The 71390-nt window shown below is 41.0% G+C and overlaps 3 protein-coding genes and 1 non-coding gene across 10 annotated transcripts in view; 1 reads left to right on the top strand and 3 right to left on the bottom strand.

Moving 5' to 3' along the window:
• Positions 1-17800: 17800 nt before the first annotated feature.
• On the top strand, positions 17801-22361 carry LOC104585579 (transcription factor PIF3). Of its 3 annotated transcripts, none has more exons than XM_010242509.3 (8): positions 17801-18864; positions 18995-20249; positions 20369-20473; positions 20555-20620; positions 20818-20883; positions 20992-21513; positions 21751-21878; positions 21979-22361. In XM_010242509.3, the coding sequence occupies exons 1-7, from the start codon at positions 18773-18775 to the stop codon at positions 21865-21867; spliced, it is 2223 nt and encodes a 740-aa protein (XP_010240811.1). In that variant the 5' UTR covers positions 17801-18772; the 3' UTR covers positions 21868-21878; positions 21979-22361. The 3 variants fall into 3 exon arrangements, with proteins under 3 accessions (XP_010240811.1, XP_010240809.1, XP_088759204.1); XM_010242507.3 differs by having other exon boundaries at positions 17804-18864; positions 18995-20261; XM_088903078.1 differs by lacking the exon at positions 21979-22361 and having other exon boundaries at positions 17804-18864; positions 18995-20261; positions 21626-21862.
• Positions 22362-23559: 1198 nt separating this feature from the next.
• Positions 23560-32293, bottom strand: LOC104585580 (SNF7 family protein). Of its 5 annotated transcripts, none has more exons than XM_010242511.3 (9): positions 31817-32293; positions 30500-30559; positions 28820-28990; positions 27785-27967; positions 26769-26899; positions 25481-25649; positions 25241-25370; positions 24514-24794; positions 23560-23984 (listed from the first exon to the last, which is right to left on the bottom strand). In XM_010242511.3, the coding sequence occupies exons 1-8, from the start codon at positions 32003-32005 to the stop codon at positions 24526-24528; spliced, it is 1302 nt and encodes a 433-aa protein (XP_010240813.1). In that variant the 5' UTR covers positions 32006-32293; the 3' UTR covers positions 23560-23984; positions 24514-24525. The 5 variants fall into 5 exon arrangements, with proteins under 5 accessions (XP_010240813.1, XP_010240812.1, XP_010240814.1 ...); XM_010242510.2 differs by having other exon boundaries at positions 23560-23994; XM_010242512.2 differs by having other exon boundaries at positions 23560-23994; positions 31810-32293.
• A 3807-nt stretch (positions 32294-36100) lies between these two features.
• On the bottom strand, positions 36101-36207 carry LOC148800666 (small nucleolar RNA R71). The gene has a single exon (XR_016071067.1). It is a non-coding gene; the product is annotated as a small nucleolar RNA R71 (small nucleolar RNA).
• Positions 36208-49813: 13606 nt separating this feature from the next.
• LOC148800667 (uncharacterized) overlaps positions 49814-71390 on the bottom strand; it is a 22048-nt gene continuing 471 nt past the window's right edge. The window contains exons 1-4 of the mRNA XM_088903143.1: positions 54575-71390; positions 54167-54511; positions 53200-53509; positions 49814-53113 (exon numbers count right to left, since the gene is read on the bottom strand). The exon at positions 54575-71390 is cut by the window's right edge and continues 471 nt beyond it. Coding sequence (XP_088759269.1) covers positions 53378-53509; positions 54167-54511; positions 54575-54667 — 570 coding nt within the window. The 5' untranslated portion in view covers positions 54668-71390 and the 3' untranslated portion in view covers positions 49814-53113; positions 53200-53377. The remainder of the gene's footprint in view (positions 53114-53199; positions 53510-54166; positions 54512-54574) is intronic.

Genomic DNA, 71390 nt, shown 5'->3' on the forward strand with positions numbered 1-71390 from the left:
GGAAAAAACAGCCTTTGTAACCGAGCTCGGACTGAACTGCTATAAGGTTATGCCCTACAGACTAAAAAATGCTGGGGCAACCTTTCAAAGACTTGTAAATAGGATTTTGAGCCGTTAATCGGCAATAAAGTTGAATGTTATGTAGATGATATGGTTGTTAAGACCCAATTTTCAAAATTGTTATTGAATGATTTGCAAAACGTTTTTGAAATTTTACGAAAATACAACATGAAGTTAAATCCCAACAAATGTGTCTTCGGCGCCACCTTGGGTAAATTCTTGGGCTACATAGTCAACCGACGTGGCATCGAAGCTAACCCAGAAAAGATAAAGGCCATCTTTGATATGAGACCACCTCGCAAGCTAAAAGAGGTTCAGAGGCTGAATGGCCACATAGCCGCTCTGAGCCGTTTTATGTCAAAGTCGGCAGATTGCTGCCTGCCTTTCTTTTAAGGCTATAAAGAAAAGTAAAGACTTCAAGTGGACTGTGGAGTGTCAGCTCGCTTTTGATGAGCTGAAAAGATACCTAGCTAGTATCTCGGTTCTGACCCGACCCAAGGAAGGGGATATTTTAAAGTTGTACCTCTCCACGAGTGACGAGGTGGTCAGCTCGGTACTGATAAAAGAGATAGATCGGGTCCAATGACCCATCTACTATGTTAGCAAGGTTTTGCATGATGTTGAAACAAGGTATCCGGAGATTGAGAAGCTGGCATACGCACAAGCCATAGCAACTCGGAAGCTTTGTCCATACTTCCAAGCCCACACTGTCGTCATCCTCACCAATAAGCCTCTAAGGCAGATCCTATTCAAGCCCAAGGTGTCCGACAGATTGACGAAATGGGCTATCGAACTCAGTGAGTAGGACATCCGATACGAACCCCGGACGACAATTAAGGCCCAAGCCTTAGCCGATTTCATGGCAGAATGTACGTTCAAAACCGCAACCCCCGAACTGGCCGAGCTTGAGCACATAGAGGAAACTTCAACCAGCGTGACACCAATTCCGGTTAGAGTAGGTCCGACCTGGGACGAGGAACCCTGGATCCTCTACGTTGATGGCTCATCCAACCAACAAGGAAGCGGCACGAGCATAATTCTGTACGGTCCAAGCGAGGTGAAACTAGAATACGCACTCCGGTTCGGGTTTGCAGCGTCCAACAACAAGGCAGAGTACGAGGCATTAATAGCCGAGCTCACTTTAGCAAAGGAAGTAAATGCTAAACATGTTATCATCTGCAGCGACTCCCAGCTCGTGGTCAATCAAGTCAGCGGCGAGTATGAAGCCCGCGACCCCACCATGGCTGCTTATTTGACCAAGGTTAGAGAGGTTCTGCGTGGCTTCACATCTTATTTCATCAAGCAGATCCCGAGATCTGAGAACGCTGAGACCGAAGCCTTGTCCCAGTTAGCCAACACAAGCAGCAACACCATGCGGACCGTGTACATAGAGGACCTACCTCGGCCTAGCATTCTCGGGGGGTGGGGGGGCAGGAGAGGTCGCTCCTATAGCACAAGTAGAGACGAGCTGGATTGACCCACTTGCGAATTATCTGCTTCACGGGACCCTCCCTGTAGATCGCAATGCAGCCAGAAGGGTAGAGCGCCAGTCGACTAAGTACGTCATTATAGACGGATAGCTGTACAGGAGGTCTTTCATGCTCCCCTACTTGCTGCCTGCAACCCTCAGAGGTCGAACTCGTTCTCCACGACACCCATGAAGGCTTGTGTGGCGGACACTTGGGGGCAAGGCTCTCGCTCAGAAGGCGCTACAACAAGGTTACTACTGGCCTACAATGAAGGCAGACACACTCGAGCTCGTCAAAAAGTGCGACAAGAGTCAGAGGCATACCAACATCCACCACCAACCTGCTGCTGACCTCAAATACCTCACTAGCCCATGGCCCTTCGCACAGTGGGGAATCGACATACTTGGCCCATTCCTGCTTGCGACAGGACAGAGGAGGTTTCTAGTGGTAGTACTGGATTATTTCACGAAGTGGGTGGAAGCGGAACCCCTAATGACGATCACGACCCGCAACATACAAAATTTCTTCTGGAGGAATATAGTATGTCGCTTCGGTCTACCTCGGGTACTCATCTCCGACAACAGAAAGCATTTTGAGGACATCAAGTTTCAAAATTGGTGTGCCGAGATGGGAATACAGCAAAACTTCACCTCGGTGGCACACCCACAAGCAAACGGGCAAGCAAAAGTTACAAACAAAGCTATACTCCATGGACTAAAAGCTCGCTTAGCCCGAGCCAAAGGATTGTAGGTAGACGAACTGCCCAGTGTGGGCCTACCGGACTACCGTCAAGACTGCCACGGGTGAGACTCCCTTCAACCTCACTTACAGCACGGAAGTGGTGATCCTAGTAGAAATCGAGGTGCTGACACTACGCTTAGAGACGTACGACGAGGAGACAAACGACGATGAGCTTCGTACCAACCTCGACCTGGTGGAAGAAGTACGGGACCTGGCATACATCCAAACTGCAGCTTACCAGCAGAGAGTGGCTCGGTACTATAACACTCGGGTCAAGAAATGACACTTCTGTGTCGGCGACCTGGTTCTTCGGAAGGTTATAGTACCTGAGCCTGGTGTCGGTAAGCTTGGACCAAACTGGGAAGGTCCGTACCGAGTAAGACGGGTATTCGGGGAAGGTACGTACGAGCTCGAGACCTTGGAAGGGAAACAAGTACCTCAAGCGTGGAACATTGGCAACTTGAGAAGATACTACCTGTGATCGCCGAACTGGAGAGAGGACTACGAGTCACTCCCAGAAGCCTAAGGGCCATGATGCCGAGCTGACATAAGATCTCGGCACTACAACAAGTCCCAGTCGCCTCTTCGGCATGGGCAAACAAGTCCCAGTCGCCTCTTCGGCATAGGCAGACAAGTCCTAGTCGCCTCTTCGGCATAGGAAAATCACCCCTCATGCCCAAGGCATAGACAGTTCGGGTATAAACCCTACAATGTCTAGCCCAGTTCGGCATATAATAATAGGTTGGACCCACTAGCTCTAAGGGACAACCGACATCTAAGCGAGTAGCCCGTGCATAGACAGGTCGGGTATATACCCTACAATGTCCGCTCACATTGGCGTACATTATGCGGCGTTACCCTTACTAGTAGTCCAGCTCGGTAGCTCGGCAGTTCGGGGTAACCGGCGCTTAGAAAAAATTTTATTTTCGGTTACCCCTACTTGCAGTCCAGCTCGGTAGCTTGACAGTTCAGGGTAACCTACACATTTCTACTCCTACTTGGTTAGTTCGCCAGTTCGAGAGTTATTTGCACTTGGAACATTAATGAACAAAAGTCAAAAGGTGTATTTCATTGATATGAAAGTTCAAGTACAAAAAAAAGAGAAAAAAGTTCACTATAGACCGAGCTTGGAGGCCCAGAGCATACAATATAGGAGATAAAAAGAAGCCTCTATTCATCTCGATGCTCTTCACCCTTGTCTGAGGCTTCAGCAGGAGGGTCCATACACTCATCAGCACCGGTCTCCTCGAAGTCATTGAGCAGCTCGCTGTCGCTTTCCGCTTCGGAGTCCGGATCTTCCGCAACTTCGGCAACCATCTCCTCTAAGACCCTCGAAGTAGTAATGGCACTAAGGTCGAGCTGAGGGAATTCACGTCAGGTCAGCCACCTACTAAGCTTGAAACCCTTACGGTAGCTTTCTATCCCCACCTCGACCAGTTCTCTCTGGAACTCCTCCGAGGCCTTGCATTCTTGGATGGCCTTGACCTTAGCCTCCCCCACAGCTTGAAGGAGTATCTCAGTCCGCTCCTTTACGTGGACCTCGAGGTTATACTGCACTTTTGCTCTTGAGAAGGCTATACTTCGGAGTCAGTATGCTCCGAGCAGCTTCATCGCTGCCTAAAGAAGCAGCAGCTGCAAGGGCGGGCTCCAAAGATGTTGCCTCCTTGGGCGCGCGGGGCGGGGAGACCTTCCCGGATTTCTCCTCGACCAGATCGATCACTGGAGGTTGCTCAGTGGAGGGCTGCTCGGGCTCTAGGACGGCAGCCTGCGGAGACTCAATACGAGCTCTTTTGGAAGCTCGCTTCTTCTTTCCCTTCTTCATGCTACCGAAGAGTTCGGTCGCAGGGATCTTCATGGTAGCTGCAACAATAGCAAACTATCAGAAACAACACCAAAATAAAATAAAGGCAACACAACAAGAAACGACCTACCAGGACTCAGACCGGATGACACAAGCTTGTCTTCGGTCACGTAGTCCACGAACTTGAGATCGAGCTCCGCCCAAGATTGGAGCGCTTCCCTTGTCTTTAGGTCCAGCCTAACACTGGGATCTTGGATGGCCACCCTCTAGTGGGTCGGGAAAGGCCACCCCTTAGTGTTACGGACCACGAAGTAACGTCTTTTCCAAAGCGGGACCTTGTTCGGGAGCTCGTGCAAGAGTTTATAGCCCAGATGAGGGGATAGGTAGTAAGTTCGCCTGTATTCGGGCAGAACATAGGAGGAGTTCCTCTTTATCGAGAGAATGGAAGATAAGATATCAAGGTCAAGAGGAAGGTTATAGTCATGGAAGAGCGAGATGGTTCCTAGTACATTGCGAATAGAGTTCGGGTGCAGCTGATCTATGGTGATGTTAAAGAGTTTTATAACTTCGACAATCAAAAGGTGAAGTGGAAGATGAAGACCAGCTACGAGCTGCTCCTCGAAGATCACGATCTCGTCGTGACCATGCTCCCAAGGAAAGTTACCTAGGGGAATACTATAAACTAAGTTGCTCGGAAGCCTATACCGAGCTACTAGGGACGGAGCCTGTCCGCCGTCATTGTCGACGGGCCAAAACTATTTGGCTAACGACCTCGATGCGAGGTGGACGCTGGACCTAAGGCCCTTCGCTCCTCCCGGGGTGATTCCACCTCAGGAGGATCACGAACCACACCTTGACCCGAAGTAACTTCTTCGGTATGGTGATCTACGACCTGAGCCGTGGTACCCACCTCGGCCCCAACGGACTCGCCGCTCCCATCTAAGAGACTGTCAAAATTAAAGCTAGACATGGAAAAGATACTAAATCAAAAAGGAGAGCTGGGGAAGACTCACCAAAGGAGGACCGAACTGAAGAAAGACACCGAACTGGAGAAACCGAGCTAAGAAACTTGAACGCGACCTCAAATCGAAGGCTAGCGAATTTGTGGCGAAGAAAATGAGTCTCAGGGCCCCTATTTATAGTTGTTGTGTTCGAGAATCAACGGTCGAGATCAAAGTGATCCAACGGTTCCTAGGAAAACCGGCTGCACGACCCCCGAGGTTGAAATCGGTTTAGCGCGTGTTTTGACGTCCGCGGAGTCTATAGATCGCATGACGTCCGCGCGTAGACTAGACGCGACCTGGGTCATTCCTGGTTGAGCCGGTGGTCGAACAGGTCCGACCAGCGATCCGCCCGACAAGCTGCTTGGACCTCGGGCCAAATCCACCTGGACTCGTCATGAATTCCCCGCACCGAGTCGAGACCCCTGGCTCGGGGAGTGGGGGGCAATTAATGAAGTGTGATTTGGCCCCGACCTAGTAAAAAAGGGACACGTGGACACAACCTGACCAAGAGATGACAACTCAGCTTGATATGACCAGGTTGCAATAGATCGAGCTCGGATATTCAACCTCCTCAGGATAAGGTGACCTTGAGACAAGATCACCTCGACCTCAAGGCACTTCAGCATTCAACCCAGTTCGAAACTTAAAATTATTAGCTCAGGGATACCGACTCAGACCACTACGTGATCTCGGAAATCCCTCCAACAGATCCTGAACCACACGGGATCACACTACGTAATGGCTAGCCTTATCACCTCCCCACCCGGTTCGAGCGGAATTGATAAACCTTATCAGTTGATAACGTTATCCCCCAATTAAAGCGAAAACAGATCCCATCGTGATGAAGATCCTGGAACCGATCCGCAAAACCCGCGAGCACTCAACTATATAAAGACGCCAACCTCGAGGGCATAAGGTGATTCTTTGCTCTCTATCTCTCTAGCTCTCTACATTCAAAGCCATTTCAGCTCGCAAACAGCTTACTAACTTAAGCATCGGAGCGACCTCGATGGGCTAGCCACCCCGGGTTCTCTGATCTTATTTTGCAGATCCACCTAGCTCGCCGTCTGACTGGAAGCCAGATCATCCTCCAACAGGGGGCGGTTAGATTGCGCTACATCAGAAGAAAAGAGCAGAAAGAAAGATGGATCATATTTCCAAAGTCAATCTGGTTGAGGATTCGATTACAAAATTCAAAAAGAATCTGAATGTGAAAAGTGATAAAAAATTCAAGAAGCAACAAAAGAAAGAAAAATGCTATGTATGTGGCAAACCCAGGCATTACAAGAAAGACTATCGGTACCGAAAGAAGAAAGACTTTTGGAAACCAAAAGCCAATTTGACTGAGGATGTTATTGCAGTCATGGTAACTGAGGTAAACTTGGTTAATAAACCAAAGGAGTGGGTATTGGACACTGGTGCTACCAAGCACATATGTGGGGATCACAACTCCTTTTATGAGTACACAACTCAGTTTGAGGGAGAGCAAGTCTTCATGGGAAACTCACAAATTTCGAAGGTCATTGAAAAAGGAAATGTGCTCCTGAAACTAATTTCGGGAAAAATCCTAATGCTGAATGATGTGCTGCATGTGCTAGAGACCATACGAAATTTGTTGTCAGGAGCACTCCTCAACAAAGTAGGATTGAAGCAAACAAGGCTGTGTTGATTAAAAATAATGTATTTAGTGGAAAATGATACAATGCTGGTGGACTATTTGTATTAAACATTTCTGATATTATTATGAATAAGAGTGCTTCTTCTTCAGCTTATATTATTGAATCATTTAATATTTGGCATGCTAGATTAGGACATTGTAGTGCTCCTTATTTAAAACGGTTATGTAAATTAGGAGTTTTGAATGTTCTTATTGTTTTTACAAATGAAAAATGCCAAGTATGTGTAGAAACAAAATTCACTAAGTAGAAAAAATATATTATATAACTTTCATAGATGACTTTTCTAGGTCTGCAAAAGTAGTCTTACTTAGATCAAAAGATGAGGCTAAACAAGCTTTTATAAATTACAAGACTGAAGTAGAAAATCAGTTAAGAAAGAAAATAAAAAGACTTAGAACAGATTGAGGGATTGAATATGATGGAGAAACCATTAGAAAATTCTTTAAAGAAAAATTGAATCATACATGAAACTACAACCCCTTATTAACTTGAATCTAATGAAAGCAAAAAGACTTAATAGAACATTAAAAGAAATAATGAATGCTATGCTAATTAGTTCATGTGCACCTCTGAACTTGTGGGGAGAAACAATCCTAACGGCTTGTCACTTATATAATAGAATACCACACAAGAAAAATGGACAAATACCTTTTGAATTATGGCATAATAGGAAACTTAGTTTGAACTACCAAAAGTTTGGGACTGCTTAGCAAAAGTTGGAATACCTGAACCTAAAAGGAAAAAATTGGGACTGAAAACCTATAACTATGTGTTCATTGGATATACACAAAACAATGCAGCTTATCGGTTCCTTGTAATCAAAATAATTGATAATGTTGTAGAAAACAACACAATAATTGAGTCCAAAAATGTAGAATTCTTTGAGCACATTTTTCCATGGAGAAAAGAAACAATAAATAGGGAAATCCATAACAGAAACCAAGAACAATTGAATGCTCAAGGAATCAGTACTTCACTTAGTCAAGACAACACCGATTCTTAGAATCAAGATCTAGACTTACGGAGAAGTAAAAGACAAAGGAGAGAAATAAACTTGGGTGACGAAATGCTTACATTTCTGGTGGACAAGGACCCAATAACCTATCAGGAAGCTGTAACCTCACCTGATGCAGTATTTTGGAAGGAAACCATAAAAAGTGAAATAGACTTTTTAGTCACTAATCACACTTGGGAACTTATAGATCTCCTTCCTAGAACTAAGGCATTAGATTGTAAATGGATTTTTAAGAAAAAATTAAAACCATATGGTATAATAGATAAATCCAAAGGCAAATTAGTTGTTAAAGGATTCAGACAAAAAGAAGGATGTAGACTTCTTTGACACTTACTCCCCAGTTGCAAGGTTAATTACAATTATAGTCTTGTTTTCTCTACCATTCATTTATAAACTAGTAGTTTATCAAATGAATGTAAAAGCAACTTTCCTAAATGAGGAATTAGAGGAAGAAATATATATTAAGTAACTTGAAGGATTCATAATGTTAGGACAAGAAAATAAAGTATGCAAACTAATTAAGTCTTTGTATGACTTAAAACAAGCTCCCAAACAATGGCATGAAAAAAATGATAATGTATTAGTAACAAATGGATATAACAAAAATGATTTTGATAGATGTGTCTATAACAAGTTTGTAAATGATAAAAGAGTCATGATCTGTTTATATGTTGACGATATGTTGATAATGGGAACAAGTCTATAAGTAGTAAAAGAAACAAAACGATTTCTAATGTCCAATTTTGATACTAAGGACTTGGGTGAGGTTGATGTAATATTGGGGATTAAAAGCCATAAACAACAAGAAAATTTTATTCTCTCCCAATCACACTATGTAGAGAATATTCTTAGGAAATTTGGACACTATGATTGCAAATCTGTTAAAACACCTCTTGACTATAATATTCACTTAAGGAAACATGTAAGGGAACTTGTTTCACAAAAGGAGTATACAAATATAATTGGATATGTGTCTTACTTAATGAATTGCACAAGACCAGATATAACTATAGCTGTTGGAAAATTAAATCACCATACTCATAATCCTGGAAATGAACATTGGGAAGCTCTAGTAAGGTTATTAAAATATTTAAAAAGAACTATAAATTTTGGTTTACACTATTCATGTTTTCCTCCTATTTTAGAAGGCTTTATTAATGCGAATTGGATTTCAGATTCAAAGGATAGTACTTTCACTAGTGGATATGTTTTTAATCCTAAGTGGAGTAGTACCGTGGAAATTGGTAAAACAATCATATAATACCAGATCAACAATAGAGGCCGAATTCATCACATTAGAATTGGTAGGGTTCGAGGTAGAGTGGCTAAGGAACTTATTGGTAGATATACCACTTTGGCCATAGCCGGTTCCATCTATATCTCTTCATTGTGATAGTCAAGTAGCAATAGGCAGAACCTAGAACCAAACTTACAATGGTAAAAGAAGGCATATCCACTTAAGGCATAATCAGGCAAGACAATACTTCAACGAAGGTATAATTGCTCTGGATTTTGTGAGGTCTAAAAAGAACATTGCAGATTCGTTAACCAAACCACATACTTCTAACGTGGTTTATGAGGCATTGGTAGGAATGGGATTAAAGTCCGTTACATAAGTCATTAGTGATGGATAGCCATCTTGTGTGAAAGGAGATGCTTAGAATTATGTTGAATGGGTAAAAGACGAGTTGCTAAATAACTTGGGAAAGCACTATCATTTTGTGTCCCATTTCAAATGCTGAGGTAAGATAGTGGTCATTGCAGTTTGAGGAGGTTATGCATAAGGCTCATAATTAGTTAAGAATAGTGTGTGCAGTGCATGCTAAATAATTGACCTAAGTGAGTGTGAAGTGTGGCCATTTCTAAGAGAGGTCTAGGACTGACTCTCTAAAACACTCATGATTTAAAGAGGGAAGCAATGATGAAATGTTCCAAAACAAAAGAACCATTAAAGAACTGGTGAGTTGAGTTGGTTGGCAAGTTAACTAGTTACGACAAAGAGGAAATGTTGGGGTGCTTTTCACACACGCACGCCAAGCCGAGCCAGGTTGGGACGGGGCGTGGGTGTGGGCGCGTGTATGTGTATACACACGCTGCACCGAATCATTTTGTCTTTGGTCAGATTAAACAATTTGACTTTTAAATTTCAGATTTATTTTTAAGCATTTTCTTTTTTTGTTTTGTATCTCTTCGAACTGGTGCATTGTTCTGAATAGGCCTCTATTTGAAAGGACACTTTTATGTCTATTCAGGTAACTTAGAACTTTCTATAAAAGAAATTCTCAGTTTCACAGTTCTGCAACACTACAAATTCACAAATTCTCGATTTAAAAAAACAATTACCCATAAATTTCATTCTTTCTTATTTATTATTGTCCAACCGAATGAAAGATTATAATCAAATCACCGCTGGTAACACCGTAAACTTTCATCAACTTCAATGCCTTTGAAACAGGAGACATTACACAAGTAGTATAAAATTACTTATTTTATGATGAAACATATCAACTTGAAAACTAAAAAGTTAACAAAGCACCAACTCCTGACAACTCCTGACTGTAGTTTATCAACATATTTGCATATGGATGGGTCATATATGCCGAATTTCCAAAGAAGTATAAAAAATAATTTTGTCAAAATTAATAAGGGATGATTGTAGGGTGAATGCAGCAGCAAGCTTAGGAACTAGCAGAAACTCAAAAGTGTTTTGTAATGCTAAAAGAATTAATAAATACTATTACGTACCTATCTCATATAATACAAGCTGCACTTGGAAAGAGAAACTGTGCATTTGGCATATAAATAGGGATGTAAATATGCTGGCGCATAAGATAGCTTGTGAACATGTAAGGGGGTATAGATAAGAGTTTTCAGTTACCTGAAAATGGGACGGATGTAGACCTTTTTGATAAATTAATATAAATATAAATATTATAATCTACTTTTTTTGGGGGTGGGGGGCCCCAAAAAAATGTTGTGCAGCAGGATGAGTTTTGGTTTTACCTCCATAAGCATATCTGTCCAATGTCCGTACCACGCCTAGAGGTGGGACCCGATTTTGAATTATAAAATATCAATGATTCCTTATAATAACTGAACCAAAAGTTGTTTATGCACTGATTCACTCTCAAGTACTGAGTAGATGAAATGAAATTACTAAAATATCCGGAGTCTTGAGAATTGAGATGGGGCACTTTCTCTTTTCTCTGTTGCCTCTTGGCATTATAGATCTCCCGGTCCCAGACTCCGAGGCCAGGTGGGACACCCCCAACAGGCGGCAAGAGTTGATGGATGAACGAACTTGCTTTCATGTCTCCAAAACTCCTATATATAACACCCATTAATTAATAATGCGTTGACAGGGGGTCCTCAGTCAGTTTATTACTATTTTTCTTTTGCCACTGACTTAGTAACATGAACCTCTCTCTTTCTCTATACTTGTATTTCTTTAATCTATCCTTTTGTTTTTCTCTTCTTTTGGTAATCTCGTTGTCTGAGCTTGCCAGAAGGCACCAAAAGCAATTGCTGGATCGATCGTCGCAGCCCGCAGGTGGGGTGGCAACGGTGAGACGATGCGCTCCACGCTCCACGCTCCAGCTGAAACATGCAATAGCGTAGTGCTAAGCTTACTTTGGCTTTTATTTGTAGTCTGTAGTTTGTATCCTGTAAGATAATTAGGTCAGGTTTTACAAATTAAAAATAAAAAATAAAGGTAATTAGGTCAGGGTGTTTACAAATTGGTTCGGTGTGATTTAAAGAAGTTTTAATTAAATCAATTTTTTTGACATAGAAATCAAATTAGACCAAACTATTTTATTATGGTTTGATGCGGTTTCTAAAGTTTGGAGAATTTTGAATCATTCTTTGATTCTATTGAGTTTAATTCAAAATTAGAAAGCCCAAATAATATCTTTAAAAATTAAAAATTTTATTTTATTATAAAATAAAAGAATTTATTATATTTTATACATTCAATTTAAATATATTATATTATATTATGAATCATTTATTTATATGAATATATTGTATACATAATTTTGGTTTACGATTTACTAATAGTCTTTTTAGTAAATAAATTGCAATTTAACAAAATATGAAACCAAACTAAAACAAGACCAAACCAAATCGAAAATATTGATTTTACGGTTTGAAACAAATAATCAACACCCCTACAAATCTTTTTAGGGGGCATTCTTTCTCTGGATTTGGAGAGGGGGGAATGTTGGTGAATAAGATTTTGGTTCTCATTGATCAAGAATCCCATGTTCTTTTTTTTTTTCAGTTTTATATGGGGACTAAGGAAAGAATCATAGGAAAGTTATACCCATGATTTTCAAAACCGGACAGACCGGTTGGTGGGACTGAAAAGTTGGTCAATAAGATTTTGGTTCCCATTGACCAAGAATCCCATGTTCTTTTTTTTTTTCAGTTTTATATGGGGACTAAGGAAAGAATCACAAGAAAGTGATACCCATGGTTTTCAAAATCGAATGGACCAGATGGTCGGATTAGAAAACCGGCTAGGTGACCGGTTCCATTTTTCCCCAAAACTGGATTTTCTCCAAAAACCGTTAATTTTAGTCAGCAAACTGCTGACCCGGGCAGTTAACGGTTCGAATTGTTTAAACGATTTTGACCATTTTTAATTATTTTAATTTTTTTTTGTCAGAATGGGCGGATTGTTCGACCCGGAAACCGGACCCCTGACTGATTCGTTCTCCGAATCAAGTTTTAAAACCTTCGTGATACCCATCTCCTACATGAAAAAAATAACTTTTTCATTAGCGTTGAAAGGAGACATGAACAAATACACTTACCTGAGGCCTTAGTTTTTATTCGTCGACGCATTAGCGTTGAAAGGAGGGGACCTCGCCCTGAAGTAGGGGTGGGCTTGGTCTGTTAGCCGGAAAAGATGGGGAAGGCGGCGTTGAATCTTGAAACTTGAAACTTGAAAGAGCATCGTGGATCGTAAATTTAATTTTCATGTATTTGCTCTCCCACCAACACGATGGTATGGAACATTAATAAGGCGATAAGGATGTGTGGGTGGATTCTCCTGAATGTGACGGACGGTATACCAGATCCAGAACCAGATGCACAATGCCCTAGCTATCTCCCCTCCACGCGTGGAATTAACAATTTACAATTTGTCGTCTCTGATGTGGATTGTTTTGTCTTAATGTTTGGATGATTATTCGTCTCTGGGCCGGGATATCTCTGTTTGTGTTTGGGCTTGGGGACGTTCATTCTCATCACTTTTCTCACGCCCTCCTCTCCTACGCCGATACTTGAACCACTCCCTCCGGTCCCAACTACTGCTTCAAACGGTGGTCCTAGATTTTGTCAAAATCTGTTATCCGAGTTGGGTTCATCTGTATCAAAAATTTGATCCATTCTCTAACTTGACTCTGACAATTATTACAAAATATATTTATATGTCGTTACAGAAATTGATAGGAGTGTTGTATTTTTTTTTTACCCCGGAAGAAGCAATAAATTATTTCTAAAATTAAGTCATTTCTTTTTTTTTTTTGGTAGAAAAAAAAATGCTAAGTTCTCAATATCAAAGAGACTGAGAAACGCAGCTAAAAACATCCCTATCATCTATCAAATATCAATCAACAAAGAGGGTCCCAATGGACCTCCCGAGATACAGATAAGGCCATACCATAGGCTGTCTCATTACAATTTCTTGGCACATAGCGCAGTTAACCTGGCTTCATTAATTAAGCTTGCTGCTTTAACACAATCTGACTATTATCATATATAATGGAGACCCACTGGCTCTGCTGCAAGCTCTGCAGTTACTTGATTTCGTACATCAGGAGTACTAGTCTTAATTTGCTTCCACAAGGTCGTGAACAGCCCATTTTCTTCTTCTGGTCTTGCTGAATAACACACTAATGTCTAACCTTTATTCCACAAACGCATCTTTATATAACAGCTCTTGGCTTGTCGAATTATTTCTTATTAAAGCCCGGTCCAGCTACCAGCTGTTCATCAGCTTTCCATTATAGCTAGGCTGCATCAGTATTGAAGAGTGGTGACCGATGAGCTTCACCTAATGTTGTCAAGGAGAAAATCACTTTTCTATGATCTCCATGACTCCATTATTCATTCTTGAAAGTATTACTTGGTTTCAATTCCTAGTAACTTGACAACACAGAATATATTTCATAGCTATAGTCCTGAATCCTGAGTGTGTTATTCTTACACCCTCCTTTTCCCCAAGTGAGCATTCAATTCGCAGAATCCTAACCACCTACTACATACACTGGACACATTCTATCTTTTACTCCTTTATAGCATAGAAGGGCAATTTTTAGACCTTAATATCAATAAAAGAAATAAATTTAATAAAATTTTAAAAAGAATTTAAATTTTTTAAAATAATATAAAAAAAGGGTAAAATTACAACAGGCGGCATGGAGAAGGCTTCTGCGATCAAATGAAGATCACGGAGAAGGATTTCAAGAAGAACGGTCCACAGGGTGTTGGATACAGACAGGGGCATAGGGCTGAAAATGTAAAGGAGAGTCATAAGGTGAATTCTGAAACCCATCACCATGATGCGAACACTTCTGCTCGGTCGGTTAATACGGAGCCAGATAAACCAGAAGAACCAGAAAAAGCGAAGTATCAAAACAGAGGGCCAACGTCTAAAGATCGAATGATAAAAGTTCTGCACTTGGTGAGGAGAAGAAGGTAACAGTTGCTTGCATGATCCGTTGTTTAGGTGATAAAATTTCTTAAAATGACCAGCGCTGCTGCCGCCCACTTCCGGAGGTGAAAGTGTGCCAGCGCCAGCACGAATCTAATGAATAACTTATAAAAAAAAGAAGATGAACATTAACTTTGCCTCTTTCTAATATTATTTTAAAAAAATTAATTTCTTTTTGAAAATTTATTAAATATATTATTTTTATTGATATAAGGGACTAAAAGTTGCCCTTATCTATTAATTTGATGGGAGAGTGGAACGTAACTAAGAAGCTGACTTGGAATTAAGATATAAATATGTAGTCTGAAATTGATCTGTAAGATAGCCCCACCCAACTAATCTTATTGCTAATTCGATTCTATCTGACCCACTAAGCCCATGCTGAAAGTGATGCTGTGTATTACAACTCCTCACCTTTTAGATCTGGATTGATGTCTACCACTTTTATGCTTTAAACTGTAAACTGGTGAGATTGTATTATATTATAATCCAAAGAAGAAGGAGACAGCGTCCTGATTAATTAAAAAAGCAGTGAAAGATTTAAGTTGTGCCAGCAAATCTCTACAACAGTAAATTAAATTATGATTTATGACGGTGGAATAGATTAGATTAGATTATTGATGGGTTTGTCAACAGTCAACACAAGAGGAAAGAGAAGTGTGGTTTGGGAATTGGCATAGCAGCTGCAGGTAGTTGGTACAGTTTGTGGACACACTGCGTGTTGGATTTGAAGTTTGAAAATTGATAGGTTAACACTCCATGGAGATCGGGGTGAGTGTATTTGGATTTGGGAGACTCCCGACTCCTGCCTCCTGGGGGCTGCAGGGGAATAATCATATTATGATTCAATGTTGGTTCTCTGTTTTGTTTCTGTTTCTGTTCTGTCTTTCTGTGTAGTCTGTATCTACACTCAAACATGCAACTGAATATATATGCATAATGCAAAGAGTATACATGGTTGAGACTTGGGAATGGTACGCCAGAAGGAATGATAGAGGGGCCCATAATGTCAAACATGTCAGACAAAGAAGCTCACTAACAAACACACAGTCACGTGAACTACACGCGCTGCATGCTGCACTGCACTTGGGAGTTGGGGGAGAAATCTGATTCACCAATATTCAATATTTCAGGACTTCTTCCATCCTGACTCCCGAGTGAAGGAAGGAAGGAGATATATTTGATATTCACATCTCCATCATCAGATCAGAGTCGCAAGGTACACGTACATCCTTCCCTTTGACAATTATAACCTAAAAAGAAAAGATGCTCTGATTAAGAGGTGGGGAGGTGGGGGCCCACGTCCACGTCCAAAAAAAAAAAAATGCTAATTCCCAATGTGGGCCCACTATAAGCTTATCAAGTTAAGATCAGTATCAGATCACATAAAGAAGCCTCCTCCCTACCGTCCATTCCACGGTCCACGTCTCAATAGAGAACATCATCGTAATTAGGAAGATCCCAATATTCCCACCATGCCCCCTCTCCTCCGCCTCCCCATTAATATTTTTATTATTCACTATGTATATTGTATGCAAAGCAAAGTAGCAAGCTCATCCTCCCTTCCTTTCTCAAAGTGACAGACAATCAGACATCCCATTACCCTGAAAACCACTTTATTGACCCGGATCATAAATTTCACCTTGATTGATTGATTACTTCAATCATATCTTTATTATTTATTATTATAACTACTTTGGATAACTTTCACCAAAAGAGTCCCATCTCCAACCAAGTTAAAACATACTAATAAAGTGAAATAACTTATATTACATCAGTGGCTGTGCATGTGTTTAACTGTTTAAGTAAACATTAACTATATATGATATTTAAATTTAATTTTTAGGGTAATTTTCTATTATTACCTTGTATTTTCGGCCTAGTGTTATTTTGGTTCTCGGATTTTAAAACATAATAATTTAATATTTGAATTTTTAAGATATATTAATCTAATATTTATCGTTAATTAATCGTTAAATGATATTTAAAAAGATATAAATATCTTTCGAGTGTTATCTGATTTTCTTTATTAATTATGTAACACAATATCAAATCATTGTCATGTTTGGATGGTTGATAAAGAGAACTAGATAACACTCAAGGCATTTTTTCAAATATCACTTAATAATTGGTTAATGATAGGTAATAGATTGGTATGTATTGAAAGTTTGGGTACTGAATTGTCGCATTTTAAAATTCAGGGACCAAAGTAATACTAATCGAGAATTTTTCCTAACTTTTATAATCTAAATAGAATTATCCCTTTTATGATATTAGTATAAAAGCATGCGTTATGCATATGTATTCAAATAAATCTTTTTTTTTTTTTGAAGCCTATTCAAATAAATCTCAACATGAACTTTGAATTTAATTTTTAGGATCTATATGAAACCCAATATAAACATTTTTATCTAGTATAAATTAAATATAATAATAATAATAATTATTATTATTATTATTCACCCAACACTCCCACAATCAAGGCTCTAAGGTACATTAAGTGATTAATAAATACCCATCATGAACAAGTCAATTACTTAATTAATGCTTTAACCCTAATTTCAAAATCATTTATGAATATATATATATATATATATATATATATATATATATATATATATATATATATATATATATTAAAAGGGGTACTAGTCAAACTCAAGACTCAAAGATATTGTAATTTACCAATGACATTATTAAAATTAAATTAAAATTCAACCCCACACACACAAGTAAGTGAATATAATATAATAATTGTTTAAGAGCATTAAAGAAACAGCATGACTTATTAATGGGGACCCTGGACCTTATCTTTAACCCTATGGATGTTGTAGATGCATGTAAACGCAAGATATGAAATGTTAAATGCATGCATCTCAGTTCCTCAAGTCAAGTCTGAGTCTCAACCGGACCTCAAAAAACCAAAAAGACCAGACAACCCAACCCTGGTTTTCATTTCTGAACTTGATCCATACTCCATCATTCAATCATTTTCATGATTTCAAGTATCAGTAGTACTGTACAGCACGGTAGTGAAAAAGGGTGACTAACAAGTATAGTTAAATTCTTAACCATAGTTAAGACTTGAACCAAAAAAATAGGTCTTAACCATAGTTAAACTGCTTCCATAAAACAAATAAAAATGTAAGTGAGGTCCATACTATTATAAGGAATTCACTGTCTTTCATAAGACTGGTGAGAAACCTCAACCACAAAATTTGTGGACTCGGTGGGACTCGGTGTCAGTTGTGTGGTCACCGTTCATTCTCATAGCATAAATTTTCACATATTAGCATTCGCCAAAAAGTTAAACCGATTCTAAGTCTTTATCTGCCTTTTTATCGGTTTCCCCCCAAACTTTTCGCCGTCTACTATTCTATGAGCAGTTGGATCACAGCTCTCTCTCTCCCTCGACAACTTCAGTTCTTCGACCTCCGGAACAGCCAGATATGTGTATTATTTTTCTTAAATTTTAAAATGGAGGCACCTTGTACGAATTTTGGAATTTTATCGTACTTCAGTTAACGTGTTTTGGGTTTGTTCGAGAAGTGCTCCATCGATCTCATATCTTCGTTGTCATAAAAATAGAAAACTATCTCGAGTTTTGGTGGTTCTCTGTGGGAGTTTTTTTAGCGGGTGGATAATTGAACTGAATCTCGAGTTCTTTTTGGTGGGAGAGCGAGAGTGGTACTGTTCTCCGAGATGGGTTTGCTTCGTTTTGTTTAGCTTCCCAATGAAAAGCAGTGGAACTTGTGTGGGATTTGTTGATTAAAAATTAGGGAATTATGAGTCGGTTTTGACTGGGTTCTTTTGTAATGAATAGAAAGCAGAAAAAGGGGTTCTTTGCTCAGGTTGTTTGGGAGCATAGAGAGTCGCTTAAGGCTTATTTTGATTAAAGATTTTTTTTTTTTTTTTTTTAATTTGGTGGATTGGAATGTAAGGTTTGACTTCAATTTTGTAATTCCCAATTGAAAAATATTCTCTCTCTCTCTTTTTTTATTTTCAAATCTTTTTTAAGTTCATAAGCTCCGAATTTGTTCAATGGGTCTTTTTTCAGAGCCGATTTGTACTTTGATGGTGGAGAACCAAATACAAGGAAAAGGGTTTTGTTGATAAGGTTATGGTTGTTTGAAATTCCACAGTGGTTCTGTGCTGTGGAGGTGACTGTAGCTTACTAGCTTTTGCAGATTGGGTTTTAGAATTAATGGTACGGAGACAACCCACATAGACTGCGTGTTCCGAGTTTGTGGTGTGACTGAGAAACTGTATTCTGGTATACATCATGCCTCTCTCTGAATTCCATCAGATGGCAAAAGGAAAGTTAGAATCCTCCCAATCAAAGATGAATAATTGTTCGACCGATCAGGCTTTTGTGTGAGTTCATGTTTCTTCAATCTGCATCTTCATGTTTGATGTTTTAAATCCCCATCCATCATCTTTAGTTATTATAAAATAAAATAATGGGTTCCCTAAGCTCCTTTTCTGTTTGGTGAATTTGATGCAGTCCGGATCATGATTTCGTTGAGCTAGTATGGGAAAATGGTCAGATTCTGATGCAAGGTCAGTCCAGTAAAACGCGAAGGAGCCCCTCAAGCAACAATCTTCCATCTTATATTTCCAAGGTTCAAGATAAAGATGGAGGGGACGCCACTAATCTAAAGATTGGAAGGTCGAGAACTGAAGAGCACGTTTTGAATGATTTCACATCGACCGTACCTTCGGGTAATATGGGATTGGCTTCAGAGGAAGAGATGGTCCCTTGGTTGAATTATTCCCTGGACGATTCTCTGCAACATGATTATTGCTCGGAGTTCTTTTCGGAGTTAACTGGAGTCAATCTAAATGCACTCTCCACTCAGAATAATAGCTTCCCAATTGATAAGAACAGTAGTTGCGGCCAGATAAGTAGGGATTTAAATATAGCTTCTGTATATTTTGACAAGAATCCACAAGGGAATGCATCCAAGGGTGTCGGAGGAAATCCTGAGCCTATTAGACCCAGTAGCAACCAGTTACGTTCTTCGTCATTGCAGCAGTGCCAGATTTCACTTCCATCTCTAAGACCTCGTGTTTCAGATTTAATTAACAGTAATACCAACAATGCCGACAAAGCCTCCTGTGGGAATTCAAGTGACACCCCAACTTCAAATGGTGGACTGCCTAACACAAAGATGCAGAGGCAAGATCCAGGACCCACAAGACCACCGCCACAGAATAATATCAGTTCTGGTCTAATGAACTTCTCCCATTTCTCAAGGCCTGCAGCGTTTGTTAAGGCTAATCTCCACAACCTTGGTGCTGTGGCCAGTCCAGGTTTATCAAGTATAGATAACTTGAGAAGTAATGGCAAGGCCTCTGCAGCCGGGAGTAGCAACCCTGTAGAATCCACGCTGATCGATTCTACTAGTGGTTCAAGAAATGCTACAAGCTTCCACAACCAACGGGCTTCTGTACCAGCTGAAGGTGAACCAAAACCATCTAAGCCTCCCAAGGAACAATTCTCTGCTGAGAATTCGGAAGTTGTTTTCCGAGAAGAAGCCCATAGGAGAAAAAGATCCCCAGATCGAGTTATTGACCATACCTCAAGTTTTGCAGCAAGTACTGCCGTAGGAAAACCAGATGGTGAAAGAGCTGTGGAGCCTGCGGTTGCATCTTCCTCCGTATGCTCGGTCAACAGTGGTGGGGGAGCTTCAGATGATCCAAAAAATACTTTGAAGAGGAAATCCAGGGATGGAGATGAGTCTGAATACCAGAGTGAAGTAAGTGAAAATGTAAAACCAACCTCTTATCTTCGATGATATAGAAATTTCTTCATTATTCCTTTTCTTCCCCTGTTTTTCCCCTTTCTTTTTCCCAAAAAAGTTCAGTTTTGATGCAGGATTTGGAAGAAGAATCAGTGGGTGTAAAGAAATTGGCACCCTCTAGAGGAGGCACAAGCGCCAAGAGAAGCCGAGCTGCGGAAGTACACAACTTATCTGAAAGGGTAGGCAAGAGAAAAAAAAATGATCTAAAAATTTTGCTCAGAAATCCAAAATATAACTTCTATATTGGTTTGGACAAACAGCGGCGAAGGGATAGGATCAACGAGAAGATGCGAGCATTACAAGAACTTATACCTAACTGCAACAAGGTTGGAATTCTATGTTCCCAATTTAAGTTGAATTTTTGCTTGACATTGTTTTGTCATCACAAGCATTCACATCCCACTCATGCTTGTTAAGTTTGCTTTTCTTTTTATTTTGTTTTTCTTTTTAAATTTTTAACTTTGTTCAATGATGCTTCTATGACTCTATCCTGGCCATGCTGATTTTCACCTTGTGGTGTTAGGTGGATAAAGCTTCAATGCTTGATGAAGCCATTGAATATCTGAAGACTCTTCAGCTTCAAGTGCAGGTCCACTTCTTTTGGTTTTTTAATTTTCAGTATGTGGCCATCAACTTAAGTATATAATCTTAACCTCTTCGTGAGCTTAAAAGTTAAAACATTGATTCTTCAATGCAGATTATGTCAATGGGGAGTGGGCTGTGCATGCCTCCAATGATGTTGCCTCCTGGAATGCAACACTTGCATATGCCACATTTGGCACATTTCTCACCCATGGGTGTTGGAATGGGGATGGGTATGGGCATGGGTTTGGGATTTGGGATGGGAATGGTTGATATGAGCAGTGGCTCCTCTGGTCGCCCATTGATTCAGGTCCCTTCCATGCATGGAAGGCAGTTCCCTTGTCCACCTATTTCAGGACCTGCTAGTTTGCCTGGAATGGCAGGGGCCAACCTACAGATGTTCGGGCTCCCTAGTCAAGGTCTCCCCATGTCAATTCCTCGTGCACCCATTATTCCTCTGTCTGGAGGTTCTTCAACAAAATCAATTTCATTGCCTGATACCTCTGGAACTGTAACTCCAGTGAAGGTTCCAGATTCAGCTCCTCCATCAAGTTCAAAGGAACCAGAGCCAAACATTAACCCACAGATGATGCACAAGACAACTGCTGATTGCTCTCCGGACCATATATCTACTCAGGTTTGTTACCATAAGCCATCCAAAATTTCTAATGCTTCTATGTAGCACTCACTTGGTTTATTGGTTCCATTAAGATGGGTTAGCTCATGCTGCATTGTGTAATGTGATGTAGGGAAAATATGAATTCCATCTGTAGAAGTTCCATCCAAGAAGAGAAGTGCATGCTTCATGCATCTTTAACAATTTAACCAATAGTAATTAAAGCATTTCTTTTGTCAATATTTTCTCCTCTGCCAGTGCCAGGCAACGAAAGAAAGTTTTGAAGAGTCTGCTTTCGCGCAAAGAAACAAACCAACTCAACATACCAGTGTTGATGGAGTTGTTGACTCTACCAAAACAAATGGAACTATCTAGCAGAACAACTTGTGAGTTTATGTCGGCAAGCCTCTCAGTTACAATATTTTCTTACCTCAAATCAAGTTTAAATGGTGGTTGAGTAAAAACTTACTCTACTTTTATATGCAGGTTAATTATTGTGCTCAAAGCTGGGATTGGAGAAGAACCAGGTAGCAGCCCATCTATAACAGTTATGCTGCTTATTCAATTTATTTGTTTCAGGCCAGAGAGAGTTTTGTTCAATCATGGGAAAATGGTTTTTGAGATGCACGACATGTAGTGGAATCATTAAATGACAATCTGCATTCTAACATCAGGGCAGTCCCCTGCTAACTGCACATAATTTTGTCATTTGAAGATACTAGAGGGAATCTGCATCTGTACATTCACTCGAGACACCAGTGCGGTGAAAGTGAATATCCAAGAGTTAAACTTCTAAAAGAATGTATTCAGAGTGTTCAACACAGCTATAAGCATTTACTTTTATCAATGGAAAGGATTTTCTGTTTTTACATTTGTTTTACTAGTGGGGTCTCTCTTCTTTGTGCAATCTCTCTAAGTCTGAATCGCCCCCAATTTGAGATTTACAGACTGCACAATTCTACTCCCCCGAACATTGTTAATGTAGTAGGCAGGAGCCACCATTTCTATAAATTAAGCTGTCTTAATACTGACTTTATTGACGTGATTCATATTATGCAGTCATGTTTAAACCTGGTTTGTCCAACATGTAAGGTAAGTAGATAGCTTATTGATCTCAGATGAAGGAAAAGATGAAAAGAATTTGAACAGGAGGTGGGGTTGGTGTGTCCCACAGGGGATATGTTCTTTACTTTAAGAAATTTTATTATATGCATATATATTTTTTCACTTCTTGTGTATGTTTGCCTTCCCCTTCCGGGCTTGCAGATGGAGCTTATGGGTGTGGGTTGCGGTTTTATATGGAATGGTGGTTTAGTCCTTTCTGATTTTTACACCAGGGAAATGAAATAACAATAACAATGGTGGGCAAGACCACCGATTGCTGAATGTAATATCACCAATGTTTGACTTGAATTTACCAAAAACCAATGTTGATATTTAAAATTGACGAAACCCCCTCTTGTAAGACATAGCCCAATAATATGCCTTGAAGCATCAGAGACTGGTCTGTAAAATTTGTCAGTCAAAATGTTTTCAATTTTACCCCCTTTGCTGGGCACACTTTTCTGCTTGGTATCGTTAATTTAGAATCTGAGACGGTAAGTTGACAGTCTCTGAAAGTCTGAATATACCATGTCCATGTGAGATTGAGAATACAAAAGGTTGCTCAGAAACTGGTCTGTAAAATTCGTCAGTCAAAATGTTCACTTTTACACCCTTTGCTGGGCACACTTTTCAGCTTGGTATCGTTAATTTAGGATTTGACATGGTAAGTTGACAGTCTCTGAATATACCATGTGAGATTGAGAATACAAAAGCTAGCTCCTCTGCCCGTTACTCGTGAATTCCAGGTGCAGCCATGATTGTGTTATACTTCACAATAACTTTCTCTGCTCTCATTGTTAGTGTTATGGTGCACAGGGAATGGATGCCTGCCATGGTTATGGAATTTGGTACACTGAAAAAGTCTAATAAACACAATTTCAGGCAACCCACTCTCTACGTTGCATCTTAATAAATCTCTGTATCTGCCTCCCTTGGCGAAAAATTTCTAATGAACAGGGGGAGTTGGTTTGTCCCATTAGTAATGAACACAGTTTCATCAAAGCAAATTGATTAATACAGAGTTCGACTTGAAAAACATCCAAATCATGACATGATGTTGCTAACGCACGGGATAAAGAATCATCAGTTTTTCGCACATGATGAAAAGAGACACAGGTAAAGTCCCTTAAGCACCCCAAGAAATCATGAAGAATAGGCTTGTAGGTTCAAGAACAGGTAGCCCTCCGCAAATATGCCATAATACTCCAATTGTCATTTAAACACATAAATCCGTGGATGCTTTTAAGATAATCACTGCAACGAATGGTTGATCGCCCATTCCACACCATCCTTCTGATGATAGTTTGATACCCCTGGTGGTTATGGTTTCACAATCACTGTTGCCTTTTATGTACCATTTGTATGCTTTTTAACTCCAAAAGCATCCTCTGGTGTTTTCTTCCAACAATAAATAAAAACAAAATTAGAAAACTGCACAAAAACAGCAAGTAACACCATATTTTTCCAGGGCTGCGTTTGTTTGCGGTGTAAATGCCAGACCGGAGGAGTTTTACATTTTGGTCCAGTTTTATAGCTGTTTGGATGAAACATAAATGACCATCGGAAATCGATGTAAAACTCCTCAAGGGAAATTTATATCTCGTAAAAACGATGTAAAGATTTACATCAACAATTGCCACTTTTTTGACGAGTGCAGAACTCCAACGGTGCAGAACTCTCCTCCAGTCCGCTATTTACACCACATTCAAATGCAGCCTAGGAAAACTTTGGGGTGAGGGTGGGAACTGCAAAGGGTGAATTGATCCCCAGATCAGTGGATACTAGAACTCTTGATCTGGCTTACCTCTTTCTATAGAGTTCTCATTACTCGTCACATCCAAACGTTGTGAGAGAATGTATTGAAACTCTAGAGACTAGAATGTTCATTAGAAGTCATAAAGAAAAAGTTGAACTGACCTTCAAAACTATCTACGCAGCATCAAGCATGAGATTGGGCAAATTGTTGCTCACTGGTAAAGCAGATTCCTGATTCTCAGCTTCCGTTTCAGCACTATCTACCAACTTGAGATTTAATAAAGCATTGCTTAGTGATTCAGTTGTTGCTGTCAAATCACTGACAGTAATTTTTTCAGGCACTGCTATTTGTTGGGTTTCATTGGCAAGTTCCAACTCCAGTTTCTTGAACTCCTCTTCAACATCTCCATCCTCAACGCCTGTCTGTTCAAGTGCAGTTGATTCTGCAAAAGCAATAAAGACCCATATGATCCTAGTTAGAGGTCCAAACTTAATCAAGAATATACACCGAGAAAATGAACTTCAGTTCTATGAAATATCCAGATGCATAAAAATCCTATAATGCAGACTTCGTCAAGTCAAAAAGTAATATCATAGATACCAGTCGCAATCATCTGATCTATTACCCAAAAAGAAAGAAAAAAAAAAAAAGAAAAGAAAGAAAGAGGATCCAATATGGTTAATTTTTTATTGAGCCCTGGGTGAAGATGCATCCTTAGGTCCAAATTGCTTGGAGCTGCAACATGCATCCTTTCATATCTATACCTAAATGATCATTTCTCATACTGTGATTGTTTAATTTATCCTTAATATGATATGCAATGCATATTTACTCAGCCTTTTTTTTAGATGGCATGGGTTATACAGTTTTAGGGAAGCAACAAATTACCTAGTGCTTCTTCCACCAGTTTTTGTGAGGTGACACTCTCATCAAGCTCTTGGAGACAAAGTTGGACTTCTTCCACACTCACACCATTTTCCTTAATTGCTCGAGCTCCAATTTGGATAGCTTCAGAAACCTGGTATTAGTAGAAAATGGGTGAATCATCATCACCATCCAAGCCTTATCCCAACTATACGAGGAAAAGTTATAAGTGCTAAAAAATATAAGGGAATTTTCATTGTTTACCTTCTTTGTAGATTCAGCATTTGCTATGACACTAAGGATTTCCTCCACTCGGTTCAAAAGAGAAGCACACTTTTCTCTGCTTTCAGTGGTCAATCTCAACTGCCTTGCATATCTGATTGCAGCCTTTTTGTCCCTAGACTTCAGGGAAGTTAATGCTGATTTTCTTAACCTGAAAGAGAGAGCATTTTTTATTGGCCAAGATATGAAACAAGGATATCCACCAACTAGGATATCCTCTTAATAAATCCATTTTATGGTTAAAAATATACAACACCTAGGATGGATGTTGATGCAGAATGGGATATAGAATGAAACCATTGAGGAAGAAATCAAGCTTCTCCCAATTCTAACTGCTCCAGTAGCAGCAGTTTAATATTTTCTGAGATTTCCTAGTCTGTCACATTTTGCTTTCTTTTAAGGTTACTTTCTGGTTTATAGTTGTCGCAGAATAGGTTTAATTATTTTTAAGAATCAAAATGGTTAAAAATAGGTTCAATTAGTCTTGAGCATCAAAAAAATTAAGTCATAATCATGTCATTTTTCTTGTAGGCTAAGTTTCATGTGTTAAACCTTGTCTGTTTAACTTAATTTACATTATCAAGTAAGTTATTCAGCTATGTTATCCACAAAACCAAAATGTTGTGAATCCTTATTTAGGTCACTGGTAGTCGGTTGTTGATGTTGTTTTGAGTGTAAATCAGTATTTAGGTGTATTTTTTTTTAGATAATAAGTATTTACTAATTAGGTGTATTATGTTATTTGAGGGTACATCTTGTTTACAAAGCAATTTAGGACTTGCTTTTCATCAGTTCTTAACTTGGAGTCTACAAAAGGTCCTACCCCCTCTCAATCAGTTATTGTGTTCTTTCTAATATATCAACTTTTCTTTTTCTTTGATCCTTGATTTTGTTCTAATCTCTTATTGCTGAATTCTCCAATAGGCATTAATTTTATACTACCCAGCGAGCTGTATTTCATCTTTCTTTCCACATCTCCATATAAAAAACTATCTCTATCCATTCTTAAATCCCTATTGTCCACTGCATAAAAGTTGGTCTACCATGTCATAGTTGATCAACTCCTAACCCTGATGCTACATCAATTAAATGCAAGCCTCAACCTTGGATACCAAATCATTGATCCGGTCTCTAATTTGAGGACTACTTTAAGAACAAGGAATATTCACAAATCAAACCAACTTGAAGTCAATTTGTGTTATAAAGATCATTACACAAGCAAGAACATTTCAGAGTAGGAAGCAAACATCACAGAGGAGCAGGATCTTACATTTCATAACGTTGGTCAATTGCATCAAGTTGTTGCTGAAGTTTTTCTGTGGTCCAAATCAAGTGCAAAACATCGCAATCAAGACTTGAGATGCTAGGAACTACCGCTGGCACAAGAGAAACTTTGACACCCTGTAAACAATTCATCCAGGTACATATCCAAAAATATTTTTGAAAATATACAATTTAATAATCAGGTTTCAGGGGGGAAGTTCAGTTAATGGAATCATAATTCTGCCTCAACCTAGTTTACCTTGTACTGAGAATAACTATTCAAAACTTTTACTGAAAAAATTCATTCTTTTTTCATTGGAGGGAGGCCTTTTCAGAGGTTCTCCTGCCATGTTGTCCATCAAATTGATCAAGTCATGGAGAAACCTTGGTTGAGTGAATTCCCATACTAAAAAGTAGCTTGAAGAAATTTTGTGAGCTTTGATTTTGTTTAGGGTAGATCTTTAACCATTCTATTAACCTAGTTAACTCAGCCATGTACTTCATTAACTTGGAACTTGGAAGAGTCAACAGGTGAGGTCCAATTTCTCTGTGATTGCATTGTGAGAGTAATTCATTATATTTTGCCCTTACTTTTCTTACTGAAAAATAATGGGAAAATTTGACAAAAGAATCAAAATATAAGTTCATTAGACTTAAGATGAGGTAAAAGTTAGCAGAAATACAGTACTTTTATTTGGTGAGCAAATTACAGTACTGATTATGCCCAAATTCAGTTATTTGAAGAACCAATCCTATTTTGAGAGTTAAATTCTGTAGCAGATTGGTTGGCTAAACTGGGAGTCCATAGGGAATTTTTATATAGTGAGAGAGTTATGCCTTTGTCATCTGTGTGTGCTCCCTGTTGTACATACTCTCATGTACCCCTTTCTTTATTAATGAAATCTGTTATCTTTCATTTCAATCAAACAAAAAAAAATCCTATTTTGAACAAGGTCAAGGTTGTCAAAATCAAATAAAAGGGAATGCTGATAAAAAAATCAAATAAAAGGGAAAATGGAGTACCTCGATGAGATCCTTTTTGTTGATCGAGAGGTATAGTGCCTTTCCACAATCTGATAAGTAACCCAAGATTGCAGAAGCTTCACTGGATCCTTTACAAATTCTATGGAATTTCTCCATTGTAACAATACAAAATGAAGTCCAATGGTTCTCAGATAAAAGCATGACAACCTCAGCAGCTCTTTCCTACATGCGAAAAAAACAAACTTCACAGAACACAGGGTAACCAACGTTTGTCTAGCGTATGTGAATATTTACAAACAAGGAAAAAAGAGAAAGATATTGTCAGAAGTCTTTTTGGTCTTTTGAAAACTTGACTGTCTCATTTGGAGTTAAAAGAAATATACTGTGCAAAAATGAAGTCCATAGCTTCTCAACAAAAACATGACAGCCTCAGCATCTCTTCTTTTTCTTTGATCAATAACAGAAACTTTTATTAAAGAATTAATAGAAGGATAGAGGAAGCAAGGGGAGAGATAAAATCTCTTAACCCTCCCTGAGAAATACAAAACATAATTACAATACAGCCTCAACATCTCTTTCCTACAAGCTAGAAACAAACTCTACCGAACACTGGGTAACTAATGTTTGTCAGTGTATAGAACATGAATATTTAAAAACAATATAAATGGAAAACAAAAATATTGCAACAAATTTTTTTGGGTCTTTTAACTACATGATCCTGTTTCTTTTGGAGTTAAAGACTGCATTAATGTGGAAAGAAAACCTGTAAATGTTATGCATATTTCAGGACATTGCCAACAATTTGATTTATCATACAAGATTACAAGGGAGATCATTTATATCAGAGATGCTCCAGACGATCATCTGTAGGGACTGAATTTTGGGTGGATCCCCTGGATGAGATCCATGATAAGCTGATTGCTCTAGAGGATCTTCCTAATGGTGCCTTAATATAAATTTGAAAGGCTACATAGTAGCAAAAGGGGGAAAAGAGAATGAAGATGACACATAGGAGATAAAAACAGGCTCAGAAAGAAAAAGAAATTAAGAGCAGAGTACAAACATAATACATGCCTGCAGTAGTGTCTTAAGGATGAACCGATCTTCAAAAATTTCTTTTGGAGTGGGTGATCTCAATATGCCCATCAAATGTGACATTCTTCTAAACAATTGGGAGAGACGTCCACTGGTTGGATCCCCAAGATCTCCAGTACGTAAGATTTCACCAGTATTATACATTTCAACCTGAAAGAATATATAGGTGGCTTATTGGAATTAGAATCTGCAATGCTAAACCAAATTGAACTGAAATAATGTTGTTGATCAAAGAGCTGATAAACAAAACAGATTGATAATTGGGTTGAATTAAAGATGAGGAAAATGAGTGTTTGTCTACTCTTCTATGTCTCTTTGATAAGGTTTGGTTGGATCCCTCGAAACCTGATAAAAGGATTTGGGCCATTCACCCCAAAGGATCTTTTTCTTGTGGTTCCTTTTTCAAGTTCCTCTGCCAATCTCCCTCTCATCAGAGTTTCCCTTTCAAAGAAGTCTGGTGTAGGCCGGTCCCCCCCAAGGTTATGGCTTTGTGTTGGGAAGTGTGGCATGGTAAAGTAAACACGATGGACAACCTACAAAAGAGAAGACCCGTCCTTTGTATTTCACCAAACTGGTGCATTCTTTGCAGATCTCATGGTGAGGATTGTAATCATCTATTTTTATCTTGTAGTGTCACTGCAGAGCTCTGGGCTTGGCTTCTATCTTTGTTTCGGTCTAGTTGGGATATGCCAGCAGAAGTAAGCACAATCTTTAACCCTTCTTTCTTCTCTTGGCCCCATAAAAGAGGAAGGAAAATGTGGAGATGCTCACGAGCAACATTGTTATGGACAGTATGGGAAAAAAGGAATGCCAGAATCTTCCAAGAAAAAGGAAGAAGCAGTCAAACCTTAAAGGACTGCATTTTGTCCAGGTCTTTACATTGGTTAAAGACTCTAGAATTATTTAACCATTTTACTTTTACTGATTGTTGGAAGGATTGGAAGTTGGTAGCAAGCTGTTCCTCCTACAAGGGAAGGGCAGTGACTAGCTGGGTCCCCCCTCCTCTTGGTTCTTTGAAGCTGAATTTTGATGGGAGTAGCCAGGGTAATCCGGGTCCCTGGGATGGGAGGTGTACTGAGGAATGAGGCTGGAGAGATTGCCTTAATCTACTCTGGCCCTTTAGGAGTTGGGAACTCTATCCGGGCAGAACTGCTAGCTGCAATACAAGGAATACTTCTTGCAAAAGAAGTGGGCGTGGAGCAGCTTCTGATTGAAGGAGACTCTAAGACAGTGGTGGACTGGTTAAATAATCCGGAGGATGCCACTTGGGGCTACAAAAATGAGTTAAAGAAATTCAAATGGCTGCCAAGAAATATGTCTATAACATTACAATGGGTTGGGAGATCAACTAATGCTTTTGCTGATGTCTTGGCAAAACAAGGGATAAATAGGGAAACATTGTTCTGGGCACAATTGTAACTATTGTTTTAATTTCAACATTCATGTTTTCTCTGTTGTAGTTTGTGTATTTGCTGTTTGGAGAGGCTGCTCCTCGCGCCTCTAAGGGGATCTTCTTGTATCTATTCATTATTTTAATGGAATTGATGTTATTTATCAAAAAAAAAAAAAACAAAACAGATTGATAATTTTCCATATCCAATAAATAGAACAGATTGATAATAACAACCACAAATGATATTTCATACACAAGATGCTCACCAGCACATCTTCAATGCACAGAGGTGTCAAGCCTCCTCTGTTGAACCAATTGTGTTTGACCTGCATAAATTACGAATCCACTTGCAATTGGGTTTTATATATAAATAGAAAATAAGTACTGAAAATCAATTAATAAAATTGACAGCATTGCACCTAAAGTTGGTACATGAAACAGAGGCGGTTCCTAAAATCCAATGAAAAGGCCATAGATACAACAAAGATGCAATAAAATTAAAGAAGTCAGAAGATAGAAACTGTTGGAATCACGTTTTTTGGTAGAAGTTGGAAGCATATCAAGACATTACAAAATGATTTCAGATAAAGTAACATATACATTTAAGATTTGAAGTTTTATAAAGTCCACCTACTGTCAACAATCATATTAAATCTCAATCTCCCATGAAGTACATAGTTCCAATATAGCAGATATTTAGCTCAACATCAAACCCCTCCTAACGTAAACATGCGTGCACACAAACACAAAAGTTTTCATGTCAGTAGCAAGTAAATAGCCAAAATTATGTTAAAATGGGTAAGTAGCCAACAAAATTTTCCTCGAAGACCCAAGAAGCTGAAATAGAGCAAAGTTATCTGGACCACTTAAACCATGTACAAAATTCATGTAAAGAATCTGTACAAAAACAATGTGGGCAAGAATCTGATATGTGCCTTAGGAGAACTCACCCCTAAAAGCTAGCTGTTAGAGGGAGGGAACCCAAGCACATATATACCCCACAACAGCATCCCATACTACCAACATAAGACAACTGGATCGTAACATCCCACCACGCTTCCGCAGTCCCGAGGCTCACGCAGGCTGGCTTTTCACTAGTCCACCTAGTCCCAGCCGAACACTGCAATACCAACGTCACCACCTGCGCCGCACCATTGCAACTGGGAGGCTGGGAGGCATAGTGTAGGCTCTGATACCATTTGATACGTGACTTAGGAGAATTCACCCCTAAAAGCTAGTTGTTAGAGGGAGGGAACCCACGCACATTTATACCCCACAACACAGCATCCCATTCTACCGATATGGGATACCTCATATTAGCATCCCACATGTTGACAAATGGATCGTAACAGAATCCGAACAGAATGTAATACAGGAATCAAAGCAGTTTCACAAAATAAATCAAGGATATCACAGAAATGGGTTATCGAATTCTCTAGTAAATGGGAAAGAAAAACTATTCTGTAAGAGAAAAAGAATCGCCTATAAAGTATTAACTGAAGAATTATGTCAGCCAAATACAGTTAGATATGGATTAAAACTTATAGCAGCTAACAAAATGAGAAAGGCCCATAACCGAAAACCTCGGACGCATGGATGATGAAGACGCCAAGATGTCGAGCAACTCTCAGAATCAAATCTTTCCAGAACAAGAACTTGGGTTCCCAATCTGATCTTTGTCCGCTAAAAGCCTTGAAACGGGACGTAGCAACGACTTCGTCGTCCCAATCAGGCACTTCCCTTCTAATGAACTCCACGACAGACGAATTCATATAAACCAGAAAGTAAGTTCAATTCCTCCAGAAATATTCAACCGAATTCGAGGTCGAAAGTTGGCAATTGGTTCACAAACTCTCACAACACAACAAGAAATACCAAAAAAAAAGAGTTGAAAATTTTCAAAATTTTTCCGCCAAAGATGTTTTGTTTCAGAGAGAGGACGGTTGAAGATCGTCGATTTTGCAACAACAAATTGGGGGTTCTAGTTCGAGTAAGAGGGAAGAGGGAAGACTGAGGAGAGTTCAGGTGCGTAATACCGTAATATTCCATTCATCAATATTAGGGTGTATTTGGTTGGTGGGTTTTTTATTTATTTTGGCTCGAGTGATAATTTTGGTCCCCAAACTTTAAAATAGGAAAATCTAGTACCCGAATTTTCAAAATGTGATAATTCAAATTCTCTTTATCAACCATCCAAATTCTTTTTATCAACCATTTGAAAAATAAAAAATGCCCTAGGAATGTCATCTAATTTTTTTTATCAATCATCCAAATTCTAAACAGTCACCAACTTTTTTTAATAGAAGATGCTAGGATTTGGGACTCTTTAGTTTTTTGTCAACGTTTGGATGGTTGATAAAGAGAATTGGATGGCATTCAAAGGGCAACTTTAACTTTTTAAATGTCACTTAACGACTGATTAATGAACTGGTTAACAACAGGTACTGGATTGTTACATTTTGAAAATCCAGGTACTAGATTGTTGCATTTTAAAGTTTGGGTTTCAAATTGTCACTCGAGCCAAAGTACAAGGTAATAATCGGGAATTTTCTCTTTTCTTTAATAATGAAAGGGGGCTACACGAGTGGGGTGGGGTGGGGTTAGCACTTAGCACGTTCCCAAATATCACAAAAACAAATAAAATCTAGGGGTTTTTTATGGTTCAGTCGGTGGAGCTAAGATTTCCTAGGGTGGAATGAATCCTGCCCGTGGATTGATGCCAAATTCACGGGTAGGATGTAGTTTATAGGGGGGCTACTAGTAGACTAGGAGGCGGCTGCAAAAAAGATTTTTGAAGGGAAATACAGTCCAAAAATCCCTAAAATCTAAGTCAAGAGCAATAAAAAAAGAGTGAACACTATCCACATAATGAATTAATTAATTAATCTGCAGCTTGCTTTGCTTTGCGATAGATATGACATGCATACCAAGACGATGACATTCCTTGATGATGTTAGAAGAAGACAATTGATGATGAGCTTGGAATTACCATCGATAATAATAGACATACCAAGGAAGATGAGAGCAGTATTGTGGGCTTTTCAAGTAGACCAAGCTTCGGCGCTCAAAATTAATTTTTATAGTACCCTCCTAAGGATTTTTCCATCTAATAGGCAACTATTCCTTCTCATGAGTACTCACGGAAACAAGATTCCCACCCAAACAAGATTTCATGTCCATAAGGAAATTAAGAGCTCTATCTATTGGCATCAGATTATTATTAAAAACTTTTTCATTTTTGTTTTTTATAAAGGAACCACAAGATAACCATGTATTTCTCTATGATTAATGGCTCACCATAATTAATAGAAGTGTCATAAATTCTTTCCCACCATTAATTCTTTTCGCAATGGTTTCTAAAAATTACTTTAACCTCTCCTGAAAATATACTAGCAAGTAAATCCATGTAATGAATGGGGTTAAATGGAAATTTAGTTAATTTGATTTGGATGGGAAAATTAGGGTTTTGATATTAGTTTGATTCCAAGTTGGGGTTCATATTTAGGGTTAGTCCTTAGCCTAACCCAAATACCCAATCTATCTAATTTATTATAGTCCTACTTCATTAGTGAGAAAAGCAAAAGGGGTTGCTAGAAGGTTTGAAATTCATACGAGAGCTTTGCCTTAACTCTGTTATTGTTAGAGGGAGATGTAAAAACCATCATCATGGCTCTATTGGAGCCTTTGAGTGCTCTTCCTTGGTGTCTTCACCAACTCCTATTTGACTGTAGAGCCATTCTTCTATCACTCCTTCAATGCTCAATGAGATTTGTGCCTAGATCAGCCAATAAAGTGCTAGCTATAGCTAGATTTGGTTTATCATCTAGTAGAATTTGTACTTGGGCAGTGTGCCGTATTTTTTTGGAACATTGTATCCACATGGATAATTCATTGAGTTTAGCATAATGTGTACGCAAGCTACATAGCATTTCTATTGTTTTATGCATGATTTTGATGATAATTTGCATGATTTCTCACCCTAATTGAGAATGATTCTAGGAATTCAAGAGTGTGGACCAACTTAGGGGGAAGATAGCATAAAACCATGTTGAGAGGGCAAATGTGGAAGCAATTTGGCCCATCTACAAGACAGGCCCAGCCGAGAGTCATAAGGAGGGCACTTTTGGCCCATAAAGAAGCAAAGCCCCATGGGGGACACCAAGAAGAGAGCCCAGCCGAGACTCTCCAAGGGAGACCTTTCAGCCCACCAAGTGGGAGGCCCAAGTGCAGCCCAAGGGGTCCTAAAGGCGGCTACCTTTTAGAAGAGAGAGAGCTGAAGAGAAAAGTACAAAAGGAGAAGAGAAAGGGGAGAAAAGGGTTCGAACCCCCAAAAGGAGAAAGGAAAGAAGAGAGGCGGGAGAAAGGAGAAAAGAGAAGATCTAGAGGAAGAAAAAGGTTGCTGAATGCGAATTGGAGGAGAATCACATCCAAGAAATTGAAGATTGAAGCAGAATTCTAGGTTGTCTTCTTCTTTGGTTCTATGCAATTGGTAACCGAATTCAGCTAGGGTTTCATGCAATTTTGTCCATTAATTTCTCTTTCTTGCTAGAATTTGAACCATGATTGATGATGTTTTCAGATCTGTAATTAGTTTTCTAGGGTTATTCGATTGATTGGATTCATTCTTGATGTTTCTTGGTTAGGGCTTTAATTGTTAGAACAGTCTTGGCCGAATTGTTCTTGATTCTTGGATTGTCTGAATTGCTTGAGAAAGAATTTAGGTAATCAGATCTACTAATCAAGAACCGAATCTAACACATCTTAGAGATAATTTGTGTGATTCGGTTGGTGTTCATTCGAATCTGAATTGATGCCCTTCGAATTGCTTGCTCTTAATGCATCCATGGGGATTAAATTCTTGATAGAGATATAAGATTTGTCACCCATAGATAGGATGAGCTGTGCTCAAAAGAGGCTGCTCATGCCATTAGGGTTTCACCAAACCATAACTGAATTCCAATTCAATTAAATAACCTAATGATTTAATTGCTAGACCGAATCTGCTAGTGTTCACATATAGCTTTTCTTCTCATTGCATGAAGGTGGTTTGATCCGAACTGATTAGGATAGCTTGCTAGTTGGAAAATAGGATTTTGATTTGGTTAATAATTTGGTTTATTAGATAACAAATGGCTGATTTATTACTAGTAGTTGTTGGATAAATCATCGTGGGAACGATATTCTACTCATCATTGTATTATTTGATCGACTAGTGCACTTTCTAGTATAAGCAATACGCATCAAGTTTTTGGCGCCGCTGCTGGGGATTTATCACAAGAATATTAGGAACCATCTGTCATTGTTAATCTGATTTTAATTTTGTGCATTATGTTTCTGATATTTGTGTATTAGTATATTTATGACTATGACTTGTACAGTTTATGATGCGCAGAAGTGAAAAGGAGAGCATCACCTACGATCCCGAGATTAAAAGAACTCTCTGCAGCCGCCTTAGAGCTTCTAGGCAAGTGAGAGTTGAAATTGAAGAGATGGCCGAACCAATAACCATGATGGACTATGCCAAACCAACCCTTACCGGGGCTGCTTCAAGCATTGTGAGACCAGCTATAGCTGCTAACAATTTTGAGATCAAACCAGCCATCATTCCGATGATACAAAACACGGTTCAGTTCTGCGACATGGCTCATGAAGATCTGAACACTCACATCGCCAACTTCTTGGAAATTTGTGATACATTCAAGCACAATGGGGTTAGTGATGATGCAGTGAGGCTTAGGTTGTTCCCATTCTCATTGAAGGACAAAGCCAAGACTTGGTTGAATTCTTTGCCGGCTGGATCTATAGCAACATGGGATGAAATGGCTAGCCGATTCCTCTCCAAGTATTTTCCTCCGTCCAAAACAGCAAAGATGAGGAATGATATCACCACTTTCTTTCAGCAGGACGGAGAGTCATTGTATGAGTCATGGGAGCGTTACAAGGAGCTGTTGAGGAAGGTCTCTCATCATGGACTTCCCATATGGCTGCAAGTCCAAACATTCTATAATGGGCTAACTGAAGCCAACAAGACCATTATGGATGCTGCAGCTGGGGGTTCCATCAATAACAAAACCCCTGAAGTTTCCCATGTACTTTTCGAGAGAGCACAAGTTAGGAGACAGTCTGGACTTCACAATGTGGACACCTATATAGCCCTATCTGCGCAAATCGGTGCACTCAGCAAGAAGATAGATGAGATGCAGATAGCAGCCATGCATGTTCAGACCGTGACTTGTGAATGGTGTGGGGGAGGTTATATCAGCACTGAATGCCAAGTTGGAAATTAGTTTGTGCAGTCCCCCGAGCAGGTAGACTTGCAAAGGCAACAAGGCAATCAGTACCCTCGTGCCTTTAACCCCAGATGGAGGAACCACTCGAATCAGTCTTGGCCAAATCAAAATGTGGTGAAACCCTTCCCCCAAAACTTCAATCAGCCGGAAAAGAAAACAAACCTAGAGGAGCTAATGACCAAGTTCATAGCAAGTGCAGAAACAAGATTTTAGAACCAAGAAGCATCAATCAAGAACTTGGCGAATCAAGTCAGGCAATTGGCACAAATGATATCAGCTAGAGTACCGGGCATTCTACCCAGTAATACCGAAGTGAATCCAAGAGAGCAAGTGCAGACTATCACTTTAAGAAGTGGTAAGGAGCTGCAAGAAGTGGAGAAGAAAGCAAGGGCTAAAGACAAGGTGGATGCAACCCTTGAAACCAAAAAGGAGGAAGAGGAAGCTGATCCAAAGAAAGAGAAAAGCCAACAACCGCAAGTACCATTTCCGAATAGGTTAAAGCAACACAAATTGGAAAAGGAATTCGGTAAGTTTCTTGAAGTGTTTAAGAGTTTACATATTAATATCCCTTTTACTGATGCTTTAGCCCAGATGCCACATTATGCAAAGTTCTTGAAAGAGATATTGGCAAACAAAAGGAAACTAGGAGATGTGGCTACAGTTGCACTAAATGAAGAATGCTCGGCAATCCTCCTCAACAAGCTGCCCCAGAAACTAAAAGATCCAGGGATTTAGGAGCTAGCATAAACTTGATGCCATATTCGGTTTTCAAGAAATTGGGATTGGGTGAACCCCAACCCACTAGAGTTGCATTGCAATTAGCTGATAGATCCATCAAGCATCCTAGGAGAATCATAGAAGATGTACTTGTTAAAGTTGATAAATTCATCTTTCTAGTTGATTTCATTGTGTTAGACATGCAAGAGGATGTTGATGTCCCACTTATCCTAGGGAGACATTTCCTAGCTACGGGGAAGGCAATGATTTATGTCCAACAAGGGCAACTCAGCCTTAGGATTCAAGATGAGGAAATAATTTTTAAAATGTCTGATGCTATGAAACATGTACCTTCTAGTAATGATTCTTGTTACATGATTGATGTTATTGATTATGCGGTTGATGATTGTTTTCAGGTTAGCAGGTTGGCCGATCCCCTTGAGCTATGCATACAAGATGGAGAAGCTTCAAGGGGAGAAAATGAAGAGATTCAAAGCATGGCAGCATATCTGAATGCCAATCCACAGTTTCATGGGAAAGGATTCCTCAAGTTGGAGAGCTTGGACAGACCGCCAATGCCAAAAAGCAAGCCTTCAACCCAAGAGCCACCCACCCTTGAGCTGAAGCAACCCCCGCCGCATTTGGAGTATGCTTTCTTAGAGGCACCGTCAGCCCTACCAGTGATCATATCAACAGCCTTGACCCAATTGCAAAAAGAAAAACTGTTGAGGGTGTTACGGGAACACAAGACAACTTTGGCTTGGAAGGTAGTTGACATCAAGGGCATCAACCCATCTATATGCACGCACAGAATTCTGACAGAAGATGGAAACAAGCCCTCGGTTCAGCCCCAAAGATGCCTGAGCCCGAATATGAAAGAGGTGGTGAAGGCTGAAGTCATCAAGTTGCTAGATGCTGGTATCATTTATCCTATCTCAGACAGCTCATGCCGTGCAAGTAGTGCCAAAGAAAGGTGGCATGACCGTAGTACCGAATGCAAGGAATGAACTCATACCGACTAGGATTGTCACCGAGTGGCGAGTGTGCATTGATTACAGAAAATTGAATGAAGCCACACGCAAGGATCATTTCCCTCTCCCTTTCATTGACCAAATGCTAGAGGCTGGTCGGACATGAGTATTATTGTTTATTGGATGGATATTCAGGTTATAATCAGATTCCAATTTCACCAGAAGATCAGGAGAAGACCACCTTCATGGTGCAAGAAGGCATTGTCCTTGGGCATAAGATTTCATAGAGAGGTATTGAGGTTGACAGAGCCAACGTGGAGACAATTGAGAAGTTGCCACCACCAACATCCATCCGATCTGTGAGAAGCTTCTTGGGACATGCCGGGTTCTATAAAAGATTTATCAAGGATTTTTCCAAGATAGCTAAGCGATTGTCCACTTTGCTTCAGAAAGATGTGCCCTTCGAGTTCACAAACGAATGCCTACAAGCATTCAACATCCTGAAAGACAAGCTGATCAATGCCCCGATCATTATAGCACCGGATTAGACACTTCCTTTTGAGTTGATGTGTGATGCAAGTGATTCAGCAGTGGGAGCTGTTCTAGGGCAAAGAATGAACAAACACTTTCAGCCGATCTATTATGCTAGTAGAACCTTGAATGGAGCTCAAGAATTACACCACAATAGAAAAGGAACACCTAGCGGTAATCTTTGCTTTTGATAGGTTTCGTTCATATTTGATTTTGTCCAAAGTCATTGTGTATACAGATCACTCGGCATTAAGACACCTACTCGCAAAGAATGATGCAAAATCGAGGCTGATTAGGTGGATCCTATTAATGCAAGAGTTTGATGTTGAGATCCGTGACAAGAAAGGTACCGAGAACCTAGCTGCTGATCATCTTTCCCGGTTAGAGAATGCGGATTTAGAAGAGAAGACAATCAGCACCATCCGAGAGGAGTTTCCGGATGAACAACTCTACTCCATTCAGGTAGATGCATCACCTTGGTATGCTGATTTTGCAAATTATCTAGCTGGACATGTTATCCCTCCTCATCTTTCATATCAGCAGAGGAAGAAATTCTTCTCTGATGTGAAACACTATTTGTGGGAGGATCCCTTTTTGTACAAACTATGTACAGATTAGATCATAAGGAGGTGTGTCCCCGAGGAAGAGATGGAGTCGGTGCTTCGGTACTGCCATGATAGAGAAGTGGGAGGCCACTTCGGAGCCAACCGCATTGCAGCCAAGGTTTTGCAATCAGGTTTCTATTGGCCAACCTTGTTCAAGGATGCTCACAGGTATGTGTCCGCATGTGACCAATGCCAAAGAATAGGTAATATCTCCCAATAGAATGAAATGCCCCTCACTAATATCTTAATTTGTGAAATTTTTTATGTATGGGGTATAGACTTCATGGGACCCTTCCCGAATTCTTTTGGTAACAAGTACATCATAGTTGCTATTGATTATGTATCCAAATGGGTGGAAGCCACGACTTTACCCACAAATGACTCTAGGAGGATAGTACACTTCCTTAAAAAGCTATTCACTCGATTCGGCACACCTCGAGCTATAATTAGTGATAGGGGAACTCATTTCTACAACACCCAATTTGAGTAGCTGATGCAAAAATATGGTGTTACGCATAAATTAGCAACCCCATATCACCCTCAAACCAGTGGCCAAGTCGAATTAGCTAATAGGGAACTCAAAAGAATTTTGGAGAAGACGGTAGACTCTTCTAGGAAGGACTAGGCAATCAAGCTAGATGATGTATTGTGGACATATAAAACTGCATATAAAACACCCATCAGCATGTCCCCATATAGGATAGTCTTTGGTAAGGCATGTCATTTACCTGTTGAGCTGGAACATAAGGCATATTGGGCACTAAAGTTATTAAATTTTGATTTGCAAGCCACAGGAGCCGAGAGACGACTGCAGCTGAATGAGATGGATGAATTCAGACTTGCAGCCTATGAGAATGCCAAGATTTACAAGGAGAGAACAAAAAGATGGCATGATAAGAACTTGTTGAGATGTGATTTTCATGTGGGCCAGCAAGTATTATTGTATAATTCACGTCTCCGGTTGTTCCCAGACAAGCTAAAATTGAGATGGTCTGGACCCTTCACCATCACATAGGTTTTCCCTTATGGAGCCGTAGAGGTCACTCACCCGACACAAGACACATTTAAGGTCAATGGTCAGTGCCTCAAGCCATATATAGTGGGTGGAACATTGCCTAATCCATCCACTATATACCTAGACGATCGGTGATCCTATTGGAAGGTCAATCTTCAGACTGAAAACAAGCGCTTATTGGGAGGCAACCCAATACTGATGAGTAGTTTTTATTTTCATTTGTTTTTCTGCTTTTCTTTTCTGTATCATTCGAGTTTCTTGTCTAGGATGTTAACTTGGTAGATTGCTGATCTCTCTGAGTGTTTATCATTCTCTCAATTCAGTTTCTTGTGGTTCTTAGCAGCTAGAGGTTCCAAACAAGGGAGCTATTCCAAATTTCAGAACACTCTTCAGGGAAGTTCTCTAAACCCCTCTCATTACTTGATAATGCTCTTCAGGAAAAGACCCTCATGCCTGGATTCATCTTCACATTCTCTCACTAGGAACATTGAGGGCAATGTTCATGTTAAGTGTGGGGGAGTTAGGCCGTAGCTATACACCTCAATTACCCCAATACATACATGCATTGAGAGGCCGAATAAACTGAAAATTCCCTCAAGATTATTGCTGTTTATGAGGTGAATTCCAAGAGGGAATACGATGAATTGAGGGAAATCACTATAAGTGTTAGAGTTTATTCTTGTGAATGATCCAAATTTATCACATTGCATGAGGTTAAGGAAGTCGAATAGGACTTTCATCATGACCAGCCCTAACTCTCTTCATGTGTATAATGCACTTGACTGAAATCTTAATGATCATTCGAGCTAGTAGTCCACATCTGAACTGTTAATGCATGAAGTTCAACAATTACAAAAGAAAAAAAAAAAGAGAAAGAGAAAGGGACAAAGTCCAAATGACTTCGCTGTCATGAACTGAATAGTAAAACTAGCGGTTTATGATATGAGTTCAGTCTCAACTCCGCTATTCCAAGATGAATAGTAAAACTAGCAACTTGGAATATGAGTATTGTTATCTGCCTCTAGCCTCTGACCAGTGTGAGATGGAGCATAAAATGTACTCACACCAAAAAAAAAGGGAAAGAAAAGAATTCGGTCACGGTTGAGGTTCGAAGGGACAAAATGTGGTTAAACATTCAATTAGATGCATTAACAAATTTGAGACCGAGCTTAAAGTAATGGTTAATATTAGCGGTCAAGGAGCTGCTATACATATTGAATGGAAGTGAATGTTGGAGCATGAAGGATCTCATATTCCTCCCTTCCTTTGCTCTTATGTATGTGGTAAGAATGGCTAATCATAGGAATAAATCAGAATAATTATGCAAGTTTCCCGACCACTTAATGCATTCTCATCCTAAAATTCATCCGGTAGATGGTAATAATCTAGGGGCTGATCAGTTTATGGGTGATATCTTTGCTTGAGAACAAGCAAAAGCTTAAGTGTGGGGGAGTTTGATGTGTGCACAAGCTACACAACATTTCTATTCTTTAATGCATGGTTTTGATGATAATTTGCATGATTTCTCACCCTAATTGAGAATGATTCTAGGAATTCAAGAGTGTGGACCAGCTTAGGGGGAAGATAACATAAAACCATGTTGAGAGGGCAAATGTGGAAGCAATTCGGCCCATCTAGAAGACAAGCCCAACCGAGAGTCATAAGGAGGGCACTTTTGGCCCATAAAGAAGCAAAGCCCCATGGGGGACACCAAGAAGAGAGCCTAGCCGAGACTCTCCAAGGGAGACCTTTCGGCCCACCAAGTGGGAGGCCCAAGTGCAGCCCAAGTTGCAGCCCAAGGGGTCCTAAAGGGGGCTACCTTTTAGAAGAGAGAGGGCTGAAGAGAAAAGTATAAAAGGAGAAGAGAAAAGGGGAGAAAAGGGTTCGAACCCCCTAAAGGAGAAAGGAAAGAAGAGAGGCGGGAGAAAGGAGAAAAGAGAAGATTTAGAGGAAGAAAAAGGTTGCTGAATGCGAATTGGAGGAGAATCACATCCAAGAAGGATCTACTCAATTAAAGGAAAGTTGGCTCTTCAGAATATGGCCAGATTTGCTACCGACATTGATGGGATTACCGGAGGGAGAAGAAAGAGACTTTGGCGTACTAATCTTGGCAATGAAAGTAGTTTCCAAAAAGTTGGTTACAATTGGCGATAGCGGAGATCTTGAACCGACTGAAGAGGGGATTTATGATTCTCACTTAATTGAGGAAGGGTGGTTTGAATTTTTCTATTCTGCTTAAGTGTAACATCTCCCAATGGTTGGAAGCAACCATGGACCCATAATCCTGTCAACGACAAAACCGAGGGGAAGACAAAAGAGGATGAATTGATTAATTTAATGCTACGTGGGATGATGGAACCAAATTTTAAAGAAAAACTTGAGCAACTTGTCATACCTCTAATGCCCCTTTTACTAATGAAGTCAGTATCTGAAAGAGCCATATCAGTAAATGGACCAAACAATAACAAGGTGACTTTAGAGTAAAATGTAAAGTCTTGATTGAGAGAATTGAAGCACTTCAAAAAAGTCAACAAAATGCAAAGACCTTGGCAAAAGAAAGAGAGCTGAAAAGTGAATTGGAAAAATGCCTAGAACTCAAAGAGTTGTATTGGAGGCAGAGCCAGATGCAACTGGTTAGAGGGGGTGATCGCAATACAAAAATTTTTCACCATTTTGCCTCTAATAGAAGAAGGAAAAAATCAATTGGATGGTTAAAAAGCTCTCAGGGAGTATGGACGTCGGACTAGGATGAAATTGTGTCCACCATATGTGATTATTTCAAATTCCTTTTTATGTCATACCCTCAATATCTACAAGGTTTTGCTGAATATTTTGCACCAAGAGATTTTATGGAGACCAATAGAGTAGAGATGGACAAGGTACCATCTTATGAAGAGTTAAACAAGCTTTGTTTAATATTGAGCCGTTAAAGGCCCCAGGCCAAGACGTAATTCACACTCTTTTTATCAAAGAATGTGGGATATTGTAGGTGAAGAGTTCACCTCTTACATTCAGTGTATAGGGAGGAATTCGGAGGAAATGTCTTCAATAAATTCAACCATTGTAATGTTTATTCTAAAGAAGGCTAGCTTCGAAAAATTCATCACGAAGCACCTAAGGTCTCTCCTGCCAAGATTGATTACCCGACTCTAAAATGCATTCATTCTTGGGAGGCAAATAATCAATAACAGGATCTTAGCAGCGGAGGTTGCTCACACTACGAGGAAGGAAAAAAACAGGTATGGGAACTTTCTTCTTAAATTGGACATCTTAAAAGCTTATGATCGTATGGAATGGGGTTTTATTATCCAAGTTTTACAGATGAGACTTTTCTCCATTTTTTTTGTAAACTTGTCAAAGACTATATCTCCTCGATTATTACCCTTCAAGTCCTTATTAATGGTTATCCTACCTACCCTTTTCACCCTGAGAGAGGCCTCCGACAAGGGTTCCCTCTCTCCCCTTACCACTTCATCTTAGCTATGGATATGATTTCTAGAATGTTTCAAGCTCACTTAAGCTCAAACTCCTTGCATGGTAGTATTAGGATTGGCTCCCGGGGGTGTAGATTAAATCATTTGTTATATAGGGATGACATCCTCATGTTTGGCACAAGTTATAATTTGGAGGTGAGAGTGGTGAATGATATTCTACTACCTTATTGGGGGTGAATATTATGGGGGAAAATTAAAAATACCTAGGTGGGTTTCTACTAAATGAGAAAAGTGGCAAGAAAGAAGAATATGGTATTTTAGAAAAGCTGAAGTCTAAATTTAATAATTGGAAGACCCGCCTTCTTTTTCATGCTGGGAAAACAATCCTTTTGAAGAGCACAATTGCAACAATTCCCTCGTACTTCATGGCCACTAGACTTTTCTCTAAATCCTTTTGCAATGATATCCAAAAGTTAGAGTGTGATTTCTAGTGGGGTGAAGGATAAGGAAAAAAATTATACACCTAAAAAGTTGGAATCAAATGATCAAAGCAAAGGAGGAACGGGGTCTTGGAATTTGAGATATTTATTAGAAGAATAAGGCACAAATCATGAGACTAGGTTAGAGATTCCTTTTTGTCGATGGTCAACTTTGGGCCCAAGCTTTAAAATCCAAATATTTAAATAATGGGACTTATTTTTGGGACCTAAAATTGGTGCAAGTTCATTCAATCCATTGGAAGAGCATTCTATCATGAAAACCAGAGTTGGGGAAGGGTTCCTTATGGATGGCTAGAAGTGGATTGTTTATCTCAGCTCTTAGGGATCCATGGATTCCGGGTTTGTACTGCAATCAATTAATGTTGATACGTCCGTGGAGAACAACATTAAGGTAGCCAATTTAATTTATTTTGACAACACATGCTGGAGGGTCAGGGAACTAAGAAGATACTTTGATAACTCTCGGTGTGAGGCTATTATGAACAACACACTACTTGAAATCTTTGATATTTATGAAGATAAATTAGTTTGGGTAGAGTCCACCTATGGTGATCTATCTACCTCGAAGGGGTATAAAGCTTTAAGAAAAACAAGAGGCTTAAAGCTCTACCATTGCTCCAACCTTTGTTGATTTCTCTTGGAGAAAATTCTAGAGAATTAAAAACATTCCCTCCTGCCGTATTCACTTATTCATTTGGCGGTGCTTAGACAATATGATTCCACTTAGAGTGGAAGTTGCCAAAAGGTCCAAAAAGATTGATTCCAACTACCCAATGTGTGTACTAAATTTGATGGAACTGTTAGACAGTTTTGTGTGCCCTTAGCTCCAATCAGTTTGATGTACTTATGACATTTATTGTAAATGAATAAAGTGCATATTTGATTCATGTTATGTGGTGTGTTTCTGTGTAATACCCTTAAAACCGGACACTTATGAGACTTGTGTTGGTTTAGAACGTTCACAGCCACTGGGTCAGTCTGGGGAGACCTATCTTGATAAGGCTGACACTGATGTACCACCAAGTCGGTTGGGGTGGCCTATCTCTGCCACTAGGGTGAGACCCGAGGTACATGCAGTGTGGGATCAGCTCGAGACCTTGAACCGGACCAGAATTCCAGTATTGTCCTGGACCTTAGCGTTTAGTGGGCAAAACTGGAATGTTACTCCTGACCCCTAGACTCGACTATGGCACCGCACTAGGTGGCGGATTGGGCCATCTTTGATATGCCAATCAGTGAGACCCTTAGAGGGTGTCAAAACCTGGGTATGTTGAGATGGTTCATGAACGCATCTGAGTGGGTGATCATAGTGGCAGGATCAGCCCTTTTGTCGGATAAAGGTAATGATCGGGGAAATGCACTCTCTCTGATGGAAACCAAAACTGTCGGCATTTGATTTCAATCGTTGAAATTTTGTTTTGCAAAATATATTTATGTGATATAATATATATTATAGGTTTCCAAAATTGTTTGCAAAAGGTTTTAATCCCCGAGGTCCATGTAAGAGGAGAGTGCAGCACTGTACCTTGTAGTCGGAGAGAGGTCCTCCCTTGTCGGGTAGTGTTTGATCATTATGGGCTGAGAGGTTGAGTGTAAGGCCATTGAGGGTTAAACCTGATGGGCTAATCTTACATCTGCCCACAGTCCTTGGGTGTTACAAGGTGGCTTGGCCCAAGGACCACTTAGTGTAAGTGTTGGGCCCATAGAGTCCATATGATGGGCTCAAGGGGTTCACTGGGCTATCCAGTGAATTCGGCTAGGCCTTGTGACAGAGGCTAGGCCGAACTCTTGTGGTTGATGTGTAGATCAACGTTTGGGTCCCACGCCATACAGAGAAAGTCCAACTAGGCAGCAATTTGGAAGGCTTAAGTGAGCGCATACACTTAATGGGCCAAAAGCCCAGTACAAGCTGGGCTAATTAGATTGGCTTGAATGGGGCGAATCTGAGATATGGACCAACCTTAAAGGATAAGGGAAAGTCCCTATCCACTCAGTAAGAGTCCATATTTGAATATGATTCAAAACTGGAAACTCCTAATCAAATTAGGATGGTTGATCATGATCTGCATATTAGATAAGGACTCTACCTTATCACTTAAAGGGATCAACATCTCCTAATAGGATTAGGAACTGATCCCTTTAGGATTATAAAAGGAGGAGGGGGCGGCAGCCTCTAAACACACTCATCTTAGATGCATATACAACACAGGAGAGAGAAATCAACATACAGTGAGACTGTGCCAATTTCTCCCTACTGCCTCCTTCCTACCGCCACCGCCATTAGCAGTTCATCTCCACTCACGTGGGAATCATCAAGAAGTGTTCTTGATTTAAGTTCTTTGTGAAAGAATTGTAAAGAAGTTGTGCTCACCTGCCGTCCAGTGGGTTCTTGCGAAGGATCCAGTTCTTGTGAAGAACGTTGCTGATTCTGCTCCGCCCTACACTGCGCCATCTTCAGTGGGAGCAGTCTTTGGTGATTTTTCTGGGCGTGAACACCTTCGTTGGAGGATACTAATTCTCCGTATCAGGTATTTCCCTCTCCTACTGTTTTGTTCATATCTGGTAAGGTTCTTGATTCAAGATTGATCCTTGAAAATTAGTTTTTTAAAATAGGGAATGCGATTCCTAGTTGTAGGAAGGAAAGAAATTTTTGAAATTCGCCCATTCTATTCCGCTTTATCCGAGCATCCATATGATGGATCTTTCCATTCCTTTAGGAACTTTAAGCCATCTATTCTTTCATTGTGAGTGGTCCAGAGCAATCTGATTCTGGTTCAAAATCGGTTTGAGAATTGATGAGGATAGAAAAAAAACTCTTTAGAGAGCTGGCTTCACTAAGTATCGATAGATAATGTAATGTGTTTGACTCTCACTTAGTCTCAACGTTTTCTAAGTGTCCAAATTTTCTTTGGCATATATGGAAGGCAAGATGCAAAATGGCTATTGAAAATAAGATGATGGACAACCCGAGAGTGGTTACAAATTCCGAAGCCCAAATTGGAGATATCGTCTTAAAGGTTCAATTGCATAATAGATTATCCCCTCTAGTTGATTCCCCCCTCATCCTTCCAAAGCCTTGTTCATTGGATCAAACCTCCAAAAGGTGTCTTAAAGTTGAACTACGATGGTGCAACAAGAGGATCGGCTTCTTCAATAGGCCTTGTGGTTCATAATGATGCAGGAAGATTCCAATTTGCTTGAGCTACAAAGACTCTTTCTTGTTCTACTTCAAAAACAGAGACCTAGGCTCTTTTGGAAGGTATAAATTTCCTTATCGAGCTAGGCATATCTGTTGCTATTATTGAAAGTGATGCCAAAGTAGTAGTTCAAATTGGAGAATTCACCCTTTCCTCCTTGGCATTTGACTTGTTTGATCGTTGATTCCAGAGTTCCTTTGTTTGGTATTAATTTTTTGCTCAATGAAGTTTATTCCCAGAAGTGCAAATAAATCTGCCCATATTATAATAAAGCATGGACTCTGTACAAAGAACCCAAACCTAGGTTCTTTGCCTAGATTTTTTGTCTAGTTGTATTTCCTTAGATGTCCTTCATTGAGTTTTGATTAATGAAATTTGCCTGATCAAACTTCAAAAAATAAAGAAGTGGGGAACTAATGAGGCATTAGGGACAAAGCCTCCTTGGATGCCAGGTTCCCTCTCTTTCTACCCCTACATTGCAACTACTTTTTTAGTGATTAGATGAACAACAAAAAGAAAATCTTAAGAAAGGTTTGTAATCTAAGAAAAAAGATTCATTATCCTTATCCCCCACACCGCACCTCATCTCTATTTAAATTTTTAATAGATGGTCTATACAATGACCCATTGGGCCCAACCTAATTGGTTGGTCATGTTATGCTTGATTCATCGGAATATTATATTATTTGTTGAAATGTTTAGGGGTACAAATTGGGCGATCCAGACATGAGCTTGAACTAATCCAGCTTGCAATTTTCATAGGTTGGGTTTGGATTTTTGGACCTTAGGTTGGGCCCTAGGCCTTAAGCTTGCCAATTCTTAGGGTTGGGCCTGGGTTGAACTAAAACCCAACCCAGCTTACTTGATTTGCACCCCTATAAATGTTTTGGTTTTTCGTTTTCCATTGTAAAATAACTATACTCGAAGCTATTGGATAGTACACTTGCAATTACATACCGTTACAAGGTATATCATCCATTTCCTTCAAAATATCGATAAGCCTTTCCATGCATATCATCAACAATCTAGCCCCTAAAGTTGACTAGGCCTGTCAATGATACCTGAAAATTCGAGGCCTGATCTGACATTCTGAGCATATTTGGTTTTGTTTACGTTTATTGAAAAAATGGTGCCACCTTAGCGCCATGTCATCATTTGGTGCAATAAACGTTTATTGGCTTCAAAACCACTGTTTGGTACGTGCATTTATTAAAAAAACACAAAAAACGTTTATGCATTTATTTTTATTGGTTTTCGTTAAAATAGCCGTTGGGGGAAGCGAGAATTCCAACGCCTTAAATGACGGGTAGTCTTCTCAATTTCGAGGTTGTACTCGAGTTCACCTCGTTGAGAAGCACGAGTCATAAAACAAAGAAAGTTAACACAAATAGAAGGTAACAAGCTAAGAAATTAAAGTAGTTCCCCGGCAACGGCGCCAAAAATTTGACGGGTTGTCGAAGCCCTCAAAATTAGTACTAGTCCCACAATAAAATATTTGTAGTAAAAGTGGTACTAGATCAAATCCCACAGGGAGCTAACAGTAATCTCTCAGCCGAATGAATATTATCACTGAGTGGGAAAATTAAATAACTGAAATTAAAAGAGAGTAATAGCAAACTAAAAAAAACAAGAGAAATTAGTCTTACCGAATTCTAGTTCAAGGGTTCGGGCTAGTCATTTGACCATCGATCATAGGTAGACTCTGGTAGTCTTGCAATTCAAGCATTTAACCTTAGATTTATTAGCATAGCCATAACAAACCTTGTGTTTTCCTAATTCAGCTGACCAAACCCAGCATTCGATCAACACTTATCACTACTTAACTGGGTACGATAGCGTTCCATATTAACTAGTGATAGCATTAAGCTTTGTGAAAACAGTTAAGCCAAGATAACAACAATTAAGATAGCTACAATTATCAAATCTTGTTCCATCGATTCCCTTTAGGTTAAAACATGTCAATACATTGGTCAAAGGCTGTTACGAACAATTGACCCAGAAAGATATTAACCTAATTGTTACTTGTACCATTATTCGTGACAATTACGGATCACCGAACCAATGAATACTTGAATTAAAAAGCAAGATCTTAAATTAAATACAAAACCTCACAGTGGCACAATCGAACCTCCCCCCTTGAACCAGAAAAGAAAAACTTAGCTGCTCATGATCTTCAAACTCTCCATGCTCTGCTTCTCAGTGGCCGAATTGCTCTCTTGGTAGCTTGAGTTGCTTGATGATCTCTTGGATCATTGGATTGAGTGATGCTAGAGCTGGTCCACCCCCCTCCCCCCCCCCCCCCCCCCCCTTTATATAGCTGAGGGAGAGGGCTGTTTTCCAACTCCTTGTAGGAGATTAACCTTAGCTTAGAAAGTCTTGATCTGTTTTGAACTAATCCTATCATATCTCTTATCTAGTGATCTAATCCAATCTTCTTATCTTTATAGGATTACATTCAAAACTTTAGATCTGATAAGACTCTCTCTCAGGAGATTACATTCGAAATTGGGACTCTTGGCTCTTGAATTCGAGTTGGGCTGCTTTAAAACCTTGGGCTGCTACAAGGCTCTTCTGCGAATTGGGCTTCAGCTGTGAAATGGGCCAGGCTATGAACTTGCTCCGACTTCGGGCCCGGTTTCATATTTGATGCGGACCGAATCTGTCAAAACCCAAAACATAAACGTTGCGGGCCTTTCTTTCATCTTTCTGATGCCTCTTGAATTGTCCAATTCAGAGTCCAGAATCGAGAGTTATGCCCAGATTACTGACTGTTGCTGAAACTGTGCAAAATCATCCGAATTGCCCTGTTTTCTTCCAATTGCCTTCTTTCTTGCCCTGAATTGAAATACAAGAGTAATGAGTCCATTTAAGTGCTAAATAAATGTAAAAGAGTGAATATTAGGGGATAAAAATAGGGTTCTTTTTGGTCTCATCAAATCCCCCCACACTTAAAATTTGTCCGTCCTCGGGCAAGGTAAAACTCAAGAAAAACAAAAGAAACTACCTACTGATTTTTTTTTTAATCTCTCTTCCTCTCAACATAAAGCCTGATCCATTGCATGCTTCAATCCAGACTTGGTAACCTTCCCCTTTCATCTCTTTCTCCTCTTTTTTGTGTCCAAGAGTGACCGCAAATCACCATTCCTCATGGTCCCAAGTTAAATAGACAGTCAAGGAAACAAGCCTTCCACCTGCTAAACCTTCTTGGACTGAATAAGTACCCATTGCCTTAACAAACCAATTCAGCCAGATTCAATTATCTTTCTTTGTTTCTTAGGTCAAAACAAGGTGTGTTATTGCCATAAGCTTGCTATGTATCACATCTCCACCACTTAGTATGAATTCCAAGGATCTGAAGGTGAGAATGGAGTTGGGGTTCTAGGGTGAGTGCATTTTATTCTCCATCTCACCCTTACTTTCGTTTCTAGATGTGAGTGCATTTTATGATCCATCTCACATTAGTCACGATTTTATTTTATTATTATTATTTTTTTCACAAGAACGAATCACAAGGCATCGCCATCTGATCCATGAACTCATCGATCGTGGTCTCAACATGCCTAACACAGCAAGTTCTAGAATAATCAAACCATGTTTGACGGATATTTATGTGAAATCAATCAAGCCCTTATGCAGACAATTTATATGCATCTTGCCTATTGATCAATTAAAATAATGAGGTACCATATGCAACCAAAAAAATTCAATTAGTCATGCTTGCATCCTATCCTATCTATTCAGCCTAAGCACATGATTCCTGATAAGTTGAAATCATTCAAGGATAAGTTTCAAGGGAGCAGAAATTTCAAAAGGAAAAGTCAAGAAGTGATGATCGAATCATGATAGGGTTATCCCAAATTCCACCAGATTTCCCTAATCCCCCCACACTTAAGTTATACATTGTCCCCAATGTATGTGGTTATGCATATAGTAGAGGGATTTGGGGGAACTTCCCTATGCGCCTTGCTGGGTTCCTTCAGATATAAAATCAACTGCTAAACATAGAAATCAAAACCAAACAAAATAACAAAATTAACTAAACACAATGGGTTGCCTCCCATAAGCGTAATTGTTTAACGTCGTTATGCTTGACGTCCTCTTTTGCTACCTTAACTCGATGCATAACGCGGAAAGTCCAACGAGATGTCTACCGTAGAGGAGACAATTGCATCCTCATGGAACCACTTCAATCGATGCCCATTCACCTTGAAAACCTTACCTGTATTGAGACTTTTGATCTCTACTACACCATAAGGAAACACATTAGTCACAATAAATGGACCCATCCACCTGGAACGCAACTTACCTGGCATGAATTGGAGTCGAGAATTGTACAATAAGACCTTTTGTCCAATTTTAAATTGTTTTCTTAAGAGTAAATTATCATGGAACAATTTAGTCTTCTCTTTGTAGATTTTTGAATTTTCATATGCTTCTAACTTCAACTCTTCCAGTTCTTGCAATTGGAGCTTCCTTTCCTTTCCGGCTTCTTCCATATTAATATTGCATCACTTGATTGCCCAATAGGCCCTATGTTCAATTTCGACCGAAAAGTGGCAAGATTTGCCAAAAATCAACCTGTAAAGGGGCATCCCTATTGGGTTTTTGTAAGCTGTTCGATATGCCCAGAGAGCGTCATCTAGACGTAGGCTCCAATCCTTCCTTCCCGGATTCACCGTCTTCTCCAAAATGGACTTGACCTCTCTATTGGAAATTTCAGCTTGTCCGTTAGTCTGGGGGTGATAAGCAGTGGCGATTCGGTGATGCACCCCATACTTCCTTAGCAAAACTTCGATGGCTCTATTGCAAAAGTGGGTCCCTTGATCACTTATGATGGCTCGGGGAATGTCAAACCTACTGAAAATGTTAGATTTGATAAACCCTACAACACACTTAGAATCATCAGTTTTGGTGGCCTTTGCTTCCACCCATTTTGAGACATAATCGACTGCCAAAAGTATATAAGCAAAACCACAAGAGGGAGGAAAGGGTCCCTTGAAATCAATACCGCAAACATCAAATATTTCACATATAAGAATGGTGGTTTGGGGCATCTCATTCCTACGAGATAGTGTACCTGTTTGCTGACATCTTTCACAATTTTTACAAAACAAGTATGCATCTCTAAATAGGGTTGCCCAATACAGCCCACTATCTAAGACCTTTCGAGCAGTTCTCTTTGGCCCAAAATGTCCGCCACAAGCATAATTATGACAAAAGGTTAGAATCGACATCTGCTCATCCTCAGGGACACACCTCCTAATCATTTGATCAGAATAGAATTTCCATAAATAGGGTTCATCTCATACATAATATTTTGCCTCATACCTGATTTTGTTTTTCATGGATTTGCTAAGGTAATTAGGAAAAATTCCGGTGACCAAGTAGTTCACAATATCAGCATACCACGGAACCATATCTTTTATGTGAAACAATTGTTCATCAGGAAACAACTCAGAGATGGGTGAGGAGTCCTCATCTTTCACCAACCTACTTAGATGATCTGCCACCGAGTTTTCAGCTCCCTTCTGATCCTTAATCTCTAAATCAAACTCTTGGAGCAAGAGTATCCACCTTATCAGCCTCGGTTTTGACTCATTCGCTAGTAGGTATTTCAAAGCTGCATGGTCAGAAAATACAATTACTTTAGAGTCAAGCAAATATGATCAAAATTTGTCTAAAGCAAATACAATAGCTAGTAGCTACTTTTCAGTAGTTGTGTAGTTGCTCTGTGTAGCATTCAATGTTTTGGAAGCATAGTAGATGACGTGGCTCTTCCCATCAATTCGTTGACCTAGAATAGTCCCTACCGCATAGTTGCTTGCATCGCTCATGATCTCAAAGGGCAAGTTCCAATTAGGTGGTTGAATAATGGGTGCAATTGTTAACAACCTCTGGAGTTTGTCAAATGCTTTCTTGCACTCATCACCAAAATCGAAAGGCACATCCTTTTGCAGCAAATTAGACAATGGCAATGAATTTTTTGAAAAATCTCTGATGAACCTGTGATAAAAACCTGCATGTCCAAGAAATGAATGAACCTCCCTAACATTTGTAGGGTAGGGTAAACTCACAATTAAATCAATCTTGGCCTTGTCGACCTCTATTCCTCTAGCTGAAATAACATGTCCCAACACAATGCCTCCTTCACCATAAAGTGGCATTTTTCATAGTTTAAGACAAGATTTGTTTCCACACACCGATTCAGAATTTTACTTAAACTATTTAGGCAGTCATCAAACGAATCACCATAGATAGTAAAATCATCCATGAACACTTCAATGCATTTCTCAATAAAATCAGAAAATATACTCATCATGCATCTTTGAAAAGTGCCTGGAGCATTACACAAACCAAAGGGCATTCGTCTGTAAGCAAAGGTGCCGAATGGGCAAGTGAAGGTTGTTTTCTCTTGGTCCTCCTGGGCAATAACAATCTGATAATATGTTGAGAACCCATCGAGAAAACAAAAGAAGGCCTTACCTGCTAATCTCTCTAACATCTGATCGATGAAGGGTAGGGGAAAGTGGTCATTTCGAGTGGTCAGGTTAAGTTTTCAAAAATCTATTACCATTCGCCAGCCACTTTGTACCCTCATGGGAATTAGTTCATTATTTTGATTTTTTACTACAATAATCCCAGTTTTCTTAGGTACAACATGAATAGGACTTACCCATTTATTGTCCGAAATTGGATAAATTATCCCTTCATCTAACAGTTTAAGTACTTCTTTCATTACTACCTCTTTCATTACCGGGTTGAGTTTTCTTTGTGGTTCTCTAACAGGTTTGGCGCCATCTTCCAAAAGGATCCTATGCATGCAAATCGAGGGACTGACCCCTTTTATATCGGCTAAGGTCCAACCAATTGCCGCCTTATGTTCCTTTAGGACTTTGACGAGCCTTTCCTCCTGTTCCCCAGTCAACCCTTTCGCAATGATCACGGGTAGTGTCCCTTTTTCGCCTAAGTATGCATATTTAAGATGATCAGGTAGGGTCTTTAGTTCCAACTCTGGAGCCTGCAAAACAGAAGGCATCAATTTTTTGTGAGAAAATGTCGATGGAATATCAGAATTGCTTACCTCTTGTTCCGGAATTGGTTCCGGACTATCATAGGATGCATCAAACTCCTCTTCCTTGTTCAATTGTGCATTGAACTCCAGTTCATCATCCATGTCCTCCTCTCCAAAGACTTCCTACACAATCGAATCGATGGTATCAATAGAGCAGATCGAATGACATTCACTTGGATATTTCATTGCTTAAAAAATATTGAATTTAACAATCTCTCCGTCGAATTCGACGAAGAGGGTACCCTCGTCCACATCTATTTTGGTCTTGGCCGTTTTCATGAATGGACTGCCTAATAGAAGTGGGGCTGAACTTGTGACTGTATCCTCCTCCATCTTCAGGATGTAGAAATCAACTGGAAAAATTAAATCGTTAACCTGCACCAATACATCCTCAACAATCCCTTCAAGGTAGGCATTAGAACGATCAACTAATTAAATAACAACTCTAGTTTCTTTTAAAGAACCTAATATCAAGGCATAGTAAATCGAGTATGGCATGACATTGATAGATGCACCTAAGTCTAGCATGGCACGCTCGATTTGTTTATTGCGAATCACACAAGGTAGGGTGAACATACCTAGATCAGCACATTTTTCTAGTAAGGTCCTCTTGATCACGGCTGAAACGTTCTCTCCAACTCTTACCTTCTCATCGATTCACAGCCTCCTTTTGTTAGTGCATAATTCTTTCAAAAATTTTGCATATTTTGAGATCTGTTTTATAGCATCTAACAAAGGGATATTGATCTCCACCTTCCTAAAGGTTTCTAGCACCTCTTGCTCATATTCCTCTTTCTTGGACTTTTCCAACCTACTAGGAAAAGGTGGTATAACAACATTAGTAACCTTAGGGAGAGGGGGGTCAGATATTACCTCAATGGGGTATTCGTTTGACCCGTGTCTCTCCTCTTCCTTGTCTCCCTTAGCTGCCTTCGATGGTGAGCTCGGTTGAGGCTGCAACTCCTTTCCGCTTCTCAACATTATTGCACTTGCATTCTCCTTTGGGTTGACTACCGTTTGTGATGGTAGTTTCTCGGAGTTCTGCACCTCCAACTTGCTTATGGAAGTGGCAAGTTGGCTGATTTGGTTCCCCAAATTCTGAATGCTGGCTCTTGTTTCCTGCTGAAATTGCTGAGTGTTAGTACCTAGAGCCTTAACTATTTCATCTAATGACATACCTGAATTTGAGGGTTGGCCTTGCGCTGTGATAGGTGCTGAAAATTGGGGCTGTCAACTGAAAAATTGGGGCTGATATTTCTGCTGTCCTCCTTGGTTCCCATAGCTTAGATTTGGATGATCCCTCCACCCTGGATTGTAGTAATTGGAGTAGGGGTCATATTTGCGTTGAGGCTGACCCGGGAATCCTCCTACGGCACTTACTTGCTGCATCGATCCATCCTGTAGTGATGGACACATGTCCGTAGGATGACCAGGGATCAAACAAATACCACACACCTTGGCTGTTTGCAATTGTCCTGCAGCCAGTTGCCTAACCAAAGCAACCAAAGCAGTTAAATCTGAAATCTGATTTTCTAAATTAGCATGACTTACCTCATTAACACGTCTAATAGTGCCATCTATCCTTGTGCTGAATTGTTGTGAATTTTCGGCCATGTTGGAAATTAATTCCCTGGCCGCTTCGGGTGTTTTGTTCACCAAGGCTCCTCCCCTGGCTGCTTCTACCATACTTCTATCCATGGGCTGGAGCCCTTCATAGAAGTATTGGATTAAAAGTTGTTCGGGTATTTGGTGGTGTTGACAACTAGCAACAAGTTGTTTAAACCTTTCCCAATATTCGTATAGTGTCTCACCACCAAACTGCCGAATTCCACATATTTCTTTCCTAATGTTTGTAGCCCGGGATGCAGGAAAATATTTATCTAAAAATATCATGTTCATCTCATCCCATGTACGTATTGAACCGGGAGGAAGAATATATAACCAATCATTTGCTTTATCTCATAAAGTAAATGGAAAAGCTATAAGTTTTACCTGGTTCTCGGTCATGCCCTGTGGCTTCATGCTAGAACAGACGACATGGAATTCCTTTAGATGTTAATGAGGGTCCTCACCGGAAAAGCCATGAAAAATAGGCAGTAATTGTATTAAACCAGATTTTAGTTCAAAGGCTACCTCAAGAGTGGGATATATTATGCATAGGGGCTGTTGGTTCATAGTTGGTGCAGCCAATTCCCTTAATGTTCTCTCTCTATCAGCCATCATTTCTTCCTCTTCGAAGATGGGTTGATCACAAGTTGGTAGATCGAAATATGAATTCACCCTTTTAGGTGAACGATCCTTCATTTTTTTCACCTCCTTCCTTAAACGACGGGTAGTCTTCTCAATTTCGGGGTTGTACTCGAGTTCACCTCGTTGATAAGCACAAGTCATAAAACAAAGAAGGTTAACACAAATAGAAGGTAACAAGCTAAGAAATTAAAGTAGTTCCCCGGCAACGACGCCAAAATTTTGATGGGTTGTCGAAGCCCTCAAAATTAATACTAGTCCCACAATAAAATATTTGTAGTAAAAGTGGTACTAGATCAAATCCTACAGGGAGCTAACAGTAATCTCTCAACCGAATGAATATTATCACTAAGTTGGAAAATTAAATAACTAAAATTAAAAGCGAGTAATAGCAAACTAAACAAACAAGAGAAATCAGTCTTACCGAATTCTGGTTCAAGGGTTTGGGTTAGTCAATTGACCATCGATCATAGGTAGACTCTGGTAGTCTTGCAATTCAAGCATTTAACTTTAGATTTATTAGGATAGCCATAACAAACCTTGTGTTTTCCTAATTCAGCTGACCAAACCCAACATTCGATCAACACTTATGACTACTTAACTGGGTACGATAGCGTTCCATATTAACCAGTGATAGCATTAAGCTTTGTGAAAATAGTTAAACCAAGATAACAACAATTGAGATAGCTGCAATTATCAAATCTTGTTTCATCGATTCCCTTTAGGTTAAAACATGTCAATACATTGGTCAAAGGCTGTCATGAACAATTGACCCAAAAAGATATTAACCTAATTGCTACTTGTACCACTATTTGTAACAATTATGGATCACCGAACCATGGATAGCAGTAGGAAAATCAACATTAATTATTTTGTCAGACTAATTAACATTAACATCCAATGAAAATATGCACAATTACCAATGAATACTTGAATTAAAAAGCAAGATCTTAAATTAAATATAGAACCTCACAATGGCACAATCGAACCTCCCCCCTTGAACCAGAAAAGAAAAACTTAGCTGCTCATGATCTTCGAACTCTCCATGCTCTGCTTCCCAGTGGTCGAACTGCTCTCTTGGTAGCTTGAGTTGCTTGATGATCTCTTGGATCCTTGGATTGAGTGATGCTAGAGTTGGTCTCCCCCCCCCCCCTTTATATAGCTGAGGGAGGGGGCTGTTTTCCAACTCCTTGTAGGAGACTAACCTTAGCTTAGAAAGTCCTGATCTGTTTTGAACTAATCCTATCCTATCTCTTATCTAGTGATATAATCCAATCTTCTTATCTTTATAGGATTACATTCAAAACTTTAGATCTGATAAGACTCTCTCTCAGGAGAGATTATATTCGAAATTGGGACTCTTGGCTCTTGAATTCGAGTTGGGCTGTTTTAAAAACTTGGGCTGCTACAAGGCTCTTCTGCGAATTGGGTTTCAACTGTGAAATGGGCCTAGCTACGAACTTACTCCGACTTCAGTCCCGGTTTCATATTCGATGCACACCGAATCTGTCAAAACCCAAAACATAAACATTGTGGGCCTTTCTTTCATCTTTCTGATGCCTCTTGAATTGTCCAATTCGGAGTCCGGAATCGAGAGTTATGCTCAGATTACTGACTGTTGCCGAAACTGTGCAAAATCATCCGAATTGCTCTATTTTCTTCCAATTGCCTTCTTTCTTGCCCTGAATTAAAATACAAGATTAATGAGTCCATTTAAGTGCTAAATAAATGTAAAAGAGTGAATATTAGGGGATAAAAATAGGGTTCTTTTTGGTCTCATCACTTATATTTAACATTACAAAAAATATATTTTATATATTATACTATATATGAGTTTAGATATATAATAAATTCAATATGTTATATTTATATTAATTTATTATATATAAAAGTTGAAAAGTAATTAAGTTTTTTAATTTTTCTAGTAGTTAAAAAAATAAAGAAGAATTGAATTAAATCCGAATCCGTTAGGATTCAAATTCGAATCCAAGGTCTTCAAATCTAATTAGATTCGTATGCAGGTTTCAATAGTCAGATTGGATGCTAATTTTGCTGAATCCTATCTGAATCCAATCTGATTATAGCCCTGGAGTCGACCATCATCTCCATCCCATTTGCAATGTCAATAAGACGGGTAAAATGGTTAATCTGAGTATTTTTTATCCTATAGGGTTGGGCTAGAGTCAGGTCTATTTCGAATAAGGTCAAGTTATGGTTTGTCCCTTTATTCTTTAACATGAGTTGGGTTCAGGTTTCGTTGACTTGGCATGGTAGGTAATGATATCCCTGCATATATAGAGGGTATTCTTGCAATTTGAAACAGTTTTAATTTTTCTATACTTGTTTTATTTTGTTTTTTTTTTCTTTTACAAGTGACACTTTGGAGGCTGTTGGCTTTTTAAAATGTGTTATAAAAAAATATAAGAATTGATGCGACACGATCTGGGCACTCCTAGCTGGCTATTGACTGGCTCCTTGTTGGTAACGAACGGCACCTGAGAAGATGAAGAAGAAGGATTCCTGGGGATTTGCCCGGTAGGAATACTCCGAAGCTTAAGTTAGAACACTGGGGAGGAAAAAGAGAGAGTATAAAAGGCTAAGAGTGTAGATCACACTGGATCATTATGTCTCAAGATTAGCTCGTGAGCAAGTAAGAGTGCAAGTTTAGATCTAATTCGAGAGAGAGAGACTATCTCTCTGCTTAAAGGGCTTTTATAGGGGCGTTCTTGTCAAATCGGGCGTAACCACCACTGGGCTCCTGTTGCAGTCGTTACCTGCCGGGGCTGCGCAGGTGATCGTTACAATGTACTACTCGCTTGGCTGAGTGACACGTCTTCGAAGGGACAGCCACGCCACCATCTGTCGAGAGACGTGGGGCAGACTATCAATCGGACAGGGACTACACCGTCAGTCGAGAGACGTGGCGCTGTCTAACGAGTACGATCTCGTCAGATGGAAATTTCCTGAGAGTGTCGCATCACAGTCGCAAGTTACTTCATAGCGGGCTATCCTTGCCGCGAGCTATTTTGTAGCAAGCTCTTAGGGGTACTTTGAGGTGACCCTTATCAAGGTTGGTCTTTTGAGCTGTTCTTTTGCCCAGGTGCTTGGGCGAGCTGGTTTCCCTAGCTTGCAAGCTGAAATAATCTTGGAGTATTCCCTTCTTAGTAGCTTGGGGGATCTGGAGCTCGCGTTATAGCAAGCTCCCCCTATAGAGAGCTATGACATAGCGAGTTGTTCTACAGACTCGTTACTTGGTCGCGGTCAAGCCAGGCTGCTGAGCTGTTGCTCGTGCTGAGTCAGGTCCACATGTCATCATCTCAGTAGGTCGGGGGTCAAATCATCCTCCATCAATTGCCCCCCACTCCTCAAGCTAAGAGTGTTTCCTTAGCACAAGGAGTTCATGGAGTGTGACGGATTGATTTGACCGAAATTCAAACTTGATTGACTGCTCATATTAAATGTCTGCGCGGGAATCAGGGGATTTTTTGACTTTTCGAATACTGAAAATGTGCTGAAGTGGCTCTTAACTCCGGACATCGTGCAGCCGTCATTACCCCAATCATGGGATACGTGCGGCCTATCACATTTCAGTTTCAGAAGGCGTGTGGTCAGCTTGACTGCGAACCGTCAGATCTGCTTCGATCTGGGCCGTTGATTCGGGAGTATAGTGACTATAAATAGGAGGACCCCCTGGGCCTCATTTCCTTTCATGCCATCTTGCTGCCTTCGGATTCTGAGGTCGCGCATTCATCTAGTCTACCCGAGTTCCTCAGTTTACTTCGTTTCGTCTTTTCTGGTGAGTCCCAATCACTGTCAACCATGTCTGGGTACCCATACCATACCTACCACCGGGGCGGTAACCAGGACGACGATGTTCCCGCGAGCTCGGGAGCAGGTCCTGGAGGCTCAGGAGACCTCCGGCGATGTAGCATCTACTTCTCGGGGGAGGGAGCCTGACACTTTTAGCCCTTCCTCCATGACGGCGGAGAGACTCAGGTCTCTAATCCGCTATTTTCACCTCCCTGGGGACCTGGTCTACAACCTCCCCACTGGCAACTTCCCTTGGGAGCATGGTCCCAATTATATTGTTATCTTCCAGGAATAGGTCGAGGCTGGCCTGCATCTCCCTCTACACCTCTTAATAGTGGAGGTGCTAAACCATTTTAACGTCACCATCGATCAGTTTCATCCCAACGCTATTTGGAACATGGTTGGGACTATATCTTTGTGTTATGAGTACTATCTTCCTTTGAACCTTGACATCTTTGCCTCTATTCTTTGTATAAAAAATGCCACTCCTGGGGTTCCATCGGAGAGGCGCTTTTACTACCTCTCTTCCTGCCGTAGCTATAAGCTCTTGTACAAGCTACCGAATAAGATTCCCGCCTGGAAGCGGGATTATTTTGTGGTCCGTAACCCCGAGGGGTGGCCCTTCCCAACTTCTTGGAGAGGTGCCATCCAGGACCCCGGGGCCGAGCTGGACCCCGAAACTTGGAAAACGATGCTGTCCTGGGCATCAGTAGGCTTCCTTTGTTCGGACTACTTGACCGAGGAGAAGCTCGTGCAGGCCGGCCTGAGTCCGGGTAGGTTGTCTTTTTAGGTCGCGTAGTGTCTTGTAGTAACATTGTGTATATACATGTACTCTATTCTTTACCAAACTGATATCTTGTGGTTTCTTTTTTGGCAACCATTATGTCTGGTGTTGATTCGCGCCACCTCCTTTCGAGCAACCAGAGGCGCAAAGTGAAGAGGTCGCGCCCCGACCAGACTCCCTCCTCTGGGGGTACCAAGTTCGGGTTTGCTAAGCCAGACTTCACCTCTCTGCCGACCAAAGTTCCGCCGCCTCCATCTAAAGGGGGTGCTGGTGGGGCCAGCCTCGAGGAGGGCGAGCTCCCATAGCAAGGGGTGGTCCCTCCAGGTCTTTCTCAGCCATTTCCCTACCCGCGGTTCCCAATGGCGAACTGGAAGGGTGTAAATGACTTCATTGTGGCTCGTCGAAGGAGCCGAAGAGCGATCTGCATTGAAGGGGTCGCTATGTGGGGGGCGATGGAGCTTGGGGATCTTGCCATGCTCGCCGCCTCTCACTGTATGGTGGTAAGTGGTCATTCTCTTCTCCTTCGTCTTTCGCCATACGCGCCATGGCCCTCCAGACGCACGTCCACTCCTGTGACGCTCATAACCAGAAGGTCAACGTTCAGAAGCTCCAGGGTGAGCTCGACCGGACTCGGGGCAAGCTCCTTCACACTCGCAAGGGGAGTGAGTCCCAGGAGCTGCTCGTCCAAGACCATAAGGCGCAGATTGCCAGGCTTTCTGAAGAGAGTGCGCGCTACAGGGAGGAGTCATCGAGGGTGGCAGCGGAGAGGGAGCTCCTTCGCCAATAGGTTTAGGACTTGGAGTCCACTCTTCTGGACCGAACTCGGAACTTCGACAACATGGTGGAGGCCGAGCGGGAGAGAGCAGTCTGGGACTTCAAGGACTCTCAGGAGTATCATGACCTCCAGGTGGAGTATGGCTCAAGCTCGTACCGCTCCGGATTCAAGCTCTGCCGCTGGTTGGTCCGAAAGAAATTTTCCGGGCTCAATCTTGATGGCATCACTATGAAGGACTTGTCTCCCGAGATGGCGGACCAGGCGGAAGAGGAAGAGCCTGACTCCCCGGAGGGCGAGGACGAGGTGGACCCCTAAGGCTGGCGGCGTCGATTTTCTGCTTTGATTTCTGGTGGCTCCCGGGTGCCATAAACCAGGTCTTGAAAAGATCATTGTTGGGCGGTTGTGCCCTTTTTACCTTCTACTGAACTTTCTCGAGCTGTTTTGCTCGGTTGTTTTTTTTTTTTTGAAATAGTAATGAAATTTCTTTTCTTCTTCTAAGTATGGTGTGTTCTTTTTATTTTTGCTAAAGCGATCTCACCACTTCGAGCTATTAGGGCTACATACCCGAAATAGGACCTTTCGGCAGTTACATTTGAGGCATCCCTATAGTATACCGCGGAGTGGTTACCATGTATGCCTGAACTATACGTTTGTTGCTTATACCTTAGTTCAACCAATGTGCCGAGACGAGCCATGTTTCATGGGGTTTAAACCCGAGTTGCCACGCCTTTGATATTTCATACTTTGCCTTCGCCACTGAAGCGGCTAAGTCTTTCCTGATGCCGAGGTCTTTGTTAGTTCGGTGTTTTAGCCTTTAGGCTGAGTGGGTGACATAGTCTGCCCTTGAAGTTTGCCCACGCCATGGAGGCGAATGAGTCTTGTCGTGCCGAGGTCGTGTTAGCTCGGCATTTTGGCCCTTAGGCTCCGGGAGTGACTCATGGTCTACTCAGTAGTTCGCCCATGCCATAGAGGCGACTGGGTCTTATTGCGCCGATGTCGTGTTAGTTTAGCATTTTGGCCCTTAGGCTCCGAGAGTGACTCATGGTCTACTCAGTAGTTATAGGTAATATTGTCTTAAGTTGACAATATTCCATGCCCGAGGTACTTGTTTCCCTTCAAGGGTTTCGAGCTCGTACATTCCTTCCCCGAGAACTTGTTTCACTCAGTAAGGTCCTTCCCAATTCGGTCCGAGCTTACCAACGCCGGGCTCAGGTACCACAATTTTTTGAAGGACCAGGTCGCCAACGCGGAGGTTTCGCTTCTTGACCCTGGCATTATAGTACCGAGCTACTCTTTGTTGATAAGCTGTGGTCCTGATATATGCAAGGTCCCTCACTTCGTCGAGTAGGTCGAGGTGGGTACGTAGCTCGTCTTTATTTGCCTTGTCATCGTACGCTTCCAGTCGTAGCGAGGGAACCTCAATCTCAGCTGGGATGACTGCTTCGGTGTCGTAGGTGAGGTTGAAGGGAGTTTCTCCTATGGCAGTCTTTTCTGTGGTTCGGTAAGCCCATAGAACTCTAGGTAGCTCGTCTGCCCACAGTCCTTTAGCTTGGTCTAGGCGTGCTTTGAGTCCGCAAAGAATAGCTCTGTTCGTGACCTCTGCTTGACCGTTTGCTTGAGGATGTGCAACGGAAGTGAAGTTCTGTCGGATCCCCATGTCTTGGCACCAGTTCTGGAATTTGATGTCCTTGAACTGCTTGCCATTGTCAGAAATTAACACCCGAGGTAGCCTGAAGTGGCATACGATGCTCTTCGAAAAGAAGTTCTGAACGTTTCAGGTTGTGATTGTTACGAGAGGTTCAACTTCTACCCACTTGGTGAAATAATCCACTGCTACCACTAATAACTTCCTCTGGCCTGTCGCTGGTGGAAATGGCCCGAGTATGTTGATACCCCATTGTGCGAAAGGCCACGGGCTGGTGAGGTACTTGAGGTCGGCAGTGGGCTGATGGTGGATGTTGGCGTGCTTCTAGCATTTGTCACATTTTTCTGACGAGCTCAATGGCATCTGCTTTCATTGTCGGCCAGTAGTATCCCTGTCGTAGTGCTTTTTGGGCGAGGGCCCTGCCCCCCAAGTGTCCACCGCACAGACCCTCATGAGTGTCACGGAGTACGAGCTCAGCTTCGGTAGGTCGCAAGCAGCGCAGATAGGGAAGCATGTAGGATCTTCGGTACAGCCGTTCGTCTATCATGACATATTTGGCTGCCTGACGCTCTACCCTCCTGGCGGCGTTGCGGTCCGCAGGGAGGATCTCGTGTAGCAAGAAGCTTGCGAGTGGGTCGATCTAGCTCGGCTTTGCTTGAACGATAGGAGCGACCTCCTCTGCCCCCCCGAGAATGCTAGGCCGAGGCAAGTTCTCTGTGTGCATGGTTCTCATGGTATTATCATTGGTGCTGGCCAACCGGGACAGGGCGTCGGCCTCAGCGTTCTCCGACCTTGAGATTTGCCTAATGAAGTATGACTGGAAGTTGAGCAGGGCCTCCTGTACTTTGGCTAAGTAAATAATCATAATCAGTTCGCGAGCTTCGTATTCTCCTATGACCTGATTGACCACGAGCTGTGAGTCGCTGCAGATGATAATGTGTTTGGCTTTCATTTCTTTGGCTAGAGCTAGCCCGGCTATCAACACTTCGTACTCCGCTTCATTGTTGGATGCTGCGAACTCGAAGCGTAGTGCGTACTCCAACTTTGTGCCACTTGGGCCGTGCAGGACTATTCCGGCTCCACTACCCTGCTGGTTCGAGGAGTCATCTATGTGAAGGATCCAGGGCTCCTCATCCCAGTTCGCACTTGGCCTAACTAGGAGAGATAACGCACTAGCTGCAACCTTACGGTGCTCATACTCAATCGGCCTGGGAGCTTCGGGGTCGCCCAAACTGGGGGCCTCGTGCTCAATCGGCCTGGGGACTTCGGAGCTGAAAGTGCATTCTGTAACGAAATCTTCTAAGGCTTGGGCTTTCATAGCAGTCCGCGGCTTATATTGGAGATTGTACTCGCTGAGCTCAACGGACCACTTCGTCAGTCGACCAGAGACCTCGGGCTTGAGTAAGACTTGCCTCAGAGGTTTGTCGGTGAGGATGATAATAGTGTGAGCTTGGAAGTACGGGTGGAGGTTTTGAGCTGGATAACCAGTGCGTAGGCCAGTTTTTCTATCTCTGGGTATCTTGTCTCTGCTCCCTGCAACACTTTACTAACATAGTGGATAGGTCACTAGACCCGATCTACTTCTTTTATTAGTACCGAACTCACCACTTCGTCGCTGGCCAAGAGGTACAGGTCTAAAACATCACCCTCTTCGGGCCGAGTTAAGACCGTTATATTAGCGATGTATTTTTTGAGCTCGTCGAACGCGAGCTCGTCGAACGCGGGGAGGGGGTACGACCACCAAGAAGTCGTGGTTGAGCCTCACAATGCTAGGCTAAGTGCCGACTTCCATAGGTACTGTCACCCTTCCCAGGGGCCGAACTTCCTCTCCGCTGAAGCCCACTAGGGGAGTGTTCGCGGGCTTTAAGTCGCTCTCCTGAAGCTGGAGTTTGTTGAAGGCCGCTTTGAAGAGGATGTTTGCTGAGCTGCCTGAATTGACGAGGACTCGCTTGACTTCGAAGTCATTGATCTTCACCTTTATGATGAGTGCATTGTCATGGGGGTAGTGGATCCCGCGTGCGTCGTCTTCTGTGAAGAAGATGGGATCTTCTGTCCTTGGTCGCTTCGAAGGGTTCTGCCCTTCCTTGCCGGTCTCACGAGCTGACGTGCGAGCTGCTGCTGAGGTGCAGCCTGCCACGATCGAGCCTCCGACTATAACATGGATGATCCCCTAGACTGGTTTCTCCTCGGGGGGCTACTTCTGTGGTTGTTTCGCTTGCTTGCTGGACTCGGGAGCGTCTCTACTTTGCTCCCCTTGTCGACCTGCTTTATTATTATTATTATTATTATTATTATTATTTTGTACAAAATTCCATAAATATCTGCGGCGAATGAGCTCTTCTATCTCATTGCGGAGGTTTTTACAACTCTCGGTACTATGACCGTGATTTTTGTGAAAACTGCAATACAAATTTTTATTCTGGGTGCTAGGGTCAGCCTTCAACCGAGGTGGTCACTTCACATATGGAGCGTCCTTGATCGCCATGAGGATCTCAACCCATTTTGTGTTGAGGGGCGTGTAGTCCCTTTCTGCTGTTGAAGCTCGAGAGGGCTGAACTGGCCTCGCCCCCCGAGCTATGTCCTTCTCCTTCCTGCTGTTGCCCTGAGACGGAGGTTCTGGCTCCCTCTTTCTTTTTTCCGGGCCTGCTCGCCCTTCTGGTTGATCTCCTCCTCAGTCCCAATAAATCGATCCGCGAGCTTAAGGAACTCGGTTACGGTTTTGGGTTGGTTGACAACTATGTGCCACTTGAACACCTTATGGGTGATACCTTACTTGGCTGCTGTGAGGTGAACTACGGGATCCAGGTCAGGTATCTGCAAACAAGCGTCATTGAACCGCTTGATGTGGCTCCAGATGGACTCCCCTTCCTTTTGCACTATGTCGAGGAGGCTCTCCTGAGTTCGCGGGCATCTCTTGCTGGTGACGAAGTGGGAGGTGAAAACCTGCATGAACTGCGCCCAACTTCTTATTGAGTCGGGCGTGATGTTTCGGTACCAGGTGAGGGCCACTCCTTTGAAGGTAGTGGAAAAGGCCACGCAAATGTAGGACTCGCTGGCTCGTGCCAGGTGCATCTGGGACTGGAAGGGGTCCACATGGTCATTTGGATCAAAAGACCCATCATACTTGTCTAGAGGAGGGAGCTTGAAATCCTTTGGCATGGGGACAACAAGGAGTTCTGGAGATAGTGGGGAAGAAACCGAGAGGAGAGGGGTAGCTTTCACTTCAGCTGAGCATACCTCCTCTTTTCCTTTGAGCTCGGGAGAGGCTCTGGAAGCAGTTTGGCGAGCTCGCCGGCGTCTTCGCTGTTGCTTTGCTGGTTCGGCGTTGGTGCTCGACGCTTCGGTGTTGCCAAGCTCGATAGGCTCGGACTGCTGGTGACGACTCTGGACTTAAGGGCCCTGTCTGTAGCCCGCTGCCAGGACCTCGAACGGGTTGTCTGCTAACGGGAGCAGCACGATCTGGGCACTCCTAGCTGGCTACTGACTGGCTCCTTGTTGGCAACGAACGACACGTGAGAAGATGAAGAAGAAGGATTCCTGGGGATTTGCCCGGCAGGAATACTCCAAAGCTTAAGTTAGAACGCTGGGGAGGAAGAAGAGAGAGTATAAAAGGCTAAGAGTGTAGATCGCGTTGGATCACTATGTCTCGAAATTAGCTCGTGAGCAAGTAGGAGTGCAAGTTCAGATCTAATTCGAGAGAGAGAGAGTATCTCTCTGCTTAAAGGGCTTTTATAGGGGCGTTCTTGTCAAATCAGGCGTAACCGCCACTGGGCTCCTATTGCAGCCGTTACCTGCCAGGGCTGCACAGGTGATTGTTACAATGTACTACCCGCTTGGTTGAGTGACACGTCTTTGAAGGGACAGCCACGCCACCATCTGTCGAGAGACATGGGGTAGACTATCAATCGGGCAGGGACTGCGCCGTCAGTCGAGAGACGTGGCGTAGTCTGATGAGTACGATCTCGTCAGATGGAAGCTTCCTGAGAGCGTCGCATCACAGTCGCAAGTTACTTCGTAGCGGGCTATCCTTTCTGTGAGCTACTTTGTAGCAAGCTCTTAGGGGTACTTCGAGGTGACCCTTATCAAGGTTGGTCTTTGGGGCAGTTCTTCTGCCCAGGTGCTGGAGCGAGCTGGTTTCCCTAGCTCGCGAGCTCCCCCTATAGAGAGCTATGACGTAGCGAGCTGTTCTACAGACTCGTTACTTGGTCGCGGTCAAGCCAGGCTGCTAAGCTGTTGCTCGTGCTGAGTCAGGTCCACGTGCCATCATCTCAGTAGGTCGGGTCAAATCTTCCTTCATCAAGAATCATGTTGTATTACAATATACCATATAAATAGCAAATCTCGGGTTCACAAGCACTGAATGCAATGTTGAATTTGAGAGTAGTTGCTTTTGTTAGACAGTTGTATGCCCTTAGCTCCAATCAGAATGATGTACATTATGAATTTATTGTAAATGAATAAAATACATATTTGATTCATGTTCCTATAGTGTGTTTCTGTGTAATACCCTTAAACTGGACACTTATGAGACTCGTGTTAGTTTAGAATGTTCACAGCCGTTTGATAAGTCTGGGGAGATTTATCCTGCCAAGGCTGACACTGGTGTGCTGCCAAATGTTGGGGTGGCCTGTCTCAGCCGCCTGGGTGAGACCCAAGGCACAAGCAGTGTAGGATTAATTGAATCTTTGAACCAGACCAGATTTCTAGTATTTCCCTAGACCTTGGAGATTGATGGGCAAAACTAGAAAGTTACACCTGACCCCTAGACTCGATTATGATACTGCACTAAGTGTCGGATTGGGCTGTCTTTGATATGCCAATCAGTGAGATCCTTAGCGGGGGTCAAAACCTAGGTATGTTGGGACAGTCTAAGAATTCATCTGAGTGGGTGATCATAGTGATAGGATTAGCCTCTTTGCCGGACAAAGGTAATGATCGGGGATGCACTCTCTTTGATGGAAACCAAGACTGTTGGTAACCGATTTCAATCGTTGAGATTTGTTTTGCAAAATATATTTTATATGAGATATAAAAGTATATATATTACGGTTTCTAATTGTTTGCAAAATGTTTTAATTCCCGGGATCCATGTGAGTAGAGAGTGCAACACTGTTCCTTGTAGCTGAGGGAGAGGTTCTCTCTTGTCGGGCAGTGTTTGATCATTATGGGCTAAGAGGTTAAGTGTAAGACCATTGAGGGTAATACCTGATGGGCTAATCTTGCATCTGCTCACAGTCCTTGGGTATTACAAGGTGGCTTGGCCCAAGGACCACTTAGGGTAATTGTTGGGCCCATAGAGCCCATGTGATGGGTTTCAGGAGGTGCACTGTCCATAACAGCGTATTCGGTCAGGCCTTATAACAAAGGTTGGGCTGAACCCATGTGGCTGATGTGTAGATCAATGTTTGGGTACCACGCCATACAAGGAAGCCCAACTGGGCAGTAGTTTGGAAGGCTAAGTAAGCGCATAACCTTATTGGGCCTAAAGCCCATTTCGAACTGGGCTGATTTGACTAGTTGAATAAGGGGCAAATTTTGAGATTGGATTAGCAGATAGGATTGGGTCTTAACCCTATCCACTCAGAGAGTCCAGATCTAAATGTGATTCAGATCTGGAAACCTCCTAATGAGATTAGGAGAAGGCTGATCTAATCTGCAGATAAGATAAGGGTTTACCCTTATCACTTAAAGGGAATTCTGATCCAAATATGATTTGGATCAGCAACTCCTAATGGGATTAGGAGCTGATCCCTTTAAGGTTATAAAAGAAGGAGGGGGTGACAGCCTTTTGACACACTTCACATCCTGTCTTCAGAGCTGAAATCATAGAAGAGAGAATTCAGCATTACTGCGCTAAATCTCTCTTGCCGCCTCCTTCCTGTCGCCGCCATATCTGCCAGTTTGATCTCCTGTTCTCAGTGGGAGTGATCAAAATCAAATCTTAATATCAGTTCTTTGTGGAAGGACTGATTGGAAGTAGTGCTCACGTGCCATCCAGCTGATTCTTGCGAATGATCTGGTTCTTGTGAAGAACGCTGTTGATTCTGCTCCATCCTGCACTACGCCATCTTCAGTGGGAGCAATTTTTGGTTCTTTCCTTGGGCGTGAACACCTCCATTGAGAGATACTATTTCTTCGTATCAGGTATATCCCTCTCCTACTATTTTTGTCAGATCTAGTTCGGTTCTTGGTTCAAGATTGATCCTTAAAAAATATGATTTTTCTAAAACTGAGAATTCGATTCCCAGTAGGATGGAGAGAAGTTTTTGAAATTCGCCCATTCTATTCTGCAAGATTCGGGCGTCCATACGATGGATATCTCCTCCCTTTAGCTTTGTGAAAAAATGTCAAATGTTATGTCTATATTCAATTTCCCCTCCTAAAATCCTAGATGTTGAGATCTGGCGAGCCTATTTTAATTTTCAACCTAAAAGAGGAAAACATACATGTCATAAGAGATTATTTGGACTTTGACACAACAACAACAAAAACAAAGAACTATATAAAATATTTTTTTAAATCATTACTTGATAAAAATGATTTATTTTGCATGTATATAAATATATAATAAATATGGTCATTTTTCAATCCAATTTATACTATTACTACTAGTAATGGTAGCAATTGTACATTTTAAAATTAAACATTTTTTACAATATTTATATTTATTAAAATACTACGATAATCAATTATTTAGTTATAGTTATTTCATAGACCGTTTGAACTATTTTTGACCAAGTGACTCAATTCAGGTGTTTCTCAAACAATAAACTTTTGATTCATGAGAGTTCTAATTCACAAATGTTCCAATTTATACATATTAGAGAATATCAACCTATTCAAAGATCTCACTTAACAGTTTAAGCTTTTAGGTTGAATGGTTATTTGAGATGTACCAGAGCCACTTTGACCAAATAGTCTAATATTTGATCCTCATTACCCCCATTATAATTAATCAAGTTTCAACACTAGGTTTGGATGGGCCTGTGGTTATTCTCACTTCAAACCTAATGGGCCCTCATGTGAGGAGGGTGTGTTAAAAAATATCAATCTATTCAAAGATCTCACCTAACAGCTTAAGCTTTTAAGTTGAATGGTTCTTTGAGAATACATATTTGACTTTCCATATATATTATTTCAATAAAAAAAAATCCAAATGCATTCTTAGAATAAGTTCAGTGTTATTGGCATCAAATACGGAGAAGTTAAAACTTCAAATTGGAGGAAAATTTGACATTTGAACAAGTATATCCGTGTATATGCATACATTCGAATTGATCAATGTGAGCTATAAGGCAAAAAACTAGTTCAATCACATAGGCACTTTCATTTATTATTACCATATTCATTTGGAGATAGAAAATCATTTTACTAGAGATTCACAAAGTCCTATCATCAATCTCATTGTTAGGAGGCATTTGGCCATTGTGGTTTTTGTCATGGACTCTTTTAATAGGGCTTATTTAATTGCTATGTAGAGGGTCCTGACAAAGTAATGGATATCTTCTTCAACAATTTCCAGCTCAATCTGTAGCAGAATAGACTCAACAGGCAGTTAGTTACT

The sequence above is a fragment of the Nelumbo nucifera genome, chromosome 4 (assembly GCF_055504915.1).
Source record: "Nelumbo nucifera cultivar China Antique chromosome 4, China Antique-T2T, whole genome shotgun sequence".
NCBI lineage: Eukaryota > Viridiplantae > Streptophyta > Magnoliopsida > Proteales > Nelumbonaceae > Nelumbo > Nelumbo nucifera.

Excerpts from the sequence above, each read along its gene's own strand:
- LOC104585579 (XM_010242507.3), top strand. The coding sequence starts at position 18,773 with ATGCCTCTCTCTGAATTCCATCAGATGGCAAAAGGAAAGTTAGAATCC. Across the intron at positions 18,865-18,994 it reads TCGACCGATCAGGCTTTTGT|TCCGGATCATGATTTCGTTG; the intron begins GTGAGTTCATGT and ends AATTTGATGCAG. Across the intron at positions 20,262-20,368 it reads AGAGTGAAGTAAGTGAAAAT|GATTTGGAAGAAGAATCAGT; the intron begins GTAAAACCAACC and ends GTTTTGATGCAG.
- LOC104585580 (XM_010242511.3), bottom strand. The coding sequence starts at position 32,005 with ATGAATTCGTCTGTCGTGGAGTTCATTAGAAGGGAAGTGCCTGATTGG. Across the intron at positions 26,900-27,784 it reads ACAAAAAGGATCTCATCGAG|GGTGTCAAAGTTTCTCTTGT; the intron begins GTACTCCATTTT and ends AATTGTTTACAG. Across the intron at positions 25,650-26,768 it reads ATTGACCAACGTTATGAAAT|GTTAAGAAAATCAGCATTAA; the intron begins GTAAGATCCTGC and ends TCTCTCTTTCAG.